We start from the raw sequence: 72,089 nt of genomic DNA on the forward strand, positions 1-72,089 counted from the left end.
CTGCGATTTTTATTTTTTGCGCTATAAACATAAAAAAACTGAAAATTTTGAAAAAAAAACACAATATTTTTTACTTGTTGTTATAATAATATCCCAATTTAAAAAAATAAATAAATACATTTCCCTCGGTTTAGGCCGATACGTATTCTTCTACATATTTTTGTTTAAAAAAATCGCAATAAGCGTATATTGATTGGTTTGCGCAAAAGTTATAGCGCCTACAAAATAGGGGATAGATTTATGATTTTTTTTTTTTTACTAGTGATGGCGGCGATTTGCGATTTTTTTGTCAGGCCTGCGATATTGCGGACACTTTTGACACAATTTTGGGACCATTCACATTTATACAGCGATCAGTGCTATAAAAATGCACTAATTACTGTATAAATGTGACAAATGTGACTGGCAGTGAAGGGGTTAACACTAGGGGGTGAGAAAGGGGTTAAATGTATTCCCTCATTGTGTTCTTACTGTGTGGGGGGAGGGGACTGACTGGGGGAGGTGACCGATGCTGTGTCCCTATGTAAAGGGACACAGATCGGTCTCCTCTCTCCCTAAAAGCACGTGGAGCCCTGTGTTTACACCCCATCATTACACACAGAGCTCCACATCCCTGCTGTCACCGACGATCGCGGGTGTCTGGCGGACATCACGGCCGCCAGGCACTCGCATCGGCTCCCGAGCGATGCGCCGAGCACGTTGTTTCCCCGCTGCGCGCCCCCAGCGGCGGGCACAGGGAATGACAACAATAGGACGTCTAAAGACGTCCACTCGGCACTTGAGAGCCGCGCTGTGGACGTCTTTCGTCTATAGCGCAGCCCTCTAGTGGTTAATTAACATTTTTATTTAATAATTATTGTTTTTTTTTTACTTAACCCCCGGACCATATTGCTGGTCAAAGACCAGAGCACTTTTTGCGATTCGGCACTGCGTCGCTTTAACTGACAATTGCGCGGTCGTGCGACGTGGCTCCCAAACAAAATTGGCGTCCTTTTTCCCCACAAATAGAGCTTTCTTTTGGTGGTATTTGATCACCTCTGCGTTTTTTAGTTTTTGCGCTATAAACGAAAATAGAGCGTCAATTTTGAAAAAAAATAATATTTTTTACTTTTTATTATAATATATATCCCCCAAAAATATATAAAAAAAACTATTTTTTTCCTCAGTTTAGGCCGATACATATTCTTCTACATATGTTTCGTAAAAAAAAAAAATCGCAATAAGCGTTTATTCATTGGTTGCGCACAAGTTATAGCGTTTACAAAATAAGGGGTAGTTTTATGGCATTTTTATTAATATTTTTTTTTTACTAGTATCTAGCGATCAGCGATTTTTTTCCGGTACTGCGACATTATGGCGGACACTTCGGACACTTTTGACACATTTTTGGGACCATTGGCATTTTTATAGCGATCAGTGCTATAAAAATGCATTGATTACTATAAAAATGCCACTGGCAGAGAATGGGTTAACACTAGGGGGCGGGGAAGGGGTTAAGTATGTTCCCTGGGTGTGTTCTAACTGTAGGGGGGGTGGACTCTCTAGGGGAAATGACTGATCGCTGTTCATACATTGTATGAACAGACAATCAGGCATTTCTCCCCTGACAGGACCAGGAGCTGTGTGTTTACACACACAGCTCCCGGTTCTTGCTCTGTAACGAGCGATCGCGGGTGCCCGGCGGTGATCGCCGGGCATGCCCCGAGTGCCTAGTGCCCGCTTTGCCTGCGCAGGAGAGCCGACCGGCTGGTTGGCAACCAGTTAAAAGAAATCCCAACCTACAAGGAACAACAATAGCAATGGTCTCCAAAAAATGTACACGTAAGCTACAACATGATTCATCAATGTATAAAAAATAAAGTTGAATAGTGCATATGGTTGATTGATTATCTTATAGCCCAATTACCGCTTTTTTAATTAAAATTTTTATTTAATAATTTGTGGTTTTTTTTTTTTACTTAAAAAAATAAAATAAAGGCAACCAGCCTTTCTCCCACAACAGGGACATGGAATTTCCTGCCGGCAGCATCTGTTGAGTTACAAGAAACTTCTCTGATGACAACTGGACAGAGGGTCCAAGACCTCTGCCCCACACCTGCGGCAGTTCCAGACACCCAGAGTGAGGAGGTGGCGGTCACTCCCGAGCAGCAGATCAGGATCCAGGGGGAGAAGGGAGAGGAGGTTGTTGTCTTTCCTCCCCAACAGTCAGCCAGAGTGGAGGAAACTGTCTTCCCTCAAAAACAGTTAGCTGGAACAGATGATGTGAGAGCTGAAGTGCTAACAGGGTAGAATGCAACTGGTCTCTTCAAGCAACAATCAACTCTGCGGGAGCTCCAGGGAGAGAATGCAATCGGCACTTCACAACTGCAGCTTTAACTGGTGTCTGTGGATAGGTCTGCGGTCCTCACTGACAGGTAATGATACTTTCACTGTCAGCTGAATCGCTGGCAACAGGGCAGAGTGCTACCAACCTCTGCCCAGCACTGGCAAAAACTGTGGAGTTCCAGGAAGCCATGGCAGTCAGCCCCTCTCTCCAACAAAATCAACAACATCAGGACTCCCTCACAAAGTGCTCCCCAAATCCCAGAAATCAGAAGCAGCAGCAGATGGCATACATGACCCCAAGCTGTGGTACTACAACAACCCCAGTTTGGGGCCAAATCATCTTGAAGCCAGGGAATCACTTTCTGGTCTTCCTTACAGCCTTCCTTCCAGGCTGCCCTGCAGCGTTCCTTCCACGGCCCCGTCCACGGCCCCTTGCGGGTGGTGACAATGTGGCAGCAGGAGGAGGATAACCTGGGCCCGGGTCCCACAATATTGTGGTCCTAGTCAGCTGGTCCCTTCTTGCCCACTGTATCACATATGCCATCAGGTCTCGGGCCAGACCCCGTTGTCCCTCCCCAAAGCTTGCAGCTCATGGGCAAGGTAGGAGCCGTAGTTCTCAACTGGGTTAAGGGGGGCCCGCATGATCGCAGATGCCTCCCTGATGACCTGCAGGGACTCCTCCTCCAGCTGGGTTATGCGCCTCCTTTTTCTAGGTGGGCGCATCTGGAGGGGAGGCACCTGTGATACAGTGCTGCCACTGGGTCTGGGCACCAGCTGACTGCCACTCAGCCCAGCCTCCTCCTGTCTGCCACTCACCCCTTCCTCCTCCTGGCTGACACCTTCTGGAGCTGCCACCTCCTGGCTCATCTCTTCCTGTGTAGAAAAAAAGGACATGTTTTAATTTTTAGCAAAATCAATCACACACATTTTCAGGCTCTTGACTGTTTGTTTATTTTTTTTATTTTTTTAATTGAACAGACTCTCATTCTGACCCCTGCAGTTGGCATCCCTGACACAATTCTTTCTGCCCCCAACTTTTGTTTGTGTTTCCAAGCTTTCCTTTTTGGTTAAAAAATCATCTTGTTAAACCAACAATAATTTGCAGCCAAGAAATATGTTGTAAACTACTATACCTCACTGAAGATGCGTAGATCTGGCTCCTCTATGTCAGCCAGCTTCTCAGCACACTCTGCAGGGGTGGGGGAACCGTGGAAGGCATGCTGCAAGGCACACTGGAAGGAAGGGTGGGAGGAAGACTTGAAAGTGATTCCCGGGCCTACAAATGATCATCCAGAAACTGCAGGTAGTTGTAGCACCACAGCTTGGGCTCCTGTACATCATCTGCTGCTGCTCCTGACCTCCGAGAGGCCTGCACTTGTAGATATCTCTTCCTATCTCTTCCTGTAGGTGTTCCTGAGGTTATTGATTTTGTTCTGGATCACGGTGGAAGTGACCTCTGATATCCAAGTCTGCATGTATTTGGCAAAGTGTTGCCCTTCTGAAATTTAGATTTTTGTAATGTGGGGTTTTTTCATCCCATAAACAGGGGGCTTTGCGGTACTCGTCGATGAACCTCGTGAGGTTATCAGTTTCGTTGAGTTTTTGCATTTTTTTTGTCTATAATAGAGAAACACAAACATATAAACACTAGGTCAGCTTTTCCATCGCCAGAATCTTTTAACACAATCTTTTGACCTTCAAACACAGTGTCTGCTGCCACTAAAATGCTGCCCAGCTCTGCCCCATTGTTGTGTAAAATGAGGATTTACCTGCAGACCCTGTGTTTACATTTTACTAAATAAGTGGCCTAAAAACATGCAAAAGTAATGAGAGCATTCATCAAGGCACCATTCATATGTAGATATCATGGCCCTCAGCATTGATGAGATTAAACACTGCCTAATTACCTCTGTCCAACAATCATATTTGTTGCCTGATCTGATACACAGTAAAATAAAGAGGATTTGCAGTCTCACATATATATATTGGAGATGTCTCCAAGCAGATGGAGAGCAAAATTGCATGTGGGGCCCCAAGATTAAAAATTGTTCAAGGGTCCAATCAACATATAAACCCCCCATCCCATGACTCAAGTCTCTAGGCCTCTGCTAGGCCCATTTTCAGATTTACCGTTGTTACTGCCGGTCGTCACTTTCGCTCGTCCAGACTCTGCGTAAAAAGCCGCCCTCTTCGCCCGCCCATGACGGACCTTTTCCTCTATTCCACGCCCCTAATCATTGTAAATTGAAAATATGGCAGTGGCACAGAGGCGTGGTATACCCTGTCCCGACGAGGAAAGCCCGGAGGCGGGAACGTCACGATCCAGGCCCAGACGCTACAAAGCCACAAATATGTCACTTGAAGAGATGGTGGAGATGGTGGACATACTACAGAGGGAAGATTATGATGTAGATCATGGCCCATACAACACCCCTAATCGGAGGAAGACCCATATAATGGACAAAGTGTCGAGGAGACTTTATGAGTATTTTGGGGTCCGGAGGTCCAAGGAGCAGCTCCGAAAAAGGTGGTCTGACTTGAAATTGCGGGAGCCAGAGCAATATAGGAAGATCAAGAAAATTATTGACAAAAGTAGATAATTTTCATGTGTTTGGTGCAATTGACTTTACTACTTTTCCCCATGTTTGCCTACATGTGCTTGTTTGGCCTGGTTGTACTATTTAGATGGCAAATTTCTGTTTACAAGTTGGCAAAGTGTAGTATTTTCCGTTCGTAAACATCCTTCCTCCAAAACCGAGGTTTTCTGCAGATCAAGGAAAAGCACACGTAGCCATGCCTATTTGGCATAAAACAACGTTTATAAACATTGTTGTAAAGATGATGTGTTTGTTCAACCTTACTATAATGTGAAAGGCAAACCGGATTCATTCACACAGTGATAATAAGCAGCTGGTTACACATCTGGACTCAGGAGCACCTGTGTGTCCCCCATAACTACCATATTTATTAGGGTCTCCCACAAATGATACTTTGGGGGTGCATCCATGTGTGTCACTTTGCCAAAAAGTGTCAGTAGTCCAGCTTGGGGTAACTCAGAAAAACAAAGGTGATGTTTTTAGGAAGGATCCCAAACAGACAATTGTACCCCACTTCGAAGCAATGTTTGCTATTTCTGCCCTCCAATATCTGTGTGCTGAGTATACCTTTTGTTTCCTTCTATTAGGGAAAAGAAGTGGATACCATTCTGAGGAGACAAGGAGCCACAGACAGAAAAAACCCCACCAACCTCAGCATGTGGGGGAGGGGGATGTGGAAGAAGAAGTTGTGGAAGAAAGAGAGGTGGAATAAAGAGAGGTGGAAGAAGTAGAGGTGGAAGAAAGAGAGGTGGAAGAAGGAGGTGTGGAAGATGGAGAGGTGGAGATTATCAGCACAACAGGTCAGTGTCTGTCACCCCAGCTTCACAGGGTTAAAGAGATAGGCCTGCACATTTCTAATAAACCCTTTTGTATTTTTTTAGGGGATGAACATGGTGGTATCACAGCATCTGCTAGGACACCTTTCTCCAGTGCTAGTGCCCAAATCGTCATCCAAGAAATAATGGAATGCAGTACTGAAATGGACATTATGAGGAATAGGATGAATGTCATTGAGCAAAAATATAAGAACATCCTTGACATGATGGGCCGTATTGTAGATTAACCCCCCCCCCCCCCAAACAATTTTAGATGTTATGTTTTGCACACCAATTTGCATAGGATAATCCACAAGCCAAAATTTGAAGATGCACACAGGGGCCGGATTCAGATACATTGGTGTATCTTTCCGGGTGGCGTAAATTAGGGTGCAAGTTCCGTATTCAGAAAGAACTTGCGCCCTTAGTTACGGCGGCATAACGTATGTGTGTCGGCGTAAGCCCGCCTAATTCAAATGTGGATGATGTGGGCGTGTTTTATTTAAATTACATGTGACCCCGTGAATTTGACGTTTTTTACGAACGGCGCATGCGCCGTTCGTGAAAAAAAAACAGTGCGCATGCTCGAAATTACACCGCAAATCGTCAATGCTTTAGACGTGAACGTAACTTACAGACAGCCCTATTCGCGAACAACTTACGCAAACAACGTAAAATGTTCAAAACTCGACGCGGGAATGACGTCCACACTTAACATAGGATACCCCTCATATAGCAGGGGTAACTTTACGCCGGAAAAAGCCTAGCGTAAACGACGTAAAAAAATGCGCCGGGTGGACGTATGTTTCTGAATCGGCATATCTACCTAATTAGCATATTCATCGCGTAAATATACGGAAGCGCCACCTAGCGGCCAGCGTAAATATGCAGCCCAAGATACGACGGTGTAAGACACTTACGCCGGTCGGATCTTAGGAAAATCTATGCATAACTGATTCTATGAATCAGTCGCATAGTTACGACCCCGCACACTCAGAGATACGACGGCGTATCCGGAGATACACCGTTGCATCTCCTTTCTGAATCCGGGCCCCTGTGTCAACATGTGCTATCTGCCATCACAGGATATCGATGTGCTTTGTGGGTGCAACCCCTTCCTTGCTACTCAAGTAGGTGAGAGGAAGGGTTTACATCCACAAAACATATCCATTAATCACCCATGAAGGCAGATAGCACATGTTGACATTTGGCATGGGATCAGGATAGAAATCCCCATTTTTCCGCTCAAAATGTGTGCATCTTCAAATTTTGGCTTGTTCCGGGTTGACATCACCCCATCACATGTGTTTCTAATAAGGTTGAACTTTGTAAGTTCCATTGTTTGTAGATATTTCCTTTTTTTTTAAAAAAAAGCATGGTTTTCGTACAACATTAAAAAAATAAAAATACAATTTTTACCTGAAAAATTAAAAAAAAAGGCACAAGTTGTGCACAGAATAAATAAAAACAAAAAATAAATTATTTTTTTACCTGAAAAATTAAAAAACGCACAAGTTGTGCACTGAATAAAACCCCCTAAAAAAAATAAAAAAATTGTGTGGCTTCTTCTTTCTATGCTCAATACCAGTTTGTAGATTTAAAAAAAATTGAGTACTTACTGTGCAATTGTGGTTATTTACTAAAACAGAGAAATACATTTGGCACTACAAGTGCACTAGTTGGAGAACCAGGGAGACAGATAAAAGACACCTAAGCAAGAATGACAAACAACTGTAATTCCAATGGTCAAATTATTTATTAAATAATATTTAATCCGGGAAAGCATTCTGCAAAACAATACCCCCCTCACCCCCCCCCCCCCCCTCAATAAACCACATAACACCCAGAGAAACTTTCTACAATCAACAAAGTTCACTCTGAAACCCATCTCCATCGATGCCACAAAAAATATCATCGGTACTTTGCGAAACAGCACAGCGCCCAATGATATCATCCCCACTAAACTGCTGAAGGAATGTGCCGACATCCTGGCACCACCTATCACGCAGCTTATAAACCAGTCATTTAAGGAAGGCATAGTGCCCTCCCTGCTGAAAGAGGGCACAATCCAGCCCACCTTGAAAAAACCTACCCTAGACGCCAAGGACCCAACTCACCGCCGTCCCATAACAGGCCTAAACGTTCTATCCAAGGTAATGGAGAAAGTAGTGGTACAACAGCTGCAACAGCATCTAGATACCCATAATCTACCCATTTCAATCAGGTTTCCGTCCCGGACACGGGACGGAAACAGTATTACTCAAAATATGGGACGACACCCTTGAGGCCGCAGACGAAGGAGAATCTTGTCTCCTGGTTCTGCTGGATCTAAGCGCAGCCTTTGACACGGTAGACCACAAGCTGTTACTGACTCGACTGGCTGAGGTAGCCAGAGTCGCAGAAGGTGATTTACCATGGTTTTCTTCCTTTCTGGAAAACCGATCACAAACAGTGAAACTGGGATCTTTCACGCCTGAAAAGCGCACGGTATCATGTGGAGTCCCCCAAGGATCCCCCCTGTCACCGGTGCTTTTCAACATCTATCTTCGCCCTCTCTTTGAAATCATCAGTAGCCAAGAACGACTCTATCACTCATATGCAGACGACACGCAACTGTATTTTCGCATCTGCAACAAAAAGGATCATCATCTCAGTTTAGAGAAATGTCTCTCTTTGATAGAAAACTGGATGACTTAGGCCCCAGACACACACGACCGGATCTATCCGCTGGGATTTATCCGCGGATCAGTTCCAGCGGATAGATCCGGTCGTGTGTAGGCCCGAGCGGACAATTTTCGGCGGACATTTGTCCAGCCGACGGATTCCCAGCCGATAAAAATTTTGCAGCATGCTACAAAATCTATCCGCTGGAATCCTGTCCTTTGGACTTATCCGGTCGTCTGTACAGACTCACCGGATAAGTCTGTCCGCTCCCCATCCCTCGCATGCGTCGGAATGATTCGCCGCATGCGTGGAAGTATTTACCTTCCAGCGTCGGGCATGTCGCCGCATCATCGTCGCGGCAACGGCGCGACACGTGACCGCGGATGTTTTCCGCGCGGATTTTGATCTGATGGTGTGTACAAGCCATCAGATCAAAATCCGGAGGAAGAATGTCCGCTGGAAACGGTCCGGCGGACCGTTTCCAGCGGAAATCCTCTCGTCTGTACGAGGCCTAAGAGTTATCTTAAACTCAACAGTTCCAAAACAGAACTTCTCATGTTTCACGCCAGCTGTAAGAGTCAACTGGCAACAACCTGGACACCTCCGCCCATTCTGGGTCAAATCATCACCCCTAGCTCCAAAGTCAAAAGTCTCGGGGTCACCTTTGACACCTACATGACAATGGATGCACAAATAGGGTCAGTAGTCAGCGGATCTCACCATCTGTTGCGCCTACTACGCAGACTTATTCCATTTATACCCAAAGAAGACGTAGCAGTCGTGGTAGGAACAATTGTGAACTCCAGACTGGACTATGCAAACGCCCTCTATCTTGGACTCCCAAAGTACCAAATCTCTCGTCTGCAAGTCGTTCAGAATACGGCCGCCAGACTTGTGACTGGGAGAAAAACATGGGAATCAATCTCACCTTCGCTGAGAACCCTTCACTGGTTGCCAGTAAAGGACAGAATTGCTTTTAAAGCACTTTGTCTGACCCATAAGTGCATCCATGGGAAGGCTCTGCAATATCTTTGCGACAAGATAGAACCCCACAATGCTAATGTGGTCAAGGTACCCAAAGCAAGATACAAGTCCAAAGGAGAAAGAAGGTTTGCTTTCCAAGGTCCTAGACTATGGAACGCTTTACCAACCAGCATTCAGTTGGAGGAAAACCACCTGACCTTCAGAAGACAGATTAAAACTCTGCTCTTTTGATGTCAAGAGACAGGAACAACAAGCGCCCAGAGGCGATTTAGTTCGCATGTGCCGCGCTTTATAAGTTTTTTATTCATTCATTCATTCATTCATTCATTTCTTTCTTCTGGGGGCCGAATTAGAAAGAAATATGTTCTGGCATAGCAATGGCCCCCCTACCCATGAAGTACTCAGCATATTTGTCATGTGCCTCACGAGCAGATTGGGGGGCCAAGCCAGCGCGACCAGTGTCCAAGCCAGGAAAGGTATCTGAGGGTAGTCCTGCCTCAGCAGCAATGTTGGATAGGTACGACTGGGAGTGCTTGCGTAAAAAATTGTGCAAAATGCAACAGGCAAATACAACGGAGTTCAGTTTATATTCCGCCAGGAGTATCGCTGTCTGGAACAGGCGGAACCAGCTGGCTTGGCGCATCACAGTGTCCTGTCTCGTTATAAAGGGGGACAGAAGATCCAATAGACGGTGGAAAACGGGGTCCGTCATACGGAGAAAGTTCCTGAGGTCATCAGGATTATTCTCCAGAATTTCCCTAAGCAGAGGCATATGAGAGAATTGGTCACGCTGGCGCAACCAATTCTTAGCCCATAATCTCCTCCTCCTCCTCCTGTTCCCAGCCAAAGATCGAGCAACATTATGTACTGCAGAAGACAGCCCATACGCAGCACGAACTCGAGAATGACAACGCACCTCAAACATGGCTTCAAACCGGCCGGCTGGTCAGAACGCACTTGAAACAGAAAGCACCCAACTACAGCAAGACCTGTAAAGAACGCACTTGAAAAACAGATATGAGCGGACAGTAAGGATCTGCAAAACAGAAACGACCCGACCGCAAGCACTGAATGCCAAATACGAACCCACAAGAACAAACTGAACCCGAGAATCCGATCTGCAAAGCACAGAGACTGAAAAGCGCGAATCGGCTCTAACCAAACTTTCAGTAACACGCGGTTACACGGAATTAGCAAAAGCAGAGGCAAGGGTGACGCCAAAGGCTTTGGCCTTCCCCTTTATAGTGACGTTGTACGTGGTTTAACCGATGAAACGGTCCTTCAGTCCGTTCTCATCGGATGGACTGATCGTGTGTACAGGGCTTTAGTTATCCACTACCTGCATCCACGCTGCCAATTTTACTGCTCTTGCTGGGGACACCCTAAGATATCCTTCACCAGGAGACCCTCCATGACAGAATCCCATTGCTGCTACAATACTCTGCTTACTGAAGAACTCTCATCCTCTGCAAACGGATAAGTACCATTACTACGTTACATTTATTGCTCTAGAATTACCCGGTTCACATATAGCTTTACTAAGTACTGTATTTGTATCTGGCTCTAGTTTATACTACCATGCTGCCTGGGATTACTTATTGGGCCTTCATGTAACAGTTGTGGAATATCTTAAAGGGACATACACTCTTAAACCATTTAAGCTACAGTTGCCTCTCTGAAGTATAAGCTTTCTGCATACAGTATTTTCATATGCTACGTGCTTGACAATTGTTCTTTAAAGTATAAGCCCTCGTGGCTGTAATTACCGAAGATGTTTGCTATACCTTTTTAACGCTAGGGGTTGAAGGTATGTTGTAATTCCTTCTCCCTTAGTAGCTCAATGCATTCCTATATGTGAGAGATATGATGTAGTGAACCCCCAAACTCTTTTTCTCTGATTAGTATGACGTCTGGGGTCCAGTACTGAAAATCACAATACATAGAGAAGTGCATTGAAATCTTTTCCCTAAGCGCAGTTGTGCTTCACTCTCGTTCACCGTAGGTTGAAACAGAACATTTTGGATGCTAGGGGCAGAAGGTATGTTGTAATACCTGCTCCCTTATTAGCTCAATACATTCCTATATGTGAGAGATATGACGTAGTGAACGCCCAAACTCTTTTTCTCTGATTAGAGTGACGTCTGGGGTCCAGTACTGAAATTCACATTACATAGAGAAGTGCATTGAAATCTTTTCCCTAACCGCAGTTGTGATTCACTCTTGTTCACCGTAGTTTGTGACACACTGATGGCAATGGGTGCTGCATTCCTAGCAATGGTGGGGCTGCATTCCTGGCAATGATGGGTTCTGCATTCCTGGCAATGGTGAGTGCCATCCTGGCAATGATGGGTGTTGCATTCCTGGCAATGGTGAGTGCCTTCCTGGCAATGATGGGTGCTGCATTCCTGGCAATGGTGAGTGCCTTCCTGGCAATGATGGGTGCTGCATTCCTGGCAATGGTGAGTGCCTTCTTGGCAATGATGGGTGCTGCATTCCTGACAATGGTGGGGCTGCATTCCTGGTAATGATGGGTGCTGCATTCCTGGCAATGGTGAGTGCATTCCTGGCAATGATGGGTGCTGCATTCCTGGCAATGGCGAGTGCATTCCTGGCAATGATGGGTGTTGCATTCCTGGCAATGGTGAGAGCATTCCTGGCAATGATGGGTGCTGCATTCCTGGCAATGGTGAGAGCATTCCTGGCAATGATGGGTGTTGCATTCCTGGCAATGATGGGGCTGCATTCCTGGCAATGGCGAGTGCTGCATTCCTGGCAATGGTGAGTGCCTTCCTGGCAATGATGGGTGCTGCATTCCTAGCAATGGTGGGTGCTGCATTCATGGCAATTGGGGGTCTGCAGATGGGCACTGACCCTTATTTTGCTTCACAGCTCTTTATTTAAAATTTTAAAAAAAATCCTGAAACTTCCCTCTCAAAGAAGGTGTGTGTTATACGCCAATAATTACAGCATATCCAAATAATACGCTCAAGCTCATCTCTTTACTCACACACAGCCACAAATGCAAATTCTTGTTGGGCGGTGTATTAGTGCTCGAATGAACACACTTAGACCTCTTTCACATTGAGGCGTGGATCCGCGGTGACGGTATAACCGCGCTATTTGTAGCGCTGATATACTGTCGTATTTACCGCGATATTCAGGCGCTAGCGGTGAGGTTTTAACCCCTGCTAGCGGCCGAAAAAGGGTTAATACCGCCCGCGTTGCTGCATTCATGGCAATTGCGTTGCGGGCTGTATTACCGCGGTATTACCGCGGTTTCCCATTGATTTCAATGGGAAGGCGTGGTATAGGAGCGGTAAACACACCGCTCCTATACCGCTCCAAAGATGCGGCTAGCAGGACTTTTGGAGCGCTCCTGCTACCACTAGTGTTGAGCAGAATATGCCATATTCGATTTCGCGATATATCTCGAATATATATTCGAATATTCGAGATATATTCGCTAAATTCGAATATTCGTGATATTTTATCGAAAGTAAATGATTGCGATTTTTCGCTATTGCGAATGCGAAAATAATTGCGATTTTTTGATAACTGCGGTAGGAGCACTCTGATTGGCTCAGAATATTCGTGATATTTTATCGAAATATCGCAACATGCGAATGCGATATTTATTGCGCAATTTCGAGAAATGCTGGAGGAGCGCTCTGATTGGCTCAGAATATTCGTGATATTTTATCAAAATATCGCAACATGCGAATGCGATATTTATTGCGCAATTTCGAGAAATGCTGGAGGAGCGCTCTGATTGGCTCAGAATATTCGTGATATTTTATCGAAATATCGCAACATGCGAATGCGATATTTATTGCGCAATTTCGACAAATGCTGTAGGAGCACTCTGATTGGCTCAGAATATTCGTGATATTTTACAATACAAAATAATTGCGAATATTCGGCAAATGCGGAAGGAGCACTGTGATTGGCTCAGAATATTCTTGATATTTTACAATACAAAATAATTGCGAATATTCGGCAAATGCAGAAGGAGCACTCTGATTGGCTCAGAATATTCTTGATATTTTACAATACAAAATAATTGCGAATATTCGGCAAATGCGGAAGGAGCACTCTGATTGGCTCAGAATATTCGTGATATTTTACAATAGAAAATAAAAAGTGTTTTGCATTGGTGGTGATTCTTTACTCTATCCATCTGTCACAGCCATTTGTCAATCAAACACCTTGAAGATTGAACACGTTCATGCTGCATGCTTTGGACTTTTTTTCACTTCACATATCAAAGACATTTTTATGAAAGATTATTTTTCTATTATTGGGACTATATTTCTTTATATATTTGTTTCACTGTGTATTTCAGAAGTTATTTGCGCTTGCTTATTTTATAATTTGCCCACATGTCTTGTCACTAGACATATTTTTTATTCTTGTAGAGCGACTCCATTTTCTGTCTTGTATTAATTTATGTTGTATAACATTTTTGAGTTGCTGCTGTATTCTCCCCTTTTTTAAGGTATGCGCAATTTTTTCCTTCTTACAAAAAATAATAATATCAAACATACAAATATTCATAACATACACATACACAAGAACCCCCCCCTCTTTTGCATCAGAGACAATCAGAGTTCTCCTACCACAGTTATCGAAAATTCGCAATCATTTTCGCATTCGCAATAGCGAAAAATCGCAATTTTTTTTTTTTCAATTTGGCAACCTAAAAGGATCGCCTCAGCTTAGCTACTCGGCCCAGGGTCTCTAATCATACCAGCAATGCTTTTAGACGTCGATAGGATGTGATCTGTTTTAAAAATCAAATTGAAAAAATGCGAATATTCGGAATTGCGAATATTCACCGCGAAATTCGAAATATAGCGCGATTTCTCGAATATGCTATATTCGAGTCGAATATTCGCAATGCGAATATTCGTGAGCAACACTAGCTACCACACCGCTTCAGTGTGAAAGCCTTCGGGCTTTCACATTGAAGCCTGCAGGGCATGATTTTTCATGCGGTATAGCAGCGCTATTTTTAGCGCTGTACCGCATGAAAAACGCCTCAATGTGAAAGGGGCCTTAGACAGAATTTTAATGGTTCACAGAATGTCAGGCCAAATGGTCGGCCCTCGAGCATGTTCACTTCATCAAATCTGGCCCTCTTTGAAAAAAGTTTGGACACCCCTGTCATATAGAGAAGGCGAAAAGGGAAGGGACTTCTATGAGTTTTTTTTACACCAGACCCTGCCTAAAATTATTATGACGACTATAATCTGCTCGAAATTTTTATAGAATGTTAAGAAAAATGATCCTCGAAAAAAAATATATTAAATTGTTCATACCATATTTAATCTACAAATTAACTTTGGAAAATCTGAAAGTAGCACAATGATGTCACTATATTGGGAACGATGGTATATCTATCACATTAAACTGTATAAAGAGAGGGGAGAGGAGTCATCTCATTGCATTGTTAGTAGGATACAAGCCGTGCACAGGTGTGTGTCACACAGGGGATCGACTATTCTGCTGCCTACTACAAACACCATGAAATCGCCCTCGTTCTAATGGAGTGACCCATACATCATTATATAATCATGTACGGGGCGTCCTTTTCAGCTCGCTTGTTTCACACCCTGAACCTGATAATCGTTCTGTGGGTGCCCCATCACAGATCGGATACTCTGAATCCGACAACAGCCTGCAACTTTAATATAAGTGAGTCTAAGGATGAACAAGAATACTTCCATGATGGGGACCTGGTAATTGGCGCAGTGTTTACCTTGAATACAAAAGCAGCAGATTTCCCACAGAAAGCACACATGTATATGAGTCAATCCACATGCACAACGTAAGTCATATAATTTCATTCGGTGACCTTGGGTAGGCTGTCCAAGAAACAAATTTGTAAGAACCCAAGAACAAAAAGTGAATACCGAATTTGCCGGCGTATAAGACGACTGGGCGTATAATACGATCCCCTATTTTTCCAGGAAAAATGTTGGTTTTGGGATATACTCGCCGTATACGACTACCCTCTTCCTACTAGTCTGTCTGGAAGCTGAGGAGTAGCCAGAACAACAGCTGACAGGAACAACCGCTGACAGAAACAACCGCTGACAGGAACAGGCATTTTTCAAATCTCACTGTGCCATTACATTACATGCCTCACTGTGCCATTACATTACATTACATGCCTCACTGTGCCATTACATTACATTACATGCCTCACTGTGCCATTCCATTACATGCCTCACTGTGCCTTTCCATTACATGCCCCACTGTGCCATTCCATTACATGCCCCACTGTGCCGTGCCATTACATGCCCCACTGTACCATTCCATGCCCCCACTGTGCCATTTCATGCCCCACTGTGCCATTCCATGCCCCCACTGTGCCATTCCATGCCTCCACTGTGCCATTTCATCCCCCCACTGTGCCATTCCATGCCTCCACTGTCCATCACATGCCTCCACTGTCCATCACATGTACTGTGCCGGCCAAGACGATCTCCCTACCTTATTTTTTTGCTGCGGACATCCATGTTTCAGGCTGCGGTCATCCATGATTCAAAAGCCGCGCCTCCTCCTCAGACTGATAGGCGGAACACTAATTTTCCCAGCGGGGCCTCTGTTCAGTGTTCCGCCTATCACGGATGCCCTCTCGTCCGAGGATGAGAAGGCATCCGTGATAGGCGGAACACTGAACAGAGGCCCTGCTGGGAAAATGAGTGTTCCGCCTATCACGGAACAGTCTGAGGAAGAGGCGCGGCTTTTAAATCATGGATGCCCGCAGCCTGAAACATGGATGTCCGCAGCCTGACAAAGACAGATCCGGCGTATAAGATGACCCCCGACTTTGGATGCATTTTTTTGCATCCAAAAGGTCGTCTTATACGCCGGCAAATACAGTATATTGCAGTTTACCAATCCTGATGCCACGTACACACGATCATTTTTCGGCTTGTAAAAAGCGACGTTTTTCAGCCTCTAGAAAAAAAAGAATTTTTTTCCAACTTCATCATTAAAACGACGTTGCCCACACGCGATTGTGAAAAAAAATGCTCTAGCAAAGCGCGGTGACGTACAACACGTACCACGGCACTATAAAGGGGAAGTTCCATGCGGATGACGCCACCCTTGGGGCTGCTTTAGCTGATTTTGTGTTAGTAAAAGACGATTTGCGCTTTTCTGTCTGTTACAGCGTGATGAATGTGCTTACTCCATTACGAACGCTAGTTTTACCAGAACGAGCGCTCCTGTCTCATAACTTGCTTCTGAGCATGCACGTTTTTTTGCGTCGTTAGAGCCCACACACGACCAATTTTTTACAACCCGAAAAACGACAACGTTTAAAACGACGTGAAAAAATAGAGCATGTTCGAATTATATTTTTTGTCTTTTTTCAGAACGCAAAAAATGCTGTGAAGCTCACACACGAAGCTGAAAAATTATTGTGTGTACGCGGCATTAGGAGTGATGGTGCATTCGTTTTCCTTTTTCAGGCATTTTTTAACCTTTATTTTCACCTGGTGAAGTCCTGCACTTCCTGTCTTATGGTGACAACACTCATTTACTGTATACAGATAGTCTGTGTTCAGGGTCATATGCTCATTCATGTGTTGGTTTCTGCAGGTAATTGCGTAGCTCCCAACTGTCCCTGATTTCAAGGGACTGTCCCTGATTTGGAGCAATGTCCCTCTGTCCCTCATTCCTCCTCATTTGTCCCTCATTTTGGTCTGATCTATATATATGTATATAAAATGCACTTTTTATCTTTCAAAAAGTGTTTCCCAGTGCTAAACTTTTCATAAATTGCTACATTTGTACATTTTAAAAGCCAATAAAAAGGAATAGTAGTGGTAAAAAAAAGGCCTTGTGGATTTAATGAACCTTTTTTTGGGGGTTAATTCTCCTTTAAGGGGGTGTGGCAGGGGCCGTGTCATAGGCCTACATACATTTGATATGTTGGGAGGTATGTACTTGTGTAGACTCATGTACAGCCATTAATTTTTATGGGCAGCTGTATGCAGCACCTGCGGCTCCCAGGCAGGGAAATATGCTCCTGGATTTTAGGTTGTATGGCCTCAGGTTTCCATGTGCCCAGGGTTCTTCAAAAAGTTTCCATGCTTTTTTTAACTAAAATATATATAAATATATATATATATATATATATATATATATATATATATATATATATATATATATACAAATGAGGAAACTTTTTGAAGACCCCTCATATACTCTATATTACCAAAAGTATTGGGACGCCTGCTTTTACACACACATGAACTTTATTGGCATCCCAGTCTTAGTCTGTAGGGTTCAATATTGAGTTGGCCTGCTTCTTGACTATGCTTAATCTTGCTCATTGTGTATGACACCAGTTTGGCTTCTATGTCCTTGTTGTCCATCCGTGCTGACCCTGGCTTGCCATCTGACTATGTGCTTGATCTTTACATTTACCTTTACCTGACTTTGACTGAGTCTGTAGGGTTCAATATTAAGTTGGCCCACCCTTTGTAGCTATAACAGCTTCAACTCTTCTCGGAGGGATGTCCATAAGGTTTAGGAGTGTGTCTATGGGATGGCTTGAACAGTCTTCCAGATGTGCATTTGTGAGGTCAGGGACTGATGTGGACAAGAAGGCCTGGCTCGCAGTCTCCGCTCTAATTCAAAAAATTATGATATTTATTAAATCAAAAAGTAAAAGATATTTAGCCAGATTCAGGTAGATCGGCGCATCTTTGTGCTAGTGTAGCGCAGCTCATATGCGCTACGCCGACGTAACCTAGAGAGGCAAGTACAGTATTCACAAAGCACTTGCTCCCAACGTTGCGCTGGCGTAACGTAAATTTGGCGTAAGTGTAAGTGGGTGTGACCTTATGCTAATGATGGCCTGAGCATGGAGCAGTGGCTTATGCCCGGCGTATCATCAACGGTGACGTGGACGTATGATCGCTTCCCTGTGCGCATGCTCACAGCTACGCCGACACAACTTTCTGGGATACGCCGGTCCAACGGCTTACGTCGAGCGCATAAATACGCCCAGACATGCGCCCGTCCGACGCAAAAGTACATCCTGCTTTTTTCCCCCCCTGTACTTTTGCTTTGCAATGGCTGCTGCAGATTCGGATAAGGGCAGGAGGAAGAACTTCTCGCCAGAGGAGAAGGCAGTCCTCGTCTCTGCCATTGAGAAGTTTGACATCTTCCTCCATGGTGCCCAGAGTCGCGACACCAGCCGGGCCAGGAAACAGGTCATCCTGGAGACCATCGCCACTGATGTTAGTGCCCTTGGCAATGAGTGCCGGACCGCCAAGGAAATTGCCAAGAAAATTAATGACCTGAGGCGCCAGGTTCAGGATAAGGTAGCCGCCATCAAGAAGCACCAAAGGGGCACGGGGGGCGGACCACCATGTGCATTGACCTTGACCCCGGAGGAGGAGGTGATTGCCCGGTGTCTAGAGAGGGAGCAGTTGGAGGGCCTGGAGGGCTTTGATTCCCTTGAGCAAGCCTCGAGGACAGGTAAGTGCTTTTTATCCCCCATCCGGTGTGTAGCATGTGAGGGGGTGGAAGGGAACATGTGTCAAGTGTGTGGGTCCACAAACATGTGACTGATTTGTGTCATCCACAGATGTGCAGGAGGGAGCGGGGCCATCTGCTGCCAGTGGCCATCCCACGCCATCCCCGGAACATCCTGAGCCTGACACCCTAGGAAGCCAAGATCAAGCGGTGGAGGGGAGTGCCCACACCTCTCCCCTCGAGGTGGTTGAGGAGGAGACGGTGACGCTGGATCAGGGTTGCCTCTATATAGAGGAGGCATCTGATTTGCCTGGTCCCTCTCACACCTCCCCCCCATCAGGGGAAGCCCCTCTGGCTCAGCCCCCAGCAGGGGAAGCCCCTCAAGGGCCTCACCCTACAGCCGGTCCCAGTCATCTTCTGCCTCCAGGAAGGCGTCACGGAAGACCAGGGGTGTTCTGGATTCCCTGCAGGAACAAATAGCAAGGAACCAGGCCCGGCAGACCCGGCATATGGGGGAAATAGCCGGGGACCTGCACAGGGTGGCTGACAGCCTGGCCTCCTCGGCGCAGATTACAGATGGCCTGCAGGATGTCAGCGGCAATTGTGCTGCAGTAGTCACCTGCCTGAGTGAGCTGCAGGCCACCACTGCAAACCTGGTGTCAGAGGTGCAGACCCTGACTGTGGCAGTCCAGGCCAAAACGGCTGTCATCCAGGAGGAGGGGAGGCAGCGCAACCGGCGGCACAACCACACCCGCCAGCTGAGGATGCAAGCCCAGACAAACCTGTTCCTCAGCCGCATTGCCGTGGCCTTGGAGGGCAGGCAGCCATCACCTGCCAGGAGTGGCAGACCTGGGAAAGAGCCACCTCCAGATGCCCCACCCCCCACCCGAGGCTCCCCCCAGGCAGCTGAGGAGCTAGAGACGTGGCACGCGGTGCAGCCCACGTCAGGGCAAATGAGTGCCGTTTTTTGGGGGGTTTTGCTCAGAATATGAGTTTGTTTTTGTTTTTTATGCTCAGGTCATGAGCTTTTTTATTTTCTGTCTATGCTCAGGTCATGAGCTTTTTTATTTTCTGTCTATGCTCAGGTCATGAGCTTTTTTATTTTCTGTCTATGCTCAGGTCATGAGCTTTTTTATTTTGGTGTGACTGGTGTGTGAATGTGGTATGAATGGACAGCGACACCATTGGGGCCTTGGCGCGGCGTTGCTGCTTGCAAGTTCTGCACGGTGGACTTGGGCTAATCCAATGTGAGGTGGATGTGGTGTGTGTGAGCTAGGGACCACAGTGGTGTGCATGCGTGCATTGTCCATGTGCCATGATGAATGTGTGTGTTTAACGTGCAAAGATGCCTACCACAAGGCATCTCCTGACTGCTCTACCCTCAGCAGACGGGGTAGCCTCGGTTAGGGGGGGACTGTGTGGTTGGGGGGTCAGGTCATCACGTATGTCAATATCCAGGCCCTTTCTCATGGCGTAGTTGTGCAGCACGCAACATGCACTGATGATCTGGCACACGAAGTTTGGGGAATACAACAGGGTCCCCCCGGACTTATCCAGACATCGGAAACAGGACTTCAGGATGCCAAATGTGCGTTCCACCACTGCATGGGTACGTATGTGTGCAGCATTGTATTTTCTCTCTCCTGTGGTTTGGGGATTCCGGAATGGAGTCATGAGATGGGGCCCAAGTGCATATGCCGAGTCACCTGGAAGGGAAAAGACAGGAGGATGTTAGTCGTGCATGTGCCCCTCGTGATGTCTACATCATGGGGTCGGACAGTCATGCCTGACTCCCATGTCACTCACCAACCAGCCAGCTGTCCCTGTACACATTCTGTTCAAATTCTGTTGGGATGTTGCTTTGACGGTATATGTAGCTGTCGTGGCTGGCCCCGGGGTGTTTGGCACGGACGTGCCATATGAGGCATTGGGCATCGGCTATCACCTGTACGTTGATGGAATGGCAATGCTTACGATTACGATATATGTGCTCTGTGGCACGGGGGGGCCATAGTGCCACATGTGTGCAATCAACTTCCCCCATGGTGCGTGGGAATCCGGCAATTCTGAAGAAATCCTGCATTGCCTTCTGCCGCAGATGCTCATGGGTGGGTTTGATGATGTGGTGGGACATGCGTCTGAGGATTGTGGGGACAACCTGGTGCACACGTCTGCTCATGGTGGATTGTGACATCCCAGCCACGACTCCACTTGTATGTTGAAAAGATCCACTTGCAAGGAAATGCAGTATTGCCAGCAGTGTTGCTCATCTTCCTAGTAATTAGTAATTAGTTACAGTTACAAATTACTTGTCCGAAAAAGTAATTGAGTTAGTGACTCAGTTACTTCATTGGCAAAGTAATTAGTTACTCAGCAAAGTAACTGTGCCATCTGTAAACATGCCTCACTGTGCCTGTAACATGCCTCACTGTGCCATCTGTAACATGCCTCACTGTGCCATCTGTAACATGCCTCACTGTGCCATCTGTAACATGCCTCACTGACAGTGAGGCATGTTACAGGCACAGTGAGGCATGTTACAGGCACAGTGAGGCATGTTACAGGCACAGTGAGGCTGTTACAAAATCTCCAGCAAGTGGTCATCAGGAACAGGATCACAAATTTGGTATGGACACAAGGAGAGGGAGTCTGTCGGTGCTACAAATACTTGCTGTAAATCTTCATTATGACATGGGCTTAAGGGCAGGCCCGGATTTTCTCCCTTTGCCGCCCCAAGGCCGGGTCCTTCAATGCCGCCCCCCCCCCCCCCCCCCCCACACACACACACACACCATCACATAGGGGGCTTCTGAGAGCCCCCCCCTATGTAATAGAAATTAGGTAAAAAAAATAAAAATGTAATTTTAATTGCCTGACTGACATCTCCATCTGGAACAGTCTTGAAGCTTCCCCCCAGCCCGCCCCCTTCACAGTACTGATTGGCCGAGCTGTTTGACTGACATCTCCATCTGGAACAGTCCTGAAGCTTCTGTTTAGCCCGCCCCCTCACGACACTGATTGGCCGAGCTGTTGTCTGACTAACAGCTCCGTCTGGAACGCTCACAAAGCTTCTCCTTTCCTATTGACGTAAATGACCAACCCGTTGCCCCTGATTGGACAGCGCTCTCTCGGACTGGAGGCCTCTGGAAAATTCTGTGGCTCGGGTGCGGGAACGCTTGGGAACCTTCAGGAAAGTTGCTAAGCGACGTAAAGAGCATAGCGAGGACCGATCAGCGATTGGCTGTAAGCGGCGTGACGTCCCCGCACAGGCGGCGCCGCCCTTGCACCCACTGCCACCCCGAGGCCTGGCCTCGGTGTCCTTGTCTGAAATCCGGCCCTGCTTAAGGGGACAAGCTAAGAAAAGGGTGATTTGGTGAACAGCTGGTCTCAGCAATCACTTACAGGCAAGATTTGGACCTCCCTCAAAACCTCAAGAGAAGAGTATATGGACGACAGTAAGGCTTCAGCAAGAAGGGTTTGTAGTTGGTGCTATATAGTCCATCAGATTGGCCCCTGCCATTTTCTCCTCTTTTGCTATTACAAAGACATGTTACTGACTGAATGGTTCATTACACTGAATCTAGGCACACTTGCTGAGTGAACATCCATGACAGCACCCCTTACTGACTATTACACCAAAGTCAAAAAAGCTGCAGGCAGCACATCTACATATGAATGGAGCCAAGGGTTAATAAGCACTATGGACCTTAAACTTTAGAATAAAAAAACAAAAAAACAAAGTTTGCTGGTGATAAAGCAGGGCAATTGCAGCCTAGTACTGTACTAGGCTGCAATTGCCCTGCTTTATCACCAGCAAACTTTTTTTTTTTTTAGTACAGTCACTTCACATTTAATCGCCCGCTTACCTTACGTCCTTGGCTTGGTGCCATGGCTGGGATGGCCGCTCCCTGCTGTGCTGTGCTGTAGCCTGGCTGTCGGTGACTCGGCGGGCGGCCTCCTCCTGGCGGCTCCGGACTGTGAGGGAGGGAGGAGGAGGGGAGAGGGAGCCGGCGGCCATCCATTATTAAAAAAGCGCACCTCCTGAGTGTTCCGTTATCGGCGGAACACTAATTTTCCCAGCAGATCCTCTGTTTAGTGTTCAGCCTATCACGGATGCCTTCTCATCCTCAGCCTCGGACGAAAGGACATCTGTGATAGGCTGAACACTAAACAGAGGCTCTGCTGGGAAAATGAGTGTTCCGCCAATCACGGAACACTCAGGAGGCAAGCTATTTTTAATAATGGATGGCCGACGGGCGATGGCTGCAGTGCTGATATGCGTAGAAGTAATTGCGGTAACGCCGCCCAGTAATGGGAACGGCGTTGCTGAGAGGGAAAAAGTAATCTGATAGATTACTCGTTACCCTCAGGAGACCCATCGTTACCTAACAGCGTTTATTTAAACGCCGTTAGTTACAACACTGGTTGTCAGTACCTTGACCAGTGGCTGCACTGCATGTACGCGTTGTGTCTGGCTGATGATGTCATTATGCAGGGCTGTGGCTAATTCCAGGATGGGCATTTAGCTGCCTAAAGGTCCGGGGCTTAAGTGGTTAATTCCCACCCCCACTCCTTTTCTGAAGTCCTGTGGTGACTTTTCTGGGTTTTGAATGTATGTTAGTGATCATAGCAGGATTTATTGTAAGAAGTACAAAGGAAAAAATGCATGTTGACAAGGGGAGTGTAAAGGAGGGCGGGGAGTCTGCTGACATCACAACTCCACCCACCGAGCTCCAGACAACAGATCCACCCACAGAATCTGCAGTTTTTCGGGTCTCATAACAGACAGAGAGGAGATATTTGACAGGTGAGGATACATGCAGGAGGCATCTATATCCTTGTAGATCAGCACTATGGCAGTAGTTTAGTAAGGATGAGAGCGGGTTTACATCCACTTTACGGTAGAATCCTTATGTTCTGCTCCTTGAGTTTGGATGTTGGCTCCACCCTGGGACCAGCTGTTGGTAGTCACCTGATCAGTGACCCTATAAATCATCACTTCCCCTTCCTGTCTTTTGCCCTAGTATAGGTTCCTGTTTGTGCATGTTAAACAATGCATTTTAAATGCATTTTTTGCTGTGAAAATGACAATGGTCCCAAAAATGTGTCAAAATTGTCCGATGTGTCCGCCATAATGTCGCAGTCACGAATAAAATCGCTGATCACCGCCATTAGTAGTAAAACATTTTTTTTATAAAAATTTAATAAAACTGTCCCCTATTTTGTAAACGCTATACATTTTTGCGCAAACCAATCGATAAACGCTTATTGTGATTTTTTTTACAAAAAAATGTAGAAGAATACGTATCGGTCTAAACTGAGGGAAACATTTTTTTTTATATATATATATATATATATATATATATATATATATATATATATATATATATATATATATATATATATATATTTTTTTTCTCTCTCTCTCTCTCTCTCTCTCTCTCTCTCTCTCTCCCTCTCTCTCTCTCTCTCTCTCTCTCTCTCTCTCTCTTCATCTGCCACTTAGTCGCCCCATCAGACAGAGCATTGAGATCGGCTTGTAAATTGGCGACATCCTGTAAGGACGTTATTCCACTGCATAGCTTGGTGTCATCTGCAAAGACAGAAATGTTACTTTTGATCTCAGACCCAATATCATTTATAAAGATATTAAAAAGTAAGGGTCCCAGCACTGAACTTTGGGGTACACCACTGATAACCTTAGACCATTTATGACCATCCATATTTACTTAATAAAGACTTTGGCCCAGATTCTCGTATCTGGGCGTAAAACTGTGCGGGCGTAACGTATCTGGTTTACGTTACGCCGCCGCAAGTTTTACAGGCAAGTGCTTTATTCACAAAGAACTTGCCTGTAAAGTTGCGGCGGCGTAGCGTAAATCACCCGGCGCAAGCCCGCCTAATTCAAATTAGCTGGGTAGGGGGTTCCCGCGCCGAACATACTGCGCATGCGCCGTCCGGAAAATATCCCAGGGTGCATTGCTCCAAATGACGTCGCAAGGACGTCATTGGTTTTGATGTTGAACGTAAATGGCGTCCAGCCCCATTCACGGACGACTTACGCAAACAACGTAAATTTTTACATTTCGACGCTGGAACGACGGCCATACTTATCATTGGTTGCCCCTCATATAGCAGGGGCAACTTTACGCGGCGCAAATCTAATGTAAACGTCATAACTTCACTGCGTCGACCGCGCGTACGTTCGCGTATTTTGCTAATTTGCATATTCGATGGGGAAAACGACGGAGGCGACACCTAGCGGCAAAAAAAAAAATTGCATTTAAGATCCGACAGCGTAAGAGCCTAAGGCCGGGTACTAACGAGCAAACATGTACGATGAAACCGGTCCGTCGGACCGTTTTCACCGTACATGTCTGCCCGAGGGCTTCTGTACGATGGCTGTACTAACCATCGTACAGAAGTCCGCGCGTAAACAATACGCGGGGCGTGGCCGCGTCGTCGCCGCGACGATGACGCGGCGATGACGCGGCGACGTGGGCGGGCCTGCCATTTAAATGCTTCCACGCATGCGTCGAACTCATTCGACGCATGCGAGGGACGGCGGGCGCTCAGACATGTACGTTTGGTCTGTACTGACGACCGTACATGTCCGAGCGGGCAGGATTCCAGCGGACGGTTTTAAAACACGTCCAGGAATATTTGTCTACTGGGAAAAGGCCCGGCGGGCAAATGTTTGCTGGAAATCTGCCCGCTCGCGCCTACACACGACCAAACATGTATGCTGAAACTGGTCCGCGGACCAGTTTCAGCATACATGTTTGGTCGTGTGTACGGGGCCTTACGCCTGTCGGAACTAATGGATATCTATGCGTAACTGATTCTAAGAATCAGTCGCATAGATACGACGGCCCAGATTAGGACTTACGACGGCGTACATGGCGTTGCGCCGTCGTAAGCCCTTTGAGAATCTGGGCCATAGATCCCTTTTTTAGAATGGACACCACATTGGCTTTATCCAGTGGTACTATCCCAGTCATTAGAGAGTCCCTAAACACTTGACCTGCTTATTTCTTTTTTCTATGTTTGCAGTCCATATCAACAGTTTCACATGAATATTTATAATTTCCTTTATGCTCTTGATAAAATAAATCAGAATCCATATATTTTGCCCAACATCACACTTGGATATCATCTAATTGACTCATGTTTGGATACCAGAAGAGCCGTAAGCAGTATTTTGAAGATCTTATCTGGACCAGAGAAGACCGTTCCGAATTATACCTGTACAAGACACGGCAAGCTGGCTGGGGTGATTGGAGATCACTTTTCCACCACAACAATTCCAATCGCCCAAATACTTGGACTTTACAAATATACACAGGTAGGTTCAATAGGCTTTTCTTCAGATGAAACGAATCTACACTCATGTGAAAAAGAAAGGACGCCCCAATGAAAATAGTTGATGTTGTGTATTTTTTTTTTATACAGGGGAATAATCAAACCATATTATGTACCGTATTTATCGGCGTATAACGCGCACTTTTTTTCCCTTAAAATCAGGGGAAAATCGTGGGTGCGCGTTATACGCCGATCCCCGCTGTCTCTGAGCCTAGAGCCGAGTGTACTGCGCACTCGGCTAGGCTCGGCCACGCTCCGCATTGCCCGCAGCCACGCGAGAGGAGCCGAGACAAGCCGAGAGGAGCCGAACACACAGGGCAAGGTGCGGATGCAGTGGCGTATCTAGGGTATGGCAGCCATGGCAAGTGCCATGGGCGCCATATGAAGGGGGCGCTGTTGAGTGGCTGGGCAGCAAGGCACTTACCAGGGTCTGAGGGTCTCTTCTTCCCTCATAGGCAGGATCTCCTTTTCAGCACCTTTGCTAATGGACAATGGCAGCACTATCCCTACTGAGTTCAGCCACAGCCCTCCCTTGTTCTCCCAGGCTCTCCCATTCCATCTGGTCGGATTGGCAGCACACAAAGAAGAAGGAGGAACATCAGTTTCTCCCTCTCCTCTGTGAAAACTGAGGCCTTAACTGATGAAGATTTCATCACTTCCAGTATAGGTTCTCCTTGGAGGGCAGAGGAGGGATCAGGGGTCTAATAAACCCCAGATTTCTCCATAAAAAGGATATGTCAATACCCAAGGTATCACAAGGGATGATAAATATCACTAGTTTTGTTAGCTGTTTTTTTTGTTAAGGTTATCTGAAAGATGGGTTTCAAATGTTTAGACAGGGGCGCAGTTTTAGTGCTTGCCATAGGCGCTATTTTCACTAGATACGCCTCTGTGCGGATGGACTCGCAGACGGACACGCTGGACGGAGACGGACACCTGGATGGAGGCCGCAGACGGACACCTCCAAAGCCGCAGACGAACACCCACAAGGGTGGACGGACCCCGCGCAAGGCAGCAGACGGACGCCGGACAAGGCCACCGATGGACGCAGGGCAAATTTTTTTTTCTTAAACTACCTTTCTAAGGTTGGGGTGCGCGTTATACATCGGCGCGCGGTATACCCCGATAAATACGGTAATTTTTTTAGACATGTGCATGATAAAAAAAATTGTTTTGATTCGTTAATTTAGTTATTTTGTTTTTAGTTCAATTCGGTTGATTTTTTCAATTTGTGTTCGGGAATTTACGGATTTTGTAGATTCGAAACGTTCAAATCAATAAATTTTCGAATCGGTCGAAACAAAAATGTTATATTGTTATCGATTTAAATGCAGCAAAGTGAACAAACAAAAGAAAAATCTTCATCAAAAGATTACAATGATTCTTTAACCACTTAAGACCCGGACCAATATGCAAGTTAAGGACCTGGCCCCTTTTTGCGATTCGGCCCTGCGTCGCTTTAACTGACAATTGCGCGGTCGTGCGACGTGGCTCCCAAACAAAATTGACGTGCTTTTTTTACCACAAATAGTGCTTTCATTTGGTGGTATTTTTTCACCTCTGTGGTTTTTATTTTTTTGCGCTATAAACAAAAATAGAGCGACAATTTTGAAAAAAATTATATTTTTTACTATTTGCTATAATAAATATCCCCAAAAAAAGATATAAAAACATTTTTTTTCCCTCAGTTTAGGCCAATACGTATTCTTTTACCTATTTTTGGTTAAAAAAAATCGCAATATCGGTTAGGAATCCAACGGTTAAATTTAAAGCAAGTTGGCTTTTTTTTAACCGATGGTTAAATAACCCATGGGGCCTACACACGATCGGTTTTGACCAATGAAAATGGTCCATCAGACCGCTGTCCTCTTTTTAACCTATCGTGTGTACGAGGCCTTAAGGCGTCAGCACACCAAGACATTTTGGACAATTTCATACACCCAACTTTTTGGGAACAGTTTGGGGATGGCCCCAACATGACTGCACACCAGTGCACAAAGCAAGGTTCATAAAGACATGGATGAGAGAGTTTGGGGTGGAGGAACTTGACTGGCCTGCACAGAGTCTCAACCCCATAGAACACCTTTGGGATGAATTAGAACGAATACTGCGAGCCAGACCTTCTTGTCAACAACAGTGCCTGACCTCACAAATGCGCTTCTGAAAGAATGGTCAAACATTCCCATAGACACACTCCTAAACCTTTTGGCAAGGCTGATCCTAGGCAGGGTGCACAGGGTGCATTGCACCCAGGCATCTGCAGAGGTGGGGGCGCCAAAGTGCCAGAGTTCTCCCAGCCCTCCTTCTCTCCTTGTTTGTGTCTGTCCAGAACTAGTGTTCTGAGCATAGGTATGTGTCCGTCCAGAACTGATGTGTGAGCATAGGGCAGCCCGTCCAGCCTGGCAGTGCTCAGGGGAGGGGCCGCTCCTCTTTCTGACATGAGAGTTCTAGTTTTCAGTGGCTGCTGAGTGCTGATGTGCAGGAATGAATTCCTAACACTGGGAGTCTTGGATCCCGCACTGTCTCCACCAACTCCAGTTGGAATGCCTCCCACTCCCATCTCTATCTCAGGCTGCACAGAGAGAGAATCGAGGTGAGTCACAGTGTTCAGTGTACTGTGTACTGGGGGATAGCATCCCCAGCATCCCTTTACACATGCTCTGGGCTGCCCCTGCTCTAGATGTTTTATGGCATGATAGATTGCATAGGATACACAGCCCCTGCCCATTCCTGCACCTAGTCCATCTACAGATGTGATTTATAATGAGATGTAAAGGGGGGGAGTTAGTAAAATGACAACGCCCATGTGGGGGCGCCAGAAATATTTAAGCACCCAGGCGCCTGTGACCCTAGGATCGGCCCTGCCTTTTGGACAGCCTTCCCAGATAAGTGTATTTCTACAAATGATGATAAAAACAGTATGGGTCAACTACGCAAGGGAAACAGCATCTTTTTCTCAGCCACTGTTGGCCTAGGTTTACCATTTCTAATGATAATTTCTTCCACTGGGATTGACTCTTCAAATAATGTTTTTTTCTCTGCCTCTCAGATCAGCTACGGCTCCACAGATTACACCTTGAGCAATAGACAGGAATATCCACATGTTTTCCGCACCGTTCAAAACAATCACATTTATTATTCTATTGTGGCAGAAATATTAAACGTCTTTGGCTGGACTTGGGTTGGGATTTTTGTATCAGATAATGACACCGGGGACGAGGAACTACAGATACTAAAGAGATATTTGGCTGTTCAGGAAATTTGTTCAGAATTTATTCTGGAAGTGAACTCAAAGGAGGAGTCCTGGTTCAGGATGTTTGTGACTTTAAAAAACACGTATTCTAGAGTTGGAGTCTTGTGTGGATCCTTTACAGTCGATTTCCTTATATTTCTTGCCCATTTTGAGACAATGAATAATGAGGGAATAATTATTTTACCCCCACATTACGCCTCCGTTGATGACTTGACAAATGGAATGAAAACTTCGGCATGTTTGGCAGTCAGTTTTTTCCCTTTGCCGATTCCAGGAATTGAATTTTTTTTGGACTCTATACATACAAGTGGCAGAACATAACGAAAGTCTGCTGATTCAGTATGTATTGCACATAGTACAAAGCGAGATGGCTTTGTTACAAAACTTGTATGATAACGATCTGAGTTTCAGTTACAATGACACAATTGGTGGTCTCATTATGACCATGAAGCAATATTTATCTGTAGGGGTCTCTTCCAGAGTGTATTATGCAGTAGAAGCAATGGCTAAGGCTCTGCATGATATGAATGTACAACAAAAGGACATCACTAAAAGAAAAATCAACCAGGTAATCAACTTTAGTGACTGATGCCGCGTACACACGACCGTTAGAGCCGGTTCACACTGGGGCGACTCGTCAGGCGGCTCAGGCGCCTGACGAGTCGCGTCCCATTCAATGCAATGGAACCGTTCTAATAGCTCCGACTTAGAAAAAGGTTCCTGAACGACTTCGGGGCGACCTGCATTGACTTCTATACAGAAGTCGTTTTGCAAATCACCTCCGAAGTCGTCCTCAGGACGACTTGCAGAGTCGCCCCCAAAGTCAGTGTGAACCGACTCTAATTCATGTCATGAAAAAAAATGACGTTTTTATCGACGTGATTTGTCGTGGTTTCTCTCAAGCCTGCCTTTCATACAGGGCTGTCTTTTCCATTGGGCACGCTGGGAAGTTGCCCGGGGGCCCCACTTGCCTGGGGGGCCCCCCATCGGCTGCCCAGCAACCCCAGTAAACAATGATGGAGAGCAGCGGGTCAGAACTGTAGAACTGTATCGTGTCTACAGTCTCTGAGGAAGAGGAGTCAAGAGTAGGATCGCCTCCGGGATGGGGGTCACGGGAGAAGTCAGACATGAGGAGACAGTAGGATAAAACCAGAGCAGCCATGCTGGAGCCATCTGACTGAGCCGTGCATGTTGCACCTGAGAGGAGGTCAGTGATAGCGCCGCCAGGCCAGTCTAAGGGACGGGTGGTTGCTGATGTAAGGGGGGAGTGAATACAAAAATATTAGTGACCCCCCCTTACCTTAGTGTATTTACTCTACGGAAGGTGGTCTCTGGTCACCAGAGTGCCCCACACATCAGAGTTCCTGGTGTTCCCCTTTACATCAGAGTCTGCAGGATTCCCCCTTACAGTGCAAGGACCCTGATGTAAAGAGAAAGCAGTGAACTCTGATATAAGGTAGTCTCTGGTCACCAGAGTCCCCCTCCACATCAGAGTTCCCCTTTACATCATGATCTCCAGCGTTCCCCTTTACATAAGAGTTCCCTTTCACTGTAAGGGGGAATCCTGCAGAATCTGATGTAAGAGGAAACTCTGAGAAGGCTGGGTTATAGTAACCCAACCTTCATGTCAATGAAGAAATTTGTAAAACTGTAATTTTAGGTACCTTTTTTTGCAGCGCCAGTAAAAAAAATGTGGTTCTGCCAGTAAATTTCATGATTTTTGTCAGTAAATTCTCGTGCACGATTGTGTAGACAGGGCCCCAATGCACTGTATTGCCCGGGGGCCTATAATGCTCTTAAGATGCCACTGATTTCATACATACAAAAACATAGCATATCCAGGCTCAAACTTAAAGACCAATCAGCAACCAACCAAATTCACCTGTCTAACTGTGTGCGTTAAAAACAGAGGTTTAGTTGCATGCATTTGCAAATGCATGTGTAAGCTGCAGGCCCCCGTCAAGTCGCTCTGTATACTGCAGTCCTAACTATAACATTGCATTTTAAAGGAGTTGTAAAGGAATAAAGAAATTTGCCTAAAATTAATGTCTGCAAGGTAGACAGACAGAATAGTGTAATGATTCTGTTAAAAAACGAGTAAATACCTATTAAATTCCTTCATCTATATCACCTACGGCGTTCTAGTTTCTGTTCTCTCATTCATTTCCTGGTTTGGGGCGCTCGTTCATGTAAGAACTACATTTCCCAGCATGAATTGCGGCAAGCCACACAGATGTAGTTCCCAGGAGGGGGCGAGCATGTTACTGACCACCGCAGAAAAGCCTCCCATCACAGTGGTCAGTAAAATCAGACAAGCAGGAAGTGAACAAAACAGAGAAGAAATAGAGCAACTTCTGAGCAAAAACGAACAATGAGGAAGTGAAAAGAGGAATGTCTGCAGGTAAAGGATGCTTATTATGAAAAAAAATGTTTCCTTTACAACCCCTTTAAGTCTCCTCAGTAGGAGCACATGACTGCTGATGGATAGATAAGGGGCAGGGGACTGGAGGTAGCCCAGCCCTCATTAAATGGGCAGAAGCACACTGCACACTCAGCACATGGAAGCAAAGGTGCCAGTGTGCTGCCTGACCACAATGACATAAATACAACAAACAAAAGTCACTGCCCCTACCTATGACCGGTCTATACAATAAGGAGCGCTGGAATGGGCGCATATACATACAAAAACATAGAATATCCAGGCTCAAACTTACCGATCATGACTGCATAGATAAGGGGCAGGTGACTGGGAGGTAGCCCAGCCTTGCCTTTCATACACACGTTCGTGAAAAAAAAAATGCTCGAGCAAAGCGCGGTGACATACAACACATACGACGGCACTATAAGGGCTCATGCACACTGGATGTTTTTGGACATTTTTACAGCAGCTGTTTTTGGCAGTAGACGTTTTTTTCTACAGTCAATAAACTCTCCATCATGTTATCCTACGTGTCCATGCACACATAGGCTGTTATCAGCCGTTTTGGGCAGTGGCGTTTTTGAGCAGTAAAAAAAAATAAAAAACTAGTGGGTTCTGAGAGATGTTTTTCAGCTGTAAAAACGCTCTAACGCTGATAAACGTCAATAAATGCTCAAAAACTCACTCACCAGCGTTTTAACGTTTTTAACGTTTTTGATCAATTGAAAAAATAAAATTTTCTTCAACCAAAAAACGCTAACGCGGAAAAACGCTAAAAACGCGATTGAAAAAAACATTGAAACAAGTTGAAAAACTCACTGCAAAGCTACTGGCGTTTTTATAACGTTATTTTAACGTCCAGTGTGCATGAGCCCTAAAGGATGAAGTTCCATTTGAATGGCGCCACCCTGTGGGCTGCTTTTGCTAATTTCCCCGTCTCATAACTTGCTTCTGAGCAACATTTTTCCCCCTCATTAAAGCGTACACACGACCGTTTTTCACGACGTGAAAAAGGACGAGGTGAAAAACGACAAGAAAAAATAGAGCAGGTTCTAAAAAAAAAATCGGGCATTTTTCACGTCGAGAAAAATGCTCTGGAAGCTACACAGGACCGTTTTTCACATCCAATTAAAAAAATGGCATTTTCAGAATCAACAAACAGTAAATAGTTCTTTACAGATATCCTGGAATATATTGTGGATTCTAATTACGTAATTATCCCATCTCAGGTAGTCCAAGATATCATTACTCAGTCATCCTATGCCCCTAGTGGATATAGGATGATTTTAGACATAAGATGGTTCGAGGATGTCCCGGGTGAGTCTGTCACAGTATATACTGTATTTTCCGGCGTATAAGACGACCCTTTATACTTAAAAATATGCCTCAAAAATCGGTGGTCATCTTAGGCCTCGTACACACGACCAGGTTTCCTGGCAAAAAACAGCAAGAAAACTGCTTCTTGCTGAGATTCCCGTTCGTGTGTACTAGGCATTCAGGTTTCTCGTCTGGAAATCAGGCAAGAATCTCGACGAGAAAAAAAGAGAACCTGCTCTCTTTTTTCTCGTCGAGATTCTCGTTTGCCTGTTTCCAGATGAGAAACCAGAGAGTGTGTATACTTACCTGTCGCCGTGGAAACCCGCGCATGCTCGAAATGACTTTGACGCATGCGCGGTAGCTTCCACGGCATAGGTAGGGTGAAGCAAGATGGCGGCGATGGCATCGAATGTGATGCTTTTATTCTATAAAGGAGAACAAGAGAGAGCAGGACTTTAAATGAAGCATGTGCTGGGAAAGATTGCAGTGGTTTGGGGGAGAATAATATATCTGGAAATGAGTTATAGATTAAATATTTTAATACTTTCACATAATGCATCGTACATGACTATATTGCATTATTGAAGAAATTAAAAAACATATATAATTCACAGACTTAGTTGGAAAAGGGTTATACAAGCAATGACCCAAATATACAGACACTAGGTACAATAAAATATACTGCAGTGATACATATGAAAGCATGACGTTTGTAGCTCGACGCGTTTCACGACTTGGGTCGCTCATCAGGAGCAAAAATGCCTTGTATTTCTGTAACGACATGAACACATTTGGGATTGGTCCAGGGCATCTAACATTTTGGAGACCATGAAGAAGTCAAGGTCCCAGGTGGTACTCACCAGGTCACCAAGTGTTGCCGGCATGGAAGTGAAGCACTGTCAGGTCCCCATAAGCTGGGACAACTTATGGGGAGAGTTGAGGAGAGTTGTCCTAGAAGCAGAGCCCCCAGACCCAGGGTCTCCTTCCAGGACACACAACAGCAACCTCAGCACTCCATCTTCCACCTACATCGCTGCTACTTAGCATGCTGCCTTGCCTTCTGCCTGGGGATTGGCCAGATTCCCTCAAGTATGCAGATCAGGACCTCCTACCCTCCGCCCACTAACTTCCAGAAGCTTCTCCAAGCTTCTGGAACTAGGGGGAGGAACAAGACACCTGCCCTGCAGAGCCCACCAGCCTAACCTGGAGTACCCCAACCAATTTACAGACTCACACAAGTATCATGAGTCACCAAAATTAATGTACCTACACTAGTTACACACTAGAGGGTGCTACATGGATTATTCTCCCCATTGTTACATAACAATTTGCATCTATCTACACATAACTAGATAATATTTTATTTGCAAAAGAAATGTGAGTTCTAAACAACTGTCACGTCTTTTATTTCCATCCATTATCTTTTATACATTTTTTGCATCTATAGAGGGGGTTGCCTAATGACAACTTTGGACCATGCTTCTGCAATGTGTCAACATGGCCGCTTTGAAACTACATTAACATGTTATAATGTATATGGCAGTTTACTTTTCATTTTAATATATGGTGGACTTTTTTTTATATTACTTTTCAGTTATACCATTATATATCAAAAATAATATACACGTTTGATATGTCAGATTCAGTGCCCTTTTTTAATGACATAGGGGAATTTGTCTACCACTACAAAATAATAAATTGGGTAAAGGATGAGTTCTACTTTGTACCCATTGATGTTGGCAACTATTCCTTATCAGCTGCCGGTCAACAATTTTACATTGATGCACAAGCCATAACATGGAACAAAAGGGACAATAAGGTAGGTAGGTTTTAATTTCCAGCAAAGCTGGACAACAAAAATAATTTATGAAAGAAAGAATGGGGGTTTGGATGAAATTTAAGACAAATGTACACATTTGTCTTAAAATCTCTTGAGCTCCAAGCAAATAGATTTAACTGCTTTCAGGGGGCTATACTGCCAGAGTACATTAAGGATGACAAGACTAGGCCTGGGCTGATGGTGTGGAATTGGCCATTAAATGGATAAAGGGTATAGACTAGTGAAAGGCTTAATAGGGGATTGGGAGTCCTTTTCTGAAGTTCTTCTGACAGCTATAGTTGGGGTCCTTTAATAAGGTTGGTGCACTTAACAACAGTCTAGATCAGGGATATGCAATTAGCGGACCTCCAGCTGTTACGAAACTACAAGTCCCATCATGCCTCTGCCTCTGGGTGTCATGCTTGTGCCTGTCAGAGTCTTGCTATGCCTCATGGGAATTATAGTTCTGCAACAGTTAGAGGTCCGCTAATTGCAAATCCCTGGTCTAGATGGTCAAGTATATGGTGTAAGTGTAGTTCATATTTGATGTAGGCACAGTATGGAAATGGTATTTTGATAATAACATGGGCCCCTTTATGGTTCCAGTGATCAAAGGTGATTAAAGGTGCAAGGGAGGGAGGATGGGAGAATGGGATGGTTCTTCACTCTGCGTGACAAGTGCAGTGTCAATGTGATCGCCATGGTCTCTCTCCCTCTCTCCCTCTCCCCCTCTCTCTCCCCCTCTCTCCCCCTCTCTCCCTCCCTCTCCCCCTCCCCCTCTCCCTCTCTCTCTCCCTCTCTCTCCCTCTCTCTCTCTCTCTCTCCCTCTCTCTCTGCTGTTGTCGCCATCCTTCAACCATGCAGACCGCATGTCAGATATGAAAAATTATACTAAGTGAACATAGGGTGGTATTTGCTAGTACCACCTGTACCCTAAAAAGGTCACTCAGAAAGGACTGGTTGATTGGACTTTCAAGGTACTGATAACAAAACACGTGGATAATATAAAAAATTATTTATTATACATCAAAATATACAAACTAAAATCATTTGAGCCAAACCCCACAGTCAGAGTAATGATTGTAAATGGCGGAGACCCGTCACAGATCTGTTGTGGTGGAGGAAGGCCGAAAAAGGATGGCATTACCAGGTTCCAGTGCCGGCCCAAGACATTGTGCTGCCTGGTACCAAGAATGAAATGCTCCCCCCCCCCCCAAAAAAAAATTACACCCACCAAAATGCCCCCACATCCATTATTTTATATCATGATAACTAAAGTGGACCTATCATGGCTCTATACATGTATATAGGAGTATAAAGAGGACCTGTTATGGTTGTTTACATGAATAGGCATATAAAAAGGACCTGTTATGGCTCTATTCATGCAATTAGCCCCACAGTGGAGTGGAGAGCAGAGCTGGCAGAATGGGATAGCGGGCGGGCGGCAATTTGCCGCCCCCCTGAAAGTGCTGCCTGGTACAATGGTACCATCGGGTCCCATGGTAGGGCCGGCCCTGCCAGGTCCCCCCCTCTTTTCTTCCTTTCCCCCACCCTCCTCCCTTCCCTCCCCGCCTTCCTCAATTTGTGAGGAGGTGCAGCCTGGTGCAGTAAACACACTGAGTTCGATTGCAGAGAACAGAACTTGCAATAATGCGGAATCCAATAATTCACACCAAAACCCGGTGGGAAGGCACCTGACATGGAACACTCACAGCAATATCAGCATTGTGAAGCAGAGTAGGTCTCAGATGTGCCAACAGACTCTGTCTTGAGGGGAGGAATGCAGCCGGGCCAGTCCGAGCCCAAATGGAATCCCGGCCGTGTGTATGCTCCATCGCAGTTTTCCCGACAGGAAAACTGCGGGGGAAAAAGAAGAGAACATGTTTTATTTTTTCCTCGCCGGGATTCCCAGTGGACTTTTTCCCATCGGGAAAAAACGGTCCTGTGTATGCTTTTCCGAGGGAAAAAAACGTGCATGCCGAATCAAGTATGAGACAGGAGCGCTTGTTCTGGTAAAACAAGCATTCGGAATGGAGATAGCACATTCGTCACGCTGCAACGGACTGAAAAGCACGAAGACTGAAAAGCGCAAATCGTCTTTCACCAAACTTTTACTAACACGAGCAAAAGCAGCCCAAAGGGTGGCGCAGTTTGAATGGACCTTCCCCTTTATAGTCCCGTCGTACGTGGTGTACATCACCGCGCTTTGGACGATGGTATTTGGCCTGAACGTGTGTATGCAAGGCAGGCTTGAGAGGAATCCCATCGGGAAAACTTTGTTTTTTTTCCTGCCAAGAAAAACGGTTGTGTGTACGAGGCATAAGTGTTATGTCCCATACACACGATCGGAAATTCAGACAAGAAAACCGTGATTTTTTTTCTGATGGACAGTTGACTCAAATTTGTCTTGCATACACACGGTCACACAAATCTTGTCTGAAATTCCGACCGTCAAGAATGCGGGGACGTACAGGATGTACGACGAGCCAAGATAAATGAAGTTCAATAGGCAGTTCGGCTTTTCTGCCTGATTCCGAGCATGCGTGTTTTTTTTGTGCGAGTGGAATTTCTGATAGGAATTTTTGCCAGGGGAAATTAGAGAACCAGCTCTCAATCATTTGTTGGCGGAAATTCCGACAGTAAAAGTCAGATGGAGCCTACACACGGTTGGAATTTCCGTCCAAAAGCTCAAATCTGACTTTTCTTGTCGAAATTTTCGATCGTGTGGACGCGTCATAAGTGATTTGATGTAAAATGTTGTCATTTTCAGATACCCGTGTCTCGGTGCTCAGAAATTTGTCAACCAGGAACCAGAAAACAATCTAAATCTAGGATTCATTCCTGCTGCCATGACTGTGTCCCATGTTCAGAAGGGGAGATATCCAATACTACAGGTATACCATATTTTTAAGGATCTTAATAAACAAAACTAGTATTTCAGTTTTTGGTAGATGCTGGAGAATTAAAGAGAATCTTTGCCCATTAACTACTTGCCGACCAGCCGCCGCAGTTCTACGGCGGCAGGTCGGCTCCCCTGCGCGAGAGCCCTTACTATAACGTCGGCTCTCTAAGCGGCCACTAGGGGCCCCCCGCTCGTCCCTGACTCCCGCCGCCGGGCACCCGCGAATGCTCGTTACAGGGCGAGGATCGGGAGCTGTGTGTGTAAACACACAGCTCCCGGTCCTGTCAGGGGAGAAATGACTGTTAATCTGTTCATACAATGTATGAACAGTGATCTGTCATTTCCCCTAGTGAGGCCACAGTTAGAACACACCCAGAGAACATACTTAACCCCTTCCCCGCCCCCTGGTGTTAACCCCTTCCCTGCCAGTGGCATTTTTATAGCACTGATATATATATATATATATATATATATATATATATATATATCCGGCGTATCTTAGGGAGTAGTTCCAACGTGATTCTGAGCATGCGCACTGGGATGCGGCCACGGGACGGTGCATGCGCTGTTCATTTTAAGTACTTGTATGATGCTTGGCCCATCATTTGCATGGGGTCACGCCTCATTAGCATGGCTCACGCCCACTTCCACCTACGCTGGCTTACGCCGAGGAAACCCAGCGTATCTTTAACAGCGAGTGGGAGCAAGTGCTTTGTGAATCCAGTGCTTGCCTCTGTGCGGTGCGTTGGTATAGCGTATATTAGATATGCTACACCCGCATAAATATGCGCCGATGTATGTGAATCCGGGCCTATAACTTTTTCGCAAACCAATCAATATACGCTTATTGTCATTTTTTTACCAAAAATATGTAGAATACATATCGGCCTACACTGAGGGGAAAAAAACGTGTTTTTTATATATTTTTGGGGGATATTTATTATAGCAAAAAGCAAAAAATATAGCATTTTTTTCAAAATTGTTGCTCTATTTTTATTTATAGCACAAGAAATAAAAACCGCAGAAGGGGATCGAATACCACCAAAAGAAAGCTCTATTTGTGGGAGCCACGTCGCATGACCGCGCAATTGTCAGTTAAAGCGACGCAGTGCTGAATCCCAAAAAGTGGCCTGGTCTTTGGCCAGCAAAATGGTCCAGGGCTTAAGTGGTTAAGCAGTTTTTAATAAACTGATACACTTAAATGTTTTTTTTGTTTATTGTAATGCAAAGAGATCATCCAATACTCTGCTGGAAGAGCTACAGCCCTCATACAAGTTATTCTCCCCAATTGGACTTATTTACCTTGGGACTTTGTTATTTTTCTTTTTTGCACCATTGAGTTTGTTTGTTTTTCTAATTGAGAATATTTTCATTTCTGGCAGATAGTAAAAATTGTATTCGATGTCTAGAAGAAGAATGGCCAAATGAGAAGAAGGATCGGTGTATTCCAAAACTGGTGGAATTCCTCTCCTACTCTGACGATATGTCTACAGTATTTGCATCCTTTTCTGTCTTGCTCTGTCTTGTGATACTCTTCATAATTGGAATCTTTATATCCTATGTGGATACCGCCATTATCAAAGCAAATAATCGGAGTTTGAGCTTTGTCCTGCTTGTCTGTATCTTGCTGAGCTTTCTCTGTGTGTTCCTGTTTCTTGGTCGTCCACGGGATATAACCTGTACACTGCGTGTCACCACTTTTGGTACCATCTTCTCCTTAGCCGTCTCCTGTCTTCTGGCTAAAACAATTATGGTTTATATTGCTTTTACAGCCACTAAACCTGGCAGCTACTGGAGAAAATGGATTGGAGTCACACTTCCAAATTTTGTAGCGTTACTGCTTACATGTGCTCAGGGTACAATATGTCTGATTTGGCTGTCTACTTCACCACCTTTTAGTGAAATGGACACTCACTCTTATCAGGACAAGATCGTCATTCAGTGTAATGAAGGGTCAGTTATCGGGTTCTACTCTGTGTTGGGTTATATGGGGTTCCTGGCAGCTGTGAGCTTTGTTCTGGCTTTCATGGTGAGGACATTACCGGACAGTTTTAATGAGGCCAAATACATCACCTTCAGCATGCTGGTGTTCTGCAGTGTCTGGATTTCCATGATCCCGGCCTATCTGAGCACCAAAGGGAAATACACAGTGGCTGTGGAGATATTTGCCATATTGGCCTCAAGTGCTGGACTTCTAAGCTGTATATTTTTCCCAAAATGTTTCATTATTCTATTTAGGCCAGGCTTGAACACGCAAACAGATCTGCTTTCTAAGAAAAACAGACAATTCTATTAATGCTTAAAGCGGAGGTTCACCCTAAAAACATGTATATAACATTACATTCTGCATACTTCCAACATTTACAGTATGCTGTTTGTTTTTTGTTTTTTTGCTGTACATACCGTATTATTGCAATTTTCCACCCGGCTTCCGGGTACACACTCCCGCGGGAGTAGGCGTTCCTATGCAGAGGCGCAGTGTCATGTGGGACTTTGCCCAGATGATTGACGTCTTGAGAAAAACTTCCCCTCGGCGGATAAGGCGCGTCACGAGTTTCCGAAAGTAGTCGAACTGCGAGTCGGCTCTATACGGCGCCTGCGCAGTCAGCTCTACACAGCTCCTAGTCGGTGAGCAGGCGCCGTATAGCGCCGTCTCGCAGTTGGGCTACTTTCGGAAACTCGTGAGGCGCCTTATCCGCCGAGGGGAAGTTTTTCTCAAGACGTCAATCATCTGGGCGAAGTCCCACATGACACTGCGCCTCTGCATAGGAACGCCTACTCCCGCAGGAGTGTGTACCCGGAAGCCGGGTGGAAAATAGCAATAATACGGTATGTACAGCAAAAAAACAAAAAACAAACAGCATACTGTAAATGTTGGAAGTATGCAGAATGTAGTGTTATATACATGTTTTTAGGGTGAACCTCCGCTTTAAATACATGATTCTGTCAAGTTTGAATCACTGTTTGCTGCTTGTGCTCTAATTATGAAGATTCGCTCTCTCTATTTATCCTGGTGACTTATTGCCAAGCGTGAAAATGCAATACAATGCCAAATGTTGGTTTGTCAATAGGATTAGAGAGAAAATCTTCCAATTGGGACATTAACATGGGACATCTGGTCACACTAGATTTTCTCACTTCAGAAGGACTTCCTCTCACTTCCGGTTTTAGCTATGGGTCAGAAAATAAAATTTCCCCAATGGCATGCAGATTGCAAAAAAAAACGCCCTTGACTTTTTTTTTATTTTTGCTGTTTTTCACTGAAGGCCTTTATAATTTGATGGACAAAAGTGATGTTTATGCCAAACAGTACATCATCGCCAACCCAAATTCTTGTTTCTATCACAGTAACCTATGTGAAGAAGTCAGCAGAAGGGTAGGGAACTGACACTCTACTTCCTATGTCAGATTCACTCCCTTCTGTTTCCTCAACCCACAGGCCATTAACATCATTACAAAATGAAAATCACTATTCAACTATTGTGTGTGGCTGGCTCCTTTAAATAGAGTTCCAGATAAATGAGAGCAGACCCTTTTGTGCTAAACAACTTTAGTCACTTGAGTGAATAAAGAGAGGGTAAAAGGGTTTGAAATGTTACTCCTTGGAATCTGGCAAATCTTCAGCTAGCCTTGAAGTATTAGGAATAGGGTAATCCTTGATTATAGAGTATAGTAAATTTGGTTGATCTGTCGTGTATCTTTATTTTACTTCATACTCTTCCTATATGGCTTTAGTATTACTGTATCCAATGAGATTGCTGGGGATACAGATGTGAAGAGAATATAGATGTCTGAATACAGTGTTCATTAGAGTATGTGAATGTTACGGAACCATGAACCAGACGTACAACAAGAGATAAGTGAAAATAAGAAGGCTTTATTAAAAATCAAGCTGTAAAGCAAAAGTCCAAACGGATGGTGAAACCGAAGCAGAGTCTTGCGAAGCCAGAGGTCCGAAACCAAAAGGGTAGTCGGACGAAGCCAGGATCAGGAACCAGCAGGGAAGTCAGACGAAGCCAGGATCAGGAACCAGCAGGGAAGTCAGACGAAGCCAGGATCGGAACCAGAAGCAGCAGCAGTCTTAGAAGCATGTGAACACAGGAGGACCAAGCAAGGAACTGAAGCCACAGAGCTCCTATATATATGAGCCAGGCATCCAGCTCCTCCCAGTGGGAAGGAGGAGCCGCAGGGTGGGAGGCTACAAGAGACCCAGAAACCAAGATGGCCACCAGCACATGTCAAACGAAGGAGACAGGAGAGAGGTAAGACCATGACAGTACCTCCCCCTCAAGGGCCCCTCCTCCGCGGTGCAAAAAACGGTTTCTGAGGGAAGCGTGCGTGGAAGGCTCGGAGCAAGGCAGGAGCATGGACATCTGCGGAGGGAACCCAGGAACGCTCCTCTGGACCATAACCACGCCAGTGGACCAAAAACTGCACCCGACCGCGGACCAGGCGTGAGTCCAGGATATTGCTCACCTCATACTCCTCATGATTGCCCACTTGGACCGGACGAGGCCGAGGAACCGAGGAAGTGAAGCGATTGCACACCAGTGGCTTCAACAGGGAGACATGAAACACGTTGGAGATCCGCATGCCAGGTGGAAGCGCAAGGGCATAGGCTACCGGGTTTACCCTGCGAAGCACTCGGAAGGGACCAACAAAGCGAGGAGCCAGCTTGGGAGTGGGGACTCGAAGGTTGAGGTTGCGGGTGGACAACCATACACGGTCTCCGACCTGGTAGGAAGGAGCAGGCGCTCGTCTGCGATCAGCCTGGAGTTTCTGGCGCTGCGCAGAGACCTCAAGGGACTTCTGGATCTGTACCCAAGAAGCACGTAGGACGGAAAGGTGATCCTCCACAGCCGGAATATCCTGGGGAGAGAATGCCTCCGGTAACACGGCAGGTTGGAACCCATAATTGGCCATGAAGGGAGACCTCCCAGAGGAAGAGTTCACCGCCGTGTTCCTGGCAAACTCAGCCCAAGGCAGGAGGTCAACCCAATTGTCTTGGTGATCGGAGACATAGCAACGAAGGAATTGCTCCAAGGCCTGATTGGATCGTTCTGCGGCCCCATTGGACTGAGGGTGGTAGGCCGAGGAGAAGGAGAGATGAATCCCCAACTGGGAGCAAAAGGCGCACCAGAACCTGGACACAAACTGACTCCCCCGATCCGACACAATCTCCTTGGGCAAACCGTGCAACCGGAAGACCTCCCTGGCAAAAATCGTGGCCAACTCTTGTGCAGAGGGTAACTTCTTGAGAGGAACACAGTGGCACATTTTGGAAAACCGATCCACAATCCTGAGAATGACTGTATGGCCTCGGGATGCAGGGAGGTCCACGATGAAATCCATCCCCAGGTGTGACCATGGGCGCTCCCCGGTGGCTATGGGTTGCAGAAGGCCCAACGGAAGGTGCCGAGGGGACTTACTCTGGGCACAAACGGAGCATGCCGCTACATATGCGGCGATGTTGGAACGTAGGGAAGGCCACCAGAACAGACGTGAAACAGCCCAGGACAGCTGATTCTTTCCAGGATGCCCCGCGGTCTTGGAGTTATGGTAGGTTCGCAACAACCGAGTGCGCAACTCCTCAGGCACAAAACATCTGCCGTTGGGTCTCCCAGAGGGAGCACCAGATTGAGCCGCCAAAATCTGCTCACCCAGGGGAGAGGTCAGGCTGGTGCGAATGGCGGCCAGGATCTGATTCGGAGGTATGACCGAAGTCGGAATCGATTCCTCCCTGGACAGCTCGGAGTACTGCCGTGATAAGGCATCCGCCCTGATGTTCTTGGAACCGGGTAGGTAGGAGACCACGTAATTAAAACGTGACAAGAACAGAGCCCATCTGGCCTGACGTGGTGTCAATCTCTTGGCCTCAGAAAGGTAGGTCAGATTCTTGTGGTCCGTCAGGATGAGAACCGGAACCACCGAGCCCTCGAGCAAGTGCCTCCATTCTTTAAGGGCCTGCACGATGGCCAATAACTCCATGTCACCAATCTGATAGTTGCATCCCGCGGGAGACAGTTTCCGGGAGTAAAACCCACAAGGAAGCAGAGGACCCTCTGGTGTTCTACGCTGAGATAGAAGAGTGCCTACTCCCGTCTCAGACGCGTCCACCTCGAGGACAAAGGGCAACCCAGGGTTGGGATGCGACAGAATCGGAGCCGACACAAAGGCGGATTTTAGGGCCTCAAAAGCTCGGATGGCCTCGAGCGGCCAGACCTGGGAATTACTGCCCTTCCTGGTCAGATCCGTGAGAGACTTGGCCAGCATGGAAAAGTCCCTGATGAACTTCCGATAATAATTGGCGAAGCCCAAAAAGCGCTGCAGGGAACGAAGACCACTGGGCTGGGGCCACTGTAAGACAGCCGAAACCTTCTCAGGATCCATGGAGAACCCCTCAGCGGAAATGATGTAACCTAGGAAGGTTACCTGGGATCGGTGAAATTCGCATTTCTCAAGCTTACCGAACAGCTTGTTCTCTCGTAACCGTTGCAACACTCGTTTGACATCCAGAATGTGGGCCTCCATGGATTCAGAATATACCAAGATGTCATCCAAATAGACCACCACACACTGCTGCAACAGGTCACGGAAAACATCGTTGATGAATTCCTGAAAGACTGCAGGCGCATTGCACAACCCAAAGGGCATAACCAAGGATTCATAATGACCGGTCCTGGTGTTAAACGCGGTCTTCCACTCATCGCCCGCCTTGATCCTTACCAGGTTATATGCCGCCCTCAGGTCTAGTTTGGTAAAGACCGTGGCCCCTTTAAGGCGATCAAACAGCTCGGAAATCAAGGGTATCGGGTAAGCGTTCTTGATCGTGATGCGATTGAGACCCCTGTAATCGATGCAAGGCCTCAACTCACCGCCCTTCTTTTTCACAAAGAAAAATCCAGCCCCTGCCGGGGACGAGGATTTGCGAATGTGACCACGGAACAGCGCCTCCATCACGTACTCCTCCATGGCCTCATTCTCCGCAACCGACAGTGGATAGACCCTGCCACGAGGAGGAACGGCACCAGGTTGTAACTCTATGGCACAATCGTATGGGCGGTGCGGAGGTAGGGCAACTGCGCGCACCTTATCGAATACATCCCGGTACTCCTCGTATTCAGGAGGCAACAGAGAGTCCGAGGAAGTACACAGCAACTTGACAGGCCCATGGATGCAACTAGCCCCACACTGTGGTGACCATGAGAGGATCTCGGCCGATCTCCAGTCGAAAGTCGGATTATGCTTCTGGAGCCAGGGGTACCCCAAGACCACCGAGTAGTGTGGAGACGAAATAACCTGGAAGCAGACCGACTCTCTGTGAACGGCACCAATGGCTATCCCCACTGGAAGGGTCTCATGAGTCACGTGTGACGGCTGGATGGGTCTGCCGTCTATCGCCTCTAGAGCCAGCGGAGAACCTCGAGCCTGCAGAGGAATTGAATTGGCGGCAAGAACTCACTATCAATGAAAAAACCACCAGCACCAGAGTCCACCAACGCCTGGGTCGTCACCGAGCCCCCGACCCAGGAGAGGACAACAGTGATCAGTGGTTTATCAACACGGGAAACCGGGGACGAGGAGACTCCACCCAAGATCTGCCCCCGACAGGATCTCAGGTGCGAGCGTTTCCCGGACGGTTCGGACATGCCAACCGAAAATGCCCACCGAGACCACAGTACATGCATCGGCCCTCGCGTCTCCGGAGTACCCTCTCCCCCTCGGACAGGCGAGCAAACCCCAGCTGCATGGGTTCACCCCCAGACAAGTCAACCCCAGGAGGCGTGGGAGGAGAGGGAGGCACGGGTGGGACAGCAAACGTAGGCGCCAAACTGTTAGGAGGCCTCCGCAGGCTCTCCTTAAAGGAAGGTCTCTCCCTGAGTCTGGTGTCAATCAAAATCAGGAAAGAAATAAGAGCCTCGAGCTCCACTGGTAGGTCCTTAGCTACAACCTCATCCTTCAAGGCATCCGAGAGACCATGAGAGAAAGCAGCGACCAGAGCCTCATTATTCCAGCCCACCTCTGCTGCCAGGGTACGAAACTCAATGGCGTATTCGGCTACGGATCGTGAACCCTGTCTGACAGACATAAGGAGCTTCGCAGCAGAGGCGGCGTGAGCCGGCACATCGTATACCTTCCGAAGAGAAGCAACAAAACCGGAAAACTCGGCAACCACCGGATTGTTGTTCTCCCATAAAGGACTGGCCCAGGCCAAGGCCTTGTCCGAGAGCAGCGAGATCAAGAAGCCCACCTTTGATCTCTCAGTGGAAAAGGCATGTGGCAGCAACTCGAAATAAATGCCCACTTGGTTAAGGAAACCTCGGCACTGAGTTGGCTCTCCCCCAAATCGCTGTGGAAGGGGGGCAGAACCGGTCATACCCCGAAACACCGCAGGCGCAACAACAGGTGTCGGGGTAGACTCTGGCGCAACAACCGGAGCAGCAGTAGGAGCGGGCCCAGGAGCGACAACCGACCCATCGGCAACGGAAGCGAACCGAACCGTGCGTTCAAGCAGGGTTTGCAACGCCACGGCGAACTGACCCAACAGGTAATCCTGCTGATCAAGTCTGGCAACCAGCGTGGGTAGCGAGGATGGCCCTGTACCGTCAAAATTCATGGCTTGGTCCTAATGTTACGGAACCATGAACCAGACGTACAACAAGAGATAAGTGAAAATAAGAAGGCTTTATTAAAAATCAAGCTGTAAAGCAAAAGTCCAAACGGATGGTGAAACCGAAGCAGAGTCTTGCGAAGCCAGAGGTCAGGAACCAGAAGGGTAGTCGGACGAAGCCAGGATCAGGAACCAGCAGGGAAGTCAGACGAAGCCAGGATCAGGAACCAGCAGGGAAGTCAGACAAAGCCAGGATCGGAACCAGAAGCAGCAGCAGTCTTAGAAGCATGTGAACACAGGAGGACCAAGCAAGGAACTGAAGCCACAGACCTCCTATATATATGAGCCAGGCATCCAGCTCCTCCCAGTGGGAAGGAGGAGCCGCAGGGTGGGAGGCTACAAGAGACCCAGAAACCAAGATGGCCGCCAGCACATGTCAAACGAAGGAGACAGGAGAGAGGTAAGACCATGACAGTGAACTAATTTCCAATAGCAAAGCAGGGCGTTTTCTATTTATAAAAGGGGAAATAGGTAATATAAGGGTTACCCTAGCCACTTTGTATGCCCCCAATGAGAGTCAAGCGACTTTTTTGAATAAGGCCCTTGGGTGCCTTATGGAATTTACAGATGGGAACTTGATTTTAGGGGGTGACCTGAATATTCCTTTAGATGTAAAGGAGGACACATCCTCTGGAGTGTCTTCCATTACTCACAATGCTCGAAAGCGTATCGCTCAAACTCTGCACAAGAATCAATTAATTGATATATGGCGGTTGTTACACCCTAAAGAAAAGGATTAGACATTTTTTTCCAGTCCACATAGATCGTACTCCCGGATAGATTTATTTCTGATCCCACATGCTCAACTCCATTCAGTAAAAGAATCTAAAATAGGGTCCATCACATGGTCAGACCATGCACCTATTTTTTTGACATATGAGTTACAAGATTTTTCTCGGCCAAGAACAAACCAATGGAGACTAAATGAGAGTTTACTACGGGATAAAGAGGTTTTGGAAGATGTGACCAAAGAAATACATTTTTATTTCAATACTAATGACACTCCAGACTGCGATCCTGGAATTATATGGGAAGCGCATAAGGCGGTCATTAGGGGGGTGTTGATAAAACACGGGGCCAGGATTAAGAGGGAACGGTCAAAACAGCTTAAAGGTCTATTAGAAGAACTAGCACTATTGGAGTGGAAGCATAAACAGATATGTTCAACATCTATAGAGAGAGAACTCGTTAGAAAACAAACACAAATCACAGATCTTCCTAATTATAAAGCGAAGGCTGACATACAAAGATGTAGAAAAATTTCATATGAATCAGGAGATAAATGTGGAAAATTACTAGCTAGAGCTTTAAGAGATCAGAAGTTAAGTAATTACATCCCCCAGATTTCTACATCTAATAACTCAAAGGTTATGAGACCACAGGATATAGCCAGAGAATTTCAAAATTATTATCATGTACTGTACAATCTTCGGAGTGAACCTCCTACAGCAAGCCAGATAGAGCAATATCTCTAGGAGTCATTAATGCCTAGACTTTCGGAAGGAGCTAGAGAGAAATTAGATGAACCTATAACTAAAGAAGAAGTAGAGAAAGCGGTGAGAGCGACAAAACTGGGGAAAGCACCGGGCCCGGATGGCTTCACAGCCCAATATTATAGAACAATGCTCCCCTTATTATCTGACTATATGACTAAGTTATTCAATACACTGGGGTCCTCAGCATCCTTAACAAAAGAAACTTTGTTAGCACATATCGTAGTGATACCAAAGGAGGGAAAAGATCCGGCTCTCTGTGGAAGTTATCGCCCAATTTCCATCTTAAAGCAGGATCTTAAACTATTTGCCAAAGATTTGGGCAAATAGGATCCAACAGTATGTACCGAATTTGATACACTTAGATCAGGTCGGATTTGTCCCTGCACGCGAGGCACGAGATAATACCACAAAAGCAATTAACCTACTCCAGATAGTGAATACAACTAAGACGAAGTCAGTGTTTTTGAACACGGATGCCGAAAAGGCCTTCGACAGGGTGAACTGGAGCTATATGCAGGCGGTATTGCAGTATATAGGTTTTAGTAATAAAGCATTAAAATCAATTTCTGCTATTTATTCCTGTCCATCGGCCCGAGTAATGGTCAATGCAATATTATCAGGAACTTTTGATATCTCAAATGGGACACGACAGGGATGGCCCCTGTCCCCACTTCTTTTCGCCCTGTCGTTGGAACATTTTCTCTGCACAATACGCTTGAATCAGAATATTGGAGGAATACAAATAAAGAATACTCAATGTAAAATTTCTGCATATGCAGACGATATGTTATTCACACTTACTAACCCGGTGATTACAATACCAAATTTGATGAGAGAATTTGAGCGATGTGGTGGGATTTAAAAAACCTACGTATTAGGCCCCGTACTCACGACCAAACATGTCTGCTGAAACTGGTCCGCAGACCAATTTCAGCAGACATGTTCCGTCGTGTGTACAGCCGCGCGGACAGGATTCCAGCAAACAATTGTCTGACAGACCGTTTCTGAGCAGACAACTGTTTCCCGGACTTGCTTTAAAACAGTCCGCTGGAAACCTGTCCGCCCGGACATGTACAGTCGACTGTACAGACCTACCGTACATGTCCTGCCGCCCGCCATCCCTCGCATGCGTCGAATGACTTCGACGCATGCGTGGAAGCATTTTCAAGGCAGGCCGCCCACGCCGGCGCGTCATTGTCGCGGCGACACCGCGTCATCGACGCGTCGACACCGCGGACACGCCCCGCGTATTGTTTACGCGCGGTCTTCTGTTCGATGGTGTGTATAGCCATCGAACAGAAGTCCCCGGGCAGTCCCCGGCCAGACATGTCCGATGGAAACGGTCTGCAGACCGTTTTCATCGGACATGTCCTGCCGTGAGTACTCGGCCTTAATTTCAATAAATCTGAGGCAATGGCGGTTAACCTCTCACAAATAGCGATATCACAGCTGAGGCAAAACTTTAAGTTTAAATGGACGGACAGAGCCCTAACGTATTTAGGCACCCTAATACCAACAAATGTAGCAAAGATCTTTGAGCTAAATTTCCCACCCTTACTACAAAAGGTCAAGTTGTTATTAGACAAATGGAACTCGGGTTATCACACCTGGTTAGGGCGCTGTAATATCATAAAGATTATCATACTCCCCAAATTCTTATATTTATTTCAAGCATTACCAGTATATATTCCTTTAAGCTACTTTAAACAATGTCAGAGGATAATATTTGAGTTTATATGGGCACATAAGCATCCCAGGATACAGCGGAAGCAATTGACAATAATCTAAGATACAAGGAGGTCTATCAGTACCGGATATACGGAAATATTATCAAGCAGCACATTTGAACAGAATTATAGACTGGAATAGACACGGGAACACTAATTTATGGGTTCAAATTGAACAAGGCCAAACACGGATTCCTTTAAGTGGAGCCTCCTGGTGTTACACAGCACTGCCTAGAGAGGTGAGGGAGCATCCGGTGGTAGGAAACACAGCTAAGCTCGGCTCGACGTTGTTCCCCATTTTGGGAATAGTGTCTTCTATCTCTCCCCTGTATCTGGTATTGGGTAACCCTATATTTCAACCAGGATGTGAAGAAAATGATTTTTGACACCTGGTGGATACAGGTTGCACCTATGCATCCAGTTTCATCCAAACAGGGGCCTGGCCGACAATAGGGGAAATGACGGAACAAGGGAGTAGATTTGGGCTTAAATTTTGGAATGCACTACAGCTCGCACATTTTTTTAGCACCCTCCCAGACCCAGGTATGTTTGCAAGACCTCTTACTATTTTTGAGAAACTATGCAACTATGCACACTTTCGGTGTGTTATGGACTATTAATAACACAGCTTGAAGTATACCCCTTGAAATGCATTAGGGAGTGGGAAAGGGAACTGGGGAAGGTTTTCAGTCAGGAACAGCAACAAAAGATGTTTAGGCTGATCCACGAGACATCAAGATGCACCAGAATACAAGAGACTAATTTTAAGATTTTTACTAGGTGGTATAAAACACCAGAAAAATTAAATAAAATCTTCCCAGACGTCGCAGATATATGTTGGAGATGCCAGAGGGAGAAATGTACTATGCTACATATCTTCTGGGACTGCCCCAGGCTGAAAACCTTCTGGGTAGAGATTATACAAACTTTCCAATGCTTTACAGATGTAAATGTACCGGAAGACCCAGCATTTTGTCTTTTAGATGTGAACGATATCCCAGAGAAGAGCTATAAAGAATCCCTCATCTGCCATTTTCTAGATGCTGCAAAGGCTTGCATACCATTGAAATGGAAATCAACAACACCCCCAACAATACAAATGTGGGCCCGTAAAGTGAAGGAGATTAGCAGGCTGGAAGACCTGGTTCTCTCCTCACGTCAACAACAGGAAAGATATTTTGGGATCTGGGCGCCCTGGAGACTTACGTCGGTCGTAGCCAAAGCCAAAATTCAGGCGTATCTTGTTTCCTGAATAAGGCGCATAGATACGACGGCGCATCCGTGGACTTACGCGGCGTATCAGAAGATACGTCGGCGTAAGTCCTTTCTGAATCCGGGCCTTTGTCTTTATATTGGATGATTATACCCCACTGTTGGCTATTTTACAAGTTTTTTTACAAGTTTTCTCTCGTTTAGCTCCTTAAAAAAAAATATATATATATCAAATAAAAATTGAAATAAAAAAAAAGCTACAATTGGGCTATAACGTAATCAAACAACCATATGCACCATTCACATTTATTTCTTATACATGGAAGAATCATGTTGTAGCTTACATGTACATTTTTGGAGACCATTGCTATTGCTGTTCCTTGTAGATTGGGATTTATTTTAAAGAAAATGTGCATCTTCACAAATACACTACTTGTACAAACAGCTTAAAGTAGAAGGAAGATGATTCTATACTGAGAACAATGAGACATGTATAACGCTGAATAGTATAAAGAGAGGGGAGAGAAGTCAGATCATTGTATTGTCATAATACACACACTGTAGTTGTGTCACGTATGATAAAAATCCAGGGATCATAGTTATGGTTTCTTCTCATCTTTACATCATTCTATTCTGTTTTATCATCCAATGTATGACACCCTGGAGGTCAGAGACGCGGAATCCAGCCTGTAAGCTCAAGTTTATTGACACATTTGATGAATTCCAATATTTCAAGGATGGAGATTTCATCATTGGTGGAGTGATCTCTGTAAAATCAAAACGAGATTTTTTTTTCAGGCCTAAAGAAATTCTTTATAGGTATGTTTAATTGAACAATTCAATGGTTAATAGATCTTGCGCTTGGGCTGTTGGAGTCTGTTTAGCCTGTACTGTGAACCTGGGCTGTCTGAGTGGAGGAATTACTGCAGTTATGCCGCTGGAACCCAACTGACCTATGTATAAGAGCCTTAAAAACGTATTATATTGTATACAAATAAGGAACTTTTTCTAGTACCTCAAGCTCTGCAAGTCATCTCATAAAAGTCATAGAGAAAATTGAGCACTGTCTGTGATACATTTTTTTATTTGCACTAAAATACAATTTTCATGACAAGCTTTTGGGGTATGTCCCCTTCTTCAAGTTCCAAGCCTTGAAGAAGGGGACATACCCCAAAAGCTTGTCCTGAAAAAATTGTATGTTAGTGCAAATAAAAAAAGTGTCACGGACAGTACTCAATTTTCTCTGTCACAATTGGACTAATACGGCTACAATTACGTCAAGTATAAAAGTCATAGAAATTTGTTGATAGTATGAATTTTTTAAAACATATTGTGACAGTGTGAGGCCCTACCATTGTGTAAAAATACTCTCTTTGGGTTTTGGCCTTCTTGAACTGGGTTCCAGAGTTTGGAGACTTCAAAGAGCTGAGGGGTAAAAGAAGTCTCCAGCCCAGTGTCAAGGTTTTGCCAAAAACCAGCTTGGTGAGCGTGTAGGTGCACACAGCACTTATAATGACAGGTTTGGGAATTGTTTAGTGCTTCCATGGGCTAGCACAAAGGGCTTTTAATAATATCGAGACAGAACAACCGATTACTTTCACAAATATTTATTTATCTTGACAATTTAAACAATGGCCATGGTGTTATCCAAAGGGCAGGGGCGGACTGACCATTAGGGCACTTGGGCACTGCCCGAGGGTCCCATGCCACTAGGGGGCCCCATCAGGATTGCCAGGCTCAGTAAAACCAGGGAAAGTATGTGTTTTTTTTTACATCTGTCCCTGATTTGTCTGAAACCGACATGCTTTTGATATGAAAATCCTGAGATTTTAGCTGCCCCACCTCTGCACTGCCTCCTAGCGTGGTGGCTATCTGTAAGCCCAGGGGCCCCATAATCTTCTATTGCCCGGGGGCCCCATGAGTTGTCAGTCCGCCCCTGCCAAAGGGTAACCTGATAATAACTCAAATTTAAATGAAATATGAAGCCATCCTGGCTAAAATACATTAATCAAAATTACATGGTGTCCATCCAAACAATGCTGGATGATTACTCCCCCACTGAACAACACCATGACTTTTTAGAAATAGGTAGGGTGGGTAGGAGTTGCGGTCCGGTCCAAACGCTCAGTGAATAACTGCCCTCAGCTCCTTTTATCTGCTCCCCCCGCACAGGCTTCACACCCGCCAATTGTGTGAAATCCACTGCTTGTTACCGCCGACCAATCCCATGGCTGTTGCTGCCCAGGGATACCGATGCAACCAATGGCAACCTGTGAATAAAAAACAGGGAGACAAGATCTGCAGACCCCTTTGAGCTATTCCATGATTGCCCAGCATATGGCTATGACCTTTCATGGGCTAGCACAAAGGGATTTTAATAATAATAAGACATAGAACAACTGATAACTTTCACAAATATTTATTTATCTTGGCAATTTAAACAATGACCATGGTGTTATCCAAAGGGTAACCTGATAATAACTCAAATTTAAATACTTGACGTGATTGTAGCCGTATTAGTGCAATTGTGATAGAGAAAATTGAGTACTGTCCGTGATACTTTTTTTATTTGCACTAATATACAATTTTTCAGGACAAGCTTTCGGGGGGGTTACCCCTTCTTCAAGGTCCAAGCAGTACTGATTCACAATTCTTTTGGCAGAATGTTAAAACAAAACAAGAAAAAAAAAATCTCAGAGGGAAAGGAAAAAAAAAAGAAAAACAAACACGTACAAATCAATGGTAAATCAGAGGCTCTCCCTCTGTCTTATCTCACTAAGGGCCCTTTCACACGGAGCGGATCAGTAATGATCCGCTCCGTGTGTCCGCAAAGCTCAGCAGGGATCCTCCGTAAAATCCCCGCTGAGCTGGTAGCTGGCAGGGCGGTCCCCGTACACTGTGCAGGGACCGCCCTGTGTTTCCTCCACTCTCCCCTATGGGGGATCGGACGAACACGGACCGTATGTCCGTGTTCATCCGATCCGGCAGACGGAAGAAAAATAGGATTTCTTCCGTCTGCAAAATCGGATCTTTGCGGAGGTGGACAAATTACGGGTGTCAGCGGATGTTCATCCACTGACACCCGTAATCACATAGGGACCCATGTATGTCCCGTTTTCATCCACAAACGGATGGATGAAAATGCGGACATACGGTCCGTACGTGTGAAAGGGCCCTAACTCTGATGTTATCTTTATTACCATTGATTTGTATGTGTTTTTTTTTTTTTCTTTCCCTCTGAGATTTTTATTTTATTTATTTATTAATTGTGAATCAGTACTGCTTGGACCTTAAAGAAGGGGTAACACCCCGAAAGCTTGTTCTGAAAAATTGTATGTTAGTGCGAATAAAAAAAGTATCACGGACAGTACTCAATTTTCTCTATCAAATTTAAATGAAATATGAAGCCTTCCTGGCTTAAATACATTAATCAAAATTACACGGACTCCATCCAGACAATGCTGGACGACTACTCCCCACCGGCTGAAGCCAGAGGAGAGGCTACTGGCTGAAGCCCCCCCCCCCCCAACACCATGGCTGTTTCGATCAAATTTTGCATGCCCATATTAAATATGTCCAGGCCAATTGTGGATAAATGCACCAGATCATCGCGAAAAAAAAAACGGAACAAAACCTTCTAATTCAATGTAGCTGTCGTGGACATGCAATAATGTCTGGCAGCTTACCTTCTCTTCCATGTGTCCATTAGAGGCCTGACTCTCTTTCTGGCTGCCTTTTATCATCTCTCCTCCCTGTATGGTTCCCCCCTAGGCCATCCCAGGAAGTCTATATTAACTAGTGCACTGCAGGTCTGCTTTGCTGTTCAACTTTGTTTGTTAGCTTGTGTTCCTGTCTGCTGTGTGCTGATTTTGGCTCGTTTCTGACTACTCCTGATTGCCTGTGACCCTGAACTTTGGCCTGTCCCTTGGTTACCCTTGTCTGCCTGTTGCCCCGACCTCAGATTATCCATCACTATCCCTTGTGTCCTCAGTGGCTGCGTCCCCTCTCTCCCTACGGAGCGTGACCTGGGGGACCTGGGTTCAGTTGCAGCGAAGGCCATCCTCACCACTAGAGGCTCTGGTGAACACCTGCTGGACCTTAGACTCCGCGCCCTGGGGAATCTTGGGCTCACGTTTCCTGTCCATCCGCAGCAGTCTGCTACTGGGTTCACTACCTTGCGGTGCACCCCTGTCCCCAATGGGGTGCATTTGTCACCTGGCCACAGGTGACCTGACAGTAGCAAAAGGATATTCCACCAGACGAAAGTAGAAAGTTATGAATGGTCCTATTGAGACGTCTCCTAATCCTATTCATATAGAATAAGCTACCAGAGGGAGACCAGATAGGCCTAGGAATCAACTCAGAGAACGTCAATATGGCAGATGGAAACATAAGCCTGATAGAATAAAGGTCTCTTTTTATTTCACAGAGCAGCTCCCAAATCTTGACCTTCCCTAGATAATGGATTCCCAGCATGGATGACTAAAACTTGAGGAGAGGGCCAGATGCTAGACAAATGAATTAAATGGTCTCTCAGGTTCCGCCACCTTAAACCCCCAATGCCCGACCTAAAAACTGAGAATTTATTAGCGTTCAGATCTAGATTGGAGGAGTAGGTCCTAGTTCCGGCATGTTTAGCAGCACATAAAACATAGGAATGACCTACTATCCAGATATTGGATTTGGGAGAATCTGAAAAACAAAATTACAATGTTAGTAGATCTGGGCGGACATATATTTTGTACCTATTACTGCCCCAAAGGGCCTACCTTTTTCAAAACATCTGCAGAGAAACCCAGCGAATCAGCTGTAGTAGCCACCCCAATCCTAAAGGAATGGGATGAAAAGCAAAAACCTGAACGATTCAGACGTTTTAAACAGGAAGCTGAGACAGCTGAAAACTGTTACCTTGTTAAGGAGGACAGGTCCTGATGAATAAAGAAGGAATCATTAGAAGTAGGTCTGACTGAATGCTACCTGGCAAGATGTGAGACCGGGCATATTACAGGATTAGTGGAGTTGGCTAATGAAATCCAATGACCTCTACCTACAGGCAGGGTTTTTGACCTGCAAAGGAAAAAGTTCAGGAACCCCTCACCTAAAGAAACATGACAAAAACGAAGAAAAGAGATAGACCCTTTATTCATGGCTGTAAATTCCCCAACCCTCAGGGCTAAAAAAAAGCAATTTAAAAGGCAGCTCTGAAAAAGAGAAGCTCAAACTCCGAAAAACACACCTCCTCCAAAACTAGGAGAAGGTCTACCAACAAAGTAACTGAAATGGGGTGTCTATTATCACAAGTAGGTCTGGACCTCATAAAGCCTTTAAGTACTTGACTGACCTGAAAGAAAGAAGTTAATGCTGGTAAACCTGCAAATTTTGGAAAAAAGGACACACCCGCTAACATCTTGCTTACTGACACATAACTGAGTTTGGACTGAATGAACTTAGACACGAACGCCAGAGAGACATAAGCGGTCACATCCAAAGCATCCAGGCTCAACTCATGACAAAATCAACACCATCTGGACCAAGAAAAACAATAGTCTAGCCAAGTCTTCCTCGAGACCGAGTTTCTGAGGTTAGAAAGTATCAGCTTTAAATTAAGCCGAGAGGAAATCTGGGCAAGGGGTGCCGCACTGATCCACCACTGGAGCCAATTCCAAAACTTCTCAAACTGCATACGAGATAAAGCGTCAGCTATGTTATTATGTATACCTGCTATGTGCATTACTTTCAACCAAATAATAAAACGCATGCAGTGCAACACTATAAAACGCAGCAGTTCAATAACTGGTTCAGACTTCGAGGATAATGTATTAATAGCAAAGAAAACACCCTTGTTGTCTGTGTGCACCAGAACTCTGCAGTTTATGAAGACCACCTTCCAAACCACTATGGAAACTATTACCGGGAATAATTCCAGGAGGACAGGGTTCTAAAGAATGTCCTGCTGCAACCAATCTGAGTGCCACTCAACAGCGCATCAATGGCCATCCATAAAGGCTCCAAAGCCTGAGGATCCAGCAGCATCTGTGAAGAAATTCAACTGATAGTCATCAACGAATTCTTGTTGCCATATGGTGGAAGGAAAAACCGTCTTTTCTGGTGCAAGTGGAACCTCAAAGTATTCACATAAGCTTAAAAAAAACTGTTGTAAGGATTCTAGACAAGCAGGGGAGCCCTCAGGGCCAACAAATAAAAGGTCATCCAAATAATGCAAAAAAAATGGAAGAATAAGATACTGACAAAACCCAGTGCAAAAACATGACAAGGAAAACCCCATTGACATACATTTGTCGAAAAAAAAATTGGCCCTGGAATTGAAGACCTAGAGAATCGAAAGCCTGTGTGGAAACAAATGGAAAGCAGATTTGACGTCCACCTTAGCTAATAAGGCACCACTGCTGCCTTAAAATACCAAGAGCTTAATCGAAGGAAGAATAGGACACTGGGATTCGACATCAGAAACTTCATCATTCAGTGAAGAGTCCATAGGATAGGAAAGATGATGTATTAATTAGAAAACAGCCACTCTCTTTTTTAGGAACGATACCCAAGGGAGAGAGCCTAAAATTTGGAAATGGGCGGCAAGAAAAGGGGCCAGCTATCCAACCTTCAGTAATTTTTTTGGAGATTTTTTCTGCAACCACCAACGAATGTATATAAGCAGATTTTTTAATTCCTGACCATGTTACAGCCCGTCCCATTGAAAGAAGAAACCCGAAAACCATCCCTGAAACCATTAATTAGCAGAGCTGCCATCCTGCGATCTGGATAACGTTCTGCCCATTTATCCATCTATCTATCTGTACATACATCCATAAATCCACCCATTTATCTATCTATCCATCCATCCATCTATCTGGCCATCCATCCATCTATCTGGCCATCCATCTATCTGTCCATCCATCCATCTATCTGTCCATCTATCCATCCATCCATCTATCTGTCCATCTATCCATCATCCATCCATCCATCTATCTGTCCATCTATCCATCCATCCATCCATCTACTGTATCTATATGTCCATCCATCCATAAATCCACCCATTTATCTATCTATTTATCCATCCACCTATCTGGCCATCCATCCATCTATCTGTCCATCCATCTATCTATCTGTCCATCCATCCATCTATCTATCTGTCCATTCATCCATCCATCTATCCATCCATCCATCTATCTATCTGTCCATCCATCCATCTATCTGTCAATCCATCTATCTGTCCATCCATCCATTCATCTATAAATCCACCCATTTATCTATCTATCCATCCATCCATCTATCTGGCCACCCAGCCATGTGTCCATCCATCATCCATCTGTCCATCCATCCATCCATCTATCTGTCCATCCATCCATTTATCTATCTGGCCATTCATCCATCCATCTGTCAATCCATGCGACAATCCACCCACCTGTCAGTCCGTCCTTGTGTCTGTCCATATACATTCATTTATCCATCCACCCATCCATTCACCTATCCATCTATCTATATATCAATCCACCCCCTGTCGATCCATCCATGTGTCCACCCATCCATCCAACCCTCAGTATCTCCGTGGCCCTGTACTGATCACACACTACGAGAGACTGAAAGGAGACTGCCCAGCTGGCTCATTCCTCAGTGCTGCCTGGCCAGGTTCCTTTCACTCAGGGCATTAGGGCTTATCCACTTGAGGCTGAGCTGTATACCCTGATCTGTGAGGCTTAGCTGTATGCGCTGATCTATAATGCTGAGCTGTATACCCTGATCTGTGAGGCGGAGCTGTATACTCTGATCTGTGAGGGGGAGCTGTATTACCCTGATCTATAATGCTGAGCTATACCTTGATCTGTGAGGCTGAGCTGTATATTCTGATCTGTAATGCTGAGCTGTATTACCCTGATATGTGAGGCTGAGCTATATACCCTGGTCTGTAATGCTGAGCTGTATTACCCTGATCTGTAATGCTGAGCTATATACCCTGATCTGTAATGCTGAGCTATAAACCCTGATCTGTGAGGCTGAGCTGTAATGCTGAGCTGTATACACTGATCTGTAATGCTGAACTGTATACCCACATCTGTAATGCTGAGCTATATACCCTGGTCTGTAATGCGGAGCTTTATTACCCTAGTCTGTAATGCTGAGCTATACAGGGAGTGCAGAATTATTAGGCAAGTTGTATTTTTGAGGATTAATTTTATTATTGAACAACAACCATGTTCTCAATGAACCCAAAAAACTCATTAATATCAAAGCTGAATATTTTTGGAAGTAGTTTTTAGTTTGTTTTTAGTTTTAGCTATTTTAGGGGGATATCTGTGTGTGTAGGTGACTATTACTGTGCATAATTATTAGGCAACTTAACAAAAAAAAAAAATATACCCATTTCAATTATTTATTTTTACCAGTGAAACCAATATAACATCTCAACATTCACAAATATACATTTCTGACATTCAAAAACAAAACAAAAACAAATCAGTGACCAATATAGCCACCTTTCTTTGCAAGGACACTCAAAAGCCTGCCATCCATGGATTCTGTCAGTGTTTTGATCTGTTCACCATCAACATTGCGTGCAGCAGCAACCACAGCCTCCCAGACACTGTTCAGAGAGGTGTACTGTTTTCCCTCCTTGTAAATCTCACATTTGATGATGGACCACAGGTTCTCAATGGGGTTCAGATCAGGTGAACAAGGAGGCCATGTCATTAGTTTTTCTTCTTTTATACCCTTTCTTGCCAGCCACGCTGTGGAGTACTTGGACGCGTGTGATGGAGCATTGTCCTGCATGAAAATCATGTTTTTCTTGAAGGATGCAGACTTCTTCCTGTACCACTGCTTGAAGAAGGTGTCTTCCAGAAACTGGCAGTAGGACTGGGAGTTGAGCTTGACTCCATCCTCAACCCGAAAAGGCCCCACAAGCTCATCTTTGATGATACCAGCCCAAACCAGTACTCCACCTCCACCTTGCTGGCGTCTGAGTCGGACTGGAGCTCTCTGCCCTTTACCAATCCAGCCACGGGCCCATCCATCTGGCCCATCAAGACTCACTCTCATTTCATCAGTCCATAAAACCTTAGAAAAATCATTCTTGAGATATTTCTTGGCCCAGTCTTGACGTTTCAGCTTGTGTGTCTTGTTCAGTGGTCGTCGTTTTTCAGCCTTTCTTACCTTGGCCATGTCTCTGAGTATTGCACACCTTGTGCTTTTGGGCACTCCAGTGATGTTGCAGCTCTGAAATATAGCCAAACTGATGGCAAGTGGCATCTTGGCAGCTGCACGCTTGACTTTTCTCAGTTCATGGGCAGTTATTTTGCGCCTTGGTTTTTCCACATGCTTCTTGCGACCCTGTTGACTATTTGGAATGAAACGCTTGATTGTTCGATGATCACGCTTCAGAAGCTTTGCAATTTTAAGAGTGCTGCATCCCTCTGCAAGATATCTCACTATTTTTGACTTTTCTGAGCCTGTCAAGTCCTTCTTTTGACCCATTTTGCCAAAGGAAAGGAAGTTGCCTAATAATTATGCACACCTGATATAGGGTGTTGATGTCATTAGACCACACCCCTTCTCATTACAGAGATGCACATCACCTAATATGCTTAATTGGTAGTAGGCTTTCGAGCCTATACAGCTTGGAGTAAGACAACATGCATAAAGAGGATGATGTGGTCAAAATACTCATTTGCCTAATAATTCTGCACTCCCTGTATACCCTGATCTGTGAGGCTGAGCTGTATACCCTGATCTGTGAGGCTGAGCTGTATACACTGATCTGCGAGGCTGAGCTGTATACCCTGATCTGTAATGCTGAGATATATACCCTGATCTGTAATGCTGAGATATATACCCTGATCTGTGAGGCTGAGCTATATACCCTGATCGGTGAGGCTGAGCTATATACTCTGTCCTGTGTGTGATGCTGAGCTTTATACTACTGACACTATGGGTTGAAGCAAGTGGAATACAAGGGATGGAGTGAGTGGATTCTATAAGGGTGGGCCTTATGAAAAGTGGAAGGGATCAAAAATGAAGGGTGGGGTCTGGCGCCCCTATACTAAAACTTCAGCAGGCACAACTAATGTTTATGCATTATGAAAAACTTTTAGAATAGTTTTTATATTTTAGAATGGGTGTCCTCAAGACTGTCCATACTTTTTAAAGGGTGCCTCGAGATTGTCCATAATTTTTAAAAGGTGCTTTACTAAAAAAAGGTTGAGAAACACTGCCTTGGATGACAGAGCAGGCAACTTGGGGGGGGGGGGGTCGTTAATTACTCGAGGACCGCCTAACGCCGATATATGTCGGCAGAATGGCACAGCTGGGCACATGCACGTACAGGTACGTTTCCCTTTAAGTTCCCTTTAAGTTCCTTTAAGTTCCCATGGTTCCCGGTCCGAAGCTCCGTCACCGCGCCCGCAGGACCTGTGGACCCGATCGCCGCCGGTGTCCCGCGATCGCGTCACAGGAGCTGAAAAACCGGGAGAGGTGAGTGTAAACAAACCTTCCCCGTTCTTCTCTGTGGCTTGTCACTGATCGTCTGTTCCCTGTTATAGGGAACGACGATCAGTGACGTCACACATCCAGCCATGCCCCCCTACAGTAATAATCACTCCCTTAGGGCACACTTAAACCCGTTAGCGCCCCCTATTGGTTAACCCCTTCACTGCCATTGTCATTTTCACAGTAATCAGTGCATTTTTATAGCACTTTTTCGCTGTGAAAATGACAATGGTCCCAAAATAGTGTCAAAAGTGTCCGAAGTGTCCACCATAATGTCGCAGTCACGGAAAAAATCGCTGATCGCCGCCATTACTAGTAAAAAAATATTAATAAAAATGCCATAAAACTATCCCCTATTTTGTAAACGCTATAACTTTTGCGCAAACCAATCAATAAACGCTTATTGCGATTTTATTTTTTTTACCAAGAATATGTAGAAGAATACGTATCGGCCTAAACTGAGGAAAAAAACGTTTTTTTTTATATATTTTTGGTGGATATTTATTATAACAAAAAGTAAAAAATGTTGTGTTTTAATTAAAACCGCAGAGGTGATCAAATACCACCAAAAGAAAGCTCTATTTGTGGGGAAAAAAAGGATGCCAATTTTGTTTGGGAGCCACGTCGCACAACCGCGCAATTGTCAGTTAAATCGACGCAGTGCCGAATCGCAAAAAAGGGCCAGGTCCTTTACCTGCATAATGGCCCGGGTCTTAAGTGGTTAAGGACCGCCAGTATTAATAACAGATCCACTATCTAGCTAACTTCATAGAGATCCAATAGCTGTCTAAGGCCTTGTACTCACGAGCAGACATGTCCGATGAAACCGGTCCGCGGACCGTTTTCATCGGACATGTCTGCCCGGGGACTTCTGTTCGATGGCTGTACACACCATCGAACTGAAGTCCGCGCGTAAACAATACGCGGGGCGTGTCCGCGGTGTCGCCGTGTCGATGACGCGGTGCCGCCGCGACAATGACGCAGCGACGTGGGCGGGCCTGCCTTTTAAATGCTTCCACGCATGCGTTGAAGTCATTCGACGCATGCGAGGGATGGCGGGCGGCCAGACATGTACGGTAGGTCTGTACAGACGACCGTACATGTCCGGGCGGACAGGTTTCCAGCGGACTGTTTTAAAGAAAGTCCAGGAAACAGTTGTCCGCTGGAAACCTGTCCGATCCGCCCGAAAATGGTCCGCTCGGGCCTACACACGGCCAAACATGTCTGCTGAAACTGGTCCGCGGACCAGTTTCAGCAGACATGTTTGGTCATGAGTACGGGGCCTTAGAGAGAATTTTCTTCACTTTGGAGAGATTTTCTCTCACTTCCTGTTGTGTTTTTTTTTTTTTTTTTTCTTTTTCTTTTTTTTTCTTTTTCTTTTTTTTTTCTTTTTTTTTTTTTTTTTTTTTTTTTTTCACCTCAGACTAACCCCAGCAAGAGACTTGTCGTGATTTTATTCATAATTCTGTCTCTACTTCCGGTTTTGCATCATTTGTGGTTTATATACATGTTTTTATGCATGTTGATCTGCTTTTTATATCTTGTTTCCTTTTTTTTTTTCCTTTGATTATGCCCATCATTTCATTGCCCCTCTACTTGGGACTAAGGCGTTTAACACCGAGACAGAGTTACCAAATGTATTTATCCTTAGTGGACCAAAAAAAAAAAATTATATATAAACCTCCCCTCGCCCCAACCTCCCTCCCACCCCCCCCCCCGACCATCTCACGACTCCACCTGAAGAAACTATTCCCTTTGTTCCGACTGTTTTTCTAATCCTCTTTCAGGTTTTCTGCACAACTCCAAGATTTTTTGAATTCTAACCAAGAGACCCAGCTGCCCTTGCACTCCTGTTTGTTTTTATCTGTACCAAATTTCAATTTCTCCCTCCTATATGTATCCTCAACCGAGTCGATCCACTCCCACATTTGTGGGGTGTCCGGCTCCCTCCATTTTAGCGGGATCAAGCGTTTCGCTGCGTTTAACAAGTGGGGGATCAGTGAGGCTTTATACTCTTTAACTGGCCCCTCCCCCCCATGAAAAAGGACTACCCATGGGTTATCTTCTACTTCTTTTTTTGTTATGGTTTTTATCAGGGACAGGATTTTTTTCCAATAAATTTTTATCTTTGGGCAATTCCACCACAAATGGGCCATCGTTCCCCTGTGCCCACATCCTCTCCAGCATTCCTCTGACTCTCCTTCTCTAAATTTACTCATTTTGTCTGGGGTGGCGTACCATCCCGTCAGGCATTTAAAGTTCATTTCCGCGGTTCTTACATCAACCGCCGAGGTGTGAGTTAAATTCAAGATTCTTCCCATGGTTGTCTTTCCCCTTGGGACATTAAGGTCTCTTTCCCACTTTTGAATGTATTTTAACGTATCCGACTCGTCCATTTTTGCAAATATTTATATATTTTAGAAATATTCCCTTTTGAACTTTTGGTGCTACACATTTGTTCCAATATGGTGTACTCCTCCCGTGACCGTATAGGATGTGGAAGATGCTTGACGAATGATGACAACTGCAGGTACCTCCACTCGTCAAGCATCCTAAATTCTATCATGTGTTTCATTTCGTGAAATGTCATTATTTTACCTTGTAGTGTTATATCTTTTAACTGAACTCTATTTCCTATCCACTTACCGCCTACTTCCCTTGTCCCTGGTGCAAAATATTTATTTTCTTTTAGGTCTATAAAAGGCGAGTTGTATTTTGTTTTTAATTGTTTGTGTACTCTCTCCCAGATCCTCAAAGCGTTATGTGTGATTGCATGTGCTGACGTGTGTATATGTCTAAATTGTGTTGGGTTCCAAATCAATCTCCCTAACTGTGCTCTAGCTAGTGAACATTCAATACTTATCCATCTTTTGTCCTGTGACTCTTTAGCCCATTCTATAACCCTTGAGAGAACCGAAGCGTTATAATACATTCTAATGTCTGGAACCGCTAGGCCCCCCTTATCTTTGGCCCGTTTTAAGGTTTGAGCCGAAATCCTATGTTTTTTGTTGTTCCAAATATAATTCATAATAAGGGAATTTAGTATTTTAACATATGGTGGAGGTAGAAAAATTGGGAGCATTTGAAATTTGTATATGATTTTAGGAATTAGAATCATTTTCGCAACATTAATCCTTCCGAACCATGAAATAGGTCTATTATAAATATTTTTAATTTCCTTTTTTATTTCGTCGAGCAGAGGGATATAATTTATTCTATAAATTTTTTTAAGGGTGTTTGCCAATTTAATGCCCAGATAATTTATCTCTTTCTGCCATGAGAAGCTATATTTTTTCCGTAGGAATTGTTCTTCCTCTTTGTGGATATTGACATTCAGAATCTCCGTTTTCGCTGTGTTCATTTTGAAGTTGGAGACCTCCCCATATTGTCTTAAGGTAGCTATTAAATTTGGGAGGGTGACTCTTGGGCTACGTATAAAAAATAAAACGTCGTCGGCAAAAGCCGCCAGTTTATGCTCCTCGTCTCCTACTTCTATTCCATATATCTCTGGGTTTTGTCTGACCATTGCCAATAAGGGTTCTAATGTTAACACAAAAAGGAGGGGGGACAGAGGGCATCCCTGCCTAGTCCCATTTCTCATCTCCAAAGGGGCTGATAAGGATCCGTTTATTTTTATCCTAGCGCATGGGTGCTGGTAAAGAGTTTTGATCGTGCTCTTGTAGTTTCGGGAGATTGGCTTGCTGTAATACTTCCCTGGTCTTATCCCTTTTTTCACTTGGGTCCCTGATCTTTTGTTGGACACCATATAATTCTCCATAGTAGCTTCGGAAGGCTTCCGCGATTTTATTTGTAGCGTAGACTAATTCCCCATTCCCATTCCTGATTTTTTCAATAAAATTCCTAGTTTTCTTTTTTCTTACCATTCTAGCCAAATTTTTACTAGGTTTGTTTCCCCAGACATATCTTTCTCTCTCTGTCCTGTCTATATATTTCCTAGTTTCTTGTTCCGCCAAGGCTCTATATTCGTCTCTTGTTATAATTAGCTTATGGAGTTTTTCCCTCTTTTGCCCCTGAGATTTATGTTCCTGTTCCAGCCTGAGAATCTCCTCCCTTAACGTTTTTAATTTATTTGTTCTTATTTTGTTTTTCCTTATCCCTTCTGCAATAAAAATCCCTCTAATATAGGCTTTATGAGCGTCCCACAGGGAAGCTCTTGAGATACCCTCCTTATCATTCTCCTGGAAGTAGAGTTCCAGCTCTTTCTGTATCCTCTCGACCACATCCTCGTCTCCCAACAGACTCTCATCCAATCTCCATTCTGGTGGAGAAGCTTTTTGTATAGAGGTAACTATTTTAATGGTTAAAGGAGCGTGGTCGGAGATCGTCATGATCTCGCACCTTACTTCGATCACACTCTCCAGGAGTCTATGGTTGACGAGGACGTAATCGATATTCTCGTGTACGTCCCGTGTACAGTTGAAAAAAATGTGTAATCCCTAGCCTTGGGATTAAAGATTCGCCATACATCCACCATTTGATTTTGTGTCATTTGTCTTGTCAATATCTTTAGATGCTCACGATTAGTCCACTGTACACCGGACGTACTATCGAGGTTTGGGCACATGCAGAAATTGAAATCTCCCATTAATACTACGTGGCCCTCTTCAAATTCTTTTAATTTTCTCAGGATTTTACTTATGTATTTAACCGCATTCACGTTTGGAGCGTAAACATTTGCCAAGGTATATACCTCCCCACCTAGTTTTATTTTTAAGAACAGGAATCTCCCCTCGGGATCTGTCTGTCTGTCCACCAATGTGAATCGGACTCTACTAGCAAACCCTATCGCAACCCCGCGGGATCGCGATGAAATTGTGTCTCCATAATACCACACAGGGTATTCTGGTGAATACAACTTTATATTGGACTCCAATGTAATATGGGTCTCTTGTAAATAAGCAATATCTGTTTTATATTGTGTTAATTCACTGAGGATTTTATGTCTCTTACTATGAGAGTTTAAACCTTTTACATTATAAGAGAGGAATTTAAACTCTGTCATATAACCTTTTTTTTTTTTTTTTTTTTTTTGCACTTTAAGGAAATTTCTTATGGAGTCGTTCAGATGGTCCCCTTCCCCCCCCCCTCCCTCTCCCCAGCCTCCCTCCCCCCCATTTTCCTCCCGCCCCCCCCCCCCCTACATACCCACCCCCCCTCCCTCCCTCCCCCACCCTGGCCCACTCTTGGCCTGGGAGCCGCTGGTAGAAGACTCTTCGCCTTCATCCTTGGCTCCTCATTCGTGGTGGTGCTCGAGGTACTCCCCTGACCCCCCCCCCCGTCTCCCCCCCCAAGATCCCAGTCTAAGCTGTACCCGACTAATCCACCCAATCAGGGAGTTCAGGTATCGTTATGTCCATTTTAGAGCAGAAATCGTTCAATTCCTCCGGGAACCTTAATCGTGCTGTTTTACCCCCTTTTATGCCTATGAGGCACGCCGGGAAGCCCCATTGATACTTTTTATTGTGTGCCCGCATGAGGTCCAAAAGGGGTTTCAAGTGTCTTCTTCTAGCCAACGTTTCTTTAGACAGGTCTGAAAATATTTGTAGCTCAATGTCTCTATGTCTCAGGGGAGGTTTTCCTCTGAGCCTTCCCCAGATTTCTGCTTTGTCGACATAATTCCTGAAACGAACCACCACATCCCTTGGACCGTATCTTTCTATCTGTTGGGGATTCCCCACCCGGTGGACTCTCTCGATCTTGAGGGACTTAGATTCAGCTGCTCTCTCTAGTAGAGGATTAAAGATTGTGTTCATGGTGTCTCTGAGGTCCTCCTCCTTTTCTTCTACAATCCCTCTGATTCTAAGATTCTGTCGCCTATTGCGATTTTCCTGATCCTCAATCCTATATACCGCCAGTCTCTGGTTTTCAGTCAGGGTCTTTACTTGTTTTTTCAAGGCGCTTATTTCCTGTTCCTGCTCCTCAGTTCTCCTTTCCGTCTCTACCACTCTGTCGCGGAGCCCTCCCAGGTCTACTCTTACCTTATTAATTTCTGTCTTGATGATGTTTTCCATGGAATTTTCCATCCTCAATAGCATTGCATTCATCTCTGCCTTTGTCGGGGGGAGCGTATCTTGGGCTATCTCCTGTACATTATATTGCTCTTCTTCACTTTCAAGTGTCATTTCACCTCTAGAGCTCTCGGCACTACCTGTTCCTACCCCCTTTTTTGTAACAGTCTTTTTTTCATTTTTTTTTGCGAAACCTGGGCTTTTGAGGGTCCCTTCTGGCGTCATGTATTGCTGTATGGAGCTATTCCCCGATTTATTCTTAGTTGGTTTTGTAGTACCCCCTCTCGTTGATCTATTAATTTTGTTGGCGGGTCTAATTCTCTTCCCCAGTTTGGAAGTGAAGCTACTAGGAGTGGGCTAAGGGCAGAGTGACGGGAGAAAGAAACCCCCCGCGACCAGTCCGATCCGTTTTTCTAGGTGACCTTGTCTACTTACCTTAGGATTAAAGGGCCGTTTACTGCTTTTGGGCTGCGTTTTCTCCAATTTCCCAGTTTGCCCTTTTATTGTAGTACTACCTTCAGTATTTAACCAGAGTTATCTTCCTGTGTTGCTTCAACCCGTTCTTCCTATATGTTCCCGGGGCAAGTTAGTCGCCTATGTCGGGGAGTTTCTTAATATTTCTTATCACAGTCCCCCTTCCATCAGCCCTATGATTTTACTGACTTCTCTCAGTCGCTTGTAAACTTTGTACCTTTAGTGTACCTGTAATAATAATCAATCCACCAATAGGGGTTTTTCCTCCGGGTGCTGATACTACATTGCCCTGGCCTGTTGGGGTAATGATAATTCCACTATAGAGAAGACACCAGAGGGGAATCCAATTTTAGATCCGCTCCCACGTTGTCTCCCTGTTTATCTCCCAAGACAGGTGTGCTTCACTCCGGGCTACTTCTTATAGTTCTATTCAATAGAAACAAAGGGCCAGACTCTTAATATAACATAGGCGGTCAGCATTATAGAGAAAGCACAGGAAAGAAAAAAAAAATCACATTAAGCGGATTGCTACGTTAGTCCAGGTGTATATCCAGTTCCTTTTCAATTTCACTTCCAATACAGCTCTGACAGGTATTATCCCCCTTAGTAGTCTAGGAACAGGATGTAATTCTTTGTTGTTTTTGTGCTGAGGGAGCCTTTTGGTCCCTTTTTGTGCTGAGGGAGCTCGCACCCCTGGGGGGGGATACAATTACTGCACTTTCCTTACGGCAAGAGGGGTCCCTACCATAGGTGCAAGTCCACCTCCTGTAGTCTGTTCGACCTGCCCCTATAAACACTTATAAATTACAGTCCCACTTCATCACCAATCTAAAAGAAGCAAGGAATCAGTATGCTCAGAGATCCCAATCTTCCTTAACATCATCTGCTCATTTAAGACCCTCTTTTATAATCAACCGTATTGTGAGAAGAAATATGGCCTGTAGAGGCAAGGACTGAAAATACCCCTGTACCCCTGTACAAATGGGTCTGATCTGCTCCCTTTCTCTTCTTTTTTTTTTTCTTTTCCCTCCCTGAGATATTCCTGCTTTGTCAGGGAAAAAACATTTTTTTTTTTGGGCTAAACAATCCAGTCCCGTCCTGGGTGTATATGACCAGAAGAGGGGGAATGGGGGATCCCCGGGGGGAGGGGGGGTGCAGCGGGACGGCGCCCGACCCTGCTCGGCTCACTGAGCGTCTCACCCAGCCTTAGAACATTCTCCCCTGCCTGCTGCCAGCTGCTGCCGCGCGGTTTTCATTCCCTGGACGTCACACGCTGCTCCACCGTCCACGTGCATTAGCCGGACCAGGTCAGCGTCTAGCTCCGGGCTGGGCGGTCTCACGATCCCGCGGCTTTTCGTCCCTTTTGCGCCTTAGAGAGCCAGGCTGGGGGTCCGATTCGATCTTCAGGAGAGTCAGCCTCTCACGCTGGCGTCCCCTGCTCCGATGTTGGTCTACTCGGATCCCCGCCGCCACTCGTTACCACAAGCCATGGAGCGCTCCTGCACCTCCCACCCTCACATGCGTCACGTCCGCATGACGCCGGTTGTCCCGGCAATCAGGAGACTTCCTGTTGTGTTTACATGACAGGAAGTGAAGGTAAATCCCCCCAATGGCACACAGAGTAGAAGAAAAAACTGACAGGGGTTTTAGCCTTTCCCTACTCTATCCAAAATAGAAAATGTTGGCTTCAGGTATACTTTGGAAGTGAATTTCTTTATAGGTTTATGTGTGAAATTTATGCCATCATATGAAAAGTAAAATTGAGGTTTGAATTTACTGAGGCCATGGATTTGCAGGCAGATGCACTGCATGATCTTCTATGGTCAGCAGGCACAGAACAGGACAATGTGAGGACGTTTGGATAATCCATTGATGAAGATGAGACCCCTGACACAATTCTCAGGGCGAACCCCATTCTGCCGTTTGACCCAAATCATGAAAGCCTGCAGAAAACAGAGGGAGAACTGCTTCTTTCGGTGTTCCAGCCAAAACATAAGCATACTGATAGGTCAGTTCATATAAGGATGGTTTCTTCTTGCAAGTCCATATATGGTATGGAGCCCTCATGGCACAAACAGTCCACGTTTCATACAGGCATGAGAGTCCATTGTGGAATGTCCAGACGCAGGGTTCCATTCTCAATCTTACAGGGTTTTCTTTTCTGAGTCATATATGGACATAGGCAGAACAAGGAACAAGAAGGGGGGTTTTGGAGACATCTGTTCTTGATAATAGTCCTTTGTCCAATGCTAAGATGTACTGTATCTTCAAGACATTATATCTGTCATAACTTCTTTGAATTGTAACTTTAAACATTATATCTGTCGTTTCATTTAAGGAATATAACACTTGTAGTATATATCTTCACACATGCATATGTATATATCATATATAGATAAAGAAATAAAAACAATATAAGAATATAAAGAAATAGATGAATATAATGAAAATGAAAGAAAAACAACATTTCAGTGGTTCTAATCATAACACAAAATATTCATTTTAGTACTTCCATCACACCATCCCTTCATTATAGAAGGGGAGCTCAGGACAATTAAAGGGACAGTGCATTAAAAGCTGCTTTAGAGAGATAATCAGGAGAGATAGCACATTGTATAAGGAGAGATTAGGGTCAGTTATGAATCTGGGCTTTACTTTTCTGAATTGCAATGATGGGGACATATTTACAGCTCTTCATTGAACCCAGAAGTCATTATTACTACAACTATCTACTGTATGTCAGAAACAATTTTGATTGCTAGCTCGTTTGCCACTCACATATTTGCTGTTTTTTTGGGGGGGAGGGGTATTATTATTATTTTTTTCTTTCACTTTTATTTCCTTTTTTTGGTTGAACTTGATGAATGTGTCTTTTTTTCAACCAGACTAACTATGTAACTTGCGGTTGATTTGAAGGCAGAGATCACTTTTAGCTTCTCTCCCGTAAACAGTTTTTTTTCATAGATTAATGCCTGGGGGTTACGCAAATGCTTTAGTTTTCATCTCTGTCCTTGAAGATATAAACCAGACTCTATTTACTCCAAGCAATGTCTCATTGGGCTACCATCTATATGATTCTTGGTTTGATCCCAGGAAAGCTATAAGGAGTGTATTGAATATTTTATCTGGACCAGGGAAGACAATTCCTAATTATTCATGTAGAAAAGGAGGCAAGCTGGTTGGTGTTATTGGAGATCAGTATTCTTTCACAACGGTCCCAATAGCCCAAATTCTCGGACTGTACAGATACACACAGGTCAGTGCAAACTTCCTCAATCTTTGCAAGTATATTGAAAATAAACAAATTCTCGCTGGCTGTATGAGTATATATGTGGCCTCTCAGTGGGCGGGCTTTAATGCTGATAGGCTGCAAATATGTGTCCGTATGTAAACATCTTCCTGTGCTGAGAACGTGCGCCATGCGTGCTCCCAGCACTGTTACTGGTGGGTACCAGAAAGCTCCCAATGTGGTCCCATGGTCAGAACTAGGGTTGTCCCGGGACCGATACCAAGCATTTCCCTGAGTACTTGTACTCGGGGAAAATGCTCCGATACTTTACCGGACTCTCCTTTCATGCTCCTGTTTCCCCCCCTCCGTGTCGCTGCCGTTCTGCTCTCCCCCTCCGTGCCGCTGCCGTCCTCTTTTCCCCCCCTCCGTGCCGCTGCCGTCCTCTGTTCCCCCCCTCCGTGCCGCTGCCATCCTCTGTACTCCCCCTCCGTGCCGCTGCCGTCCTTTGTTCTCCCCCTCCGTGCCGCTGCCATCCTCTGTTCTCCCCCTCCGTGCCGCTGCCGTCCTCTGTTCCCCCCCCCCTCCGTGCCGCTGCCGTCCTCTGTTCTCCCCCTCCGTGCCGCTGCCGTCCTCTGTTTTGCTCCCCCCCCTCCGTGCCGCTGCTTGCCCCCTCCGTGATCTGTGTCCCCCCTCCGTGCCGCTGCTTCCCCCCTCCGTTATCTGCGTCCCCCCTCCATGTACTCCTCCGCCCCCTCTGTCAGGATGGAGAGCAGCGGTAGGAGCCGCTAAACCCGGCTCC

The 72,089-nt window shown here is 45.4% G+C and overlaps 1 protein-coding gene across 1 annotated transcript; it reads left to right on the forward strand.

Moving 5' to 3' along the window:
* The first annotated feature begins 19,392 nt into the window (after nt 1-19,392).
* Nucleotides 19,393-40,251, forward strand: LOC120929116 (extracellular calcium-sensing receptor-like). The gene is made up of 7 exons (XM_040340385.1): nt 19,393-19,667; nt 25,937-26,228; nt 29,295-29,736; nt 29,855-30,066; nt 34,829-35,053; nt 37,824-37,947; nt 39,338-40,251. Exons 1-7 carry the CDS (start codon nt 19,393-19,395, stop codon nt 40,249-40,251), a joined length of 2,484 nt encoding a protein of 827 aa, XP_040196319.1.
* The last annotated feature ends 31,838 nt before the right edge of the window (nt 40,252-72,089 follow it).

This window comes from Rana temporaria, chromosome 1 (genome assembly GCF_905171775.1).
Source record: "Rana temporaria chromosome 1, aRanTem1.1, whole genome shotgun sequence".
In the NCBI taxonomy this organism is placed as follows: Eukaryota; Metazoa; Chordata; class Amphibia; order Anura; family Ranidae; genus Rana; species Rana temporaria.

Excerpts from the sequence above, each read along its gene's own strand:
- LOC120929116 (XM_040340385.1), top strand. The coding sequence starts at position 19,393 with ATGGGGGAAATAGCCGGGGACCTGCACAGGGTGGCTGACAGCCTGGCC. Across the intron at positions 19,668-25,936 it reads ATGCAAGCCCAGACAAACCT|TCCATATCAACAGTTTCACA; the intron begins GTTCCTCAGCCG and ends CTATGTTTGCAG. Across the intron at positions 30,067-34,828 it reads CTAAAAGAAAAATCAACCAG|TTATACCATTATATATCAAA; the intron begins GTAATCAACTTT and ends ATTACTTTTCAG.